We start from the raw sequence: 72,089 nt of genomic DNA on the forward strand, positions 1-72,089 counted from the left end.
CCTCGACTCGCAGCTCAGGACCACCCGCAGTGATCAACTTCCCCCCGGCACGTCAGTCTTCTTCTCCTCCTCTCCTCGCCAAACCTTCTGGCCTGGGACACCCGCTCGGGGTCCGGTCCGTCGCCCAGTTTACAGCATCTCGTCCTCTCTTTCTCATCCCTTCGCGCCGACTTCCCAAAAGCCGGCCAACACTAGCTTACAGACCCAGAAGAAAGAGCAACATTAATCCCAATTGGTTAACAAATGAATACAATTTTCGTTATCAGTAAATTTTAACCTAAACAAGCTTCCAGTACTCTCTCATAACAAAGAAACATTCCTACTTTTAACAAAACAAAGAAGCCATTTTGATTAACATACGCAGTAACAAAAAAGAAAAATAAACCCTCACAAAGAAGAAACCCCCTTATACTAATAAGAAACCCCCTCTACACAACGTTCTCATGGATACTGCCCGACCTGCTCAGTTCCTCCAGTGTGTTGTACGTGTTGCCTTTACCAGCGTTTGAATGCCACTGATGCGGGAGAAAACAGCGCCCCTCTCGCTACAAGGAGAGCCCGAACACGTGTCCATATCCTTGATCTGATTGCATACGTTGTCATGTGGTTGACAGCAGTGAGATGTCTTTCACTGGTTCGCATTTTGGAAAGAATTCCGTCCGCCATCGCAGATACACCAACAGCTTCGCACTGGGAAGCGGCTGTTCACCTGCTCCGTATGTGTGAAGAGACTCATTCAGTTAACCCACCTTGTGTTTCTCCGGTGAGTTCACAATAAATAGAGGCCACATTTCTGTCCGGAGTGAGCAAAGAGTTTTACTCAATCATCCCAGCTGCTGCAACACCAGCAACTTCACATCAGGGAGGAAGTTCAAATCAGCTCCGTGTTAAATGTTTAACCATCACGGTGACTGAAGGCAGCTGTAGGTTCGTGAGGGACCGTTACTGAAAAAGAAGAAAACCCTTTACACTCTTCCCGCACCAAATAAAATTCATGTCCTCATGACTGTTAAATAACTCGACCACTCTTCCTGACAACACAATCCCTAACCCAGGCGCAAACAATGACATTGCTCCCCAAACAGTGAACCTGACGCCCTGTCCCTCAGGCGCTACATAGGTCAATTTATCTGGGAGTTCCCTAACCCTCCGAGACCTCCGTACCCCCTCAACTAAATCCTCCAGGCTCAGACACAACTGGGAATCCCTCGGGTCCGCTTGCCAACTCCTCTCTCAACCGGTACACTTTAGAACTATATTCGGACTCTGCAGTTACAGTGTTCCGAGAAACAGGGCTGAGGGAAATAACCGATTTAATCTGACTACCCGACAACAGCTGGAAAGTTAATGGAACTAGGGGTGACGACGTAAGCAAATCGCTGAACTATTGACTGCACCGCCAGAGGAAACCACTGCACAGAAACAGGCTCTACAGCCCGTCAGAACAGTCAGGAATTATTTAAACTGCCTACTCCCATCGACTGCACCCGGACCGCGGCCATCCATATCCCAGTACTTATCCAATCATCTCTTAAACGTTGATATCGAAATCTCAATTACCTCTCTGCGATATGGAGACCCGCCGGTGTTCAGCCTCACTTCTCGGCCCAACACACCCGAACCGACTGTGTGGCCTCTCAGAGATACCGCAGGCTTCTGTCTCAGGCGCTGAGGGAGCGGGAGGAGAGGGCACGTCACGGGACTGTGTACAGACAGTCTTCCAACCCCTTTCGGGCACATGAGGGGTAGAAGTCGAGTTTCGGATCTTCGTCTCGCATTCAGCTTCCCGGGGGGTGGCGGGCTTTTACCAGAGGGTGTGCGACCATCGAGACTGCCAGAGGGGTAATGGCAGGCTCTTGTTTCCTCTACTCCGGAGAGAGGAAGGAGTGGTAGCCCCTACAGAGACAATGCGGTTTGGTAACGTCCTGAGGCCGGCCGTGTCGAACGAAGGGGATGGAAGTTTGGACATTTATCTGACATCCGATCGGCTGACGCATAGAGCCAGCGGCGGCCGGGAAATTGGGGGTCGGGGGGGGAGGTGGTGGGGAATCCCAGATTCCCGGCACTTCTGGGGTGGGCGGGATTACGTGGTGCTGAGCTCAAAGGAAATGTGGCGTGAGAGCGCGGTAATGCAGCTTTGGGCCATGAGGGGGAGCTCCTCGATGGAGAGGAAGAAGTTTGTTGTCTGGTCATAAATTAGCTCGAAGGGTCACTTTAACTATTTATGGAATAACACGAACAGACGATTTGTGTAAAACATAATAATGTGAATATATAATTCTGATTCACTCTGTTCCAGCAGCGTCCTTTGAGAAGCAGGAAACACACCCTAATCCCGTAGTCCTGCGTCAGTCCTCAAAATAATCCGCCAGACACGTGTCAGACCCAAAGTATTCCCAATGCACCATGATTGTCCCACAGCCTCGCGACAGTCTCAAAACTAGCACGACTTCCTTGATCATGACCCACAGCCCCTGTCAGCCACCAAATTGATCACACTACCCCGCTCTCAGCACAGCTCGTGTCAGTCACGGAAGTAATCGCACCGTCCCACTCTCTTCCCACAGCTCGTCAGTCAAAGAACTAATCACACTGTCCCACTCTTTCACCACAGTCCGTGCCGGTTCCCAAACTAATCACACTGTCCCACTCTCTCCCCACAGCCCGTGTCAATCCCCAAATTAATCCCACGTCTCGGTTCTCTTCCCACAGGTCCACGTCAGTCCCCAAACTAATTGCACTGCCCCTCTCTCTCCACCCATCTCCGCCCTTGTCAGTCTGCAAATTAAGCACGCAGTCCCACGACCTCCCGACAGCCCCTGTCAGTCCTTGAATCATGTGGGGCCACTATTTCCCCACAGCTCTGTTACAATTCCTAAGGTAATTGGCTATGGGAAGTGGAATCATGGTGCTAAAAGTCTGGAAACGGACCTTAAATCAGGAACGGATGTGCTCTGGGAAATACACAACGGAAATGTGGAGGGATGGTAGGCGGCAGTTGCATGGGGTCCTGGGTAGATTTGTCCCATTGAGGCAGGGAAGGGATGGTAGGGTGAAGGACCCATGAGTGACAAGAGATGTGGATCATCTCGTCAAGAGGTAAACAAAGCTGATTTAAGGTTTCGGAAGCCAGGATGAGACGGGACTGTAGAGAGTTACAATTCAGCCAGAGACGAACTGAAGAATAGGAATTTAGAGAGCTGGAGAGGTCTTTGGAAAGACTTAGCAACGAAGATTAAGGAAAACCCCAAGGCATTCTAGATTTATGTGAAGAATAAGGGGATGATTACAGCGAGGGTAAGAATGGTCAGGGATAGAAGATGAAACATGCGCCTGGAATCGGGGAGGTGGAGCAAGACATTACTGAAGACTTTACTTCAGTATTTACCACTGAGAGGGATCTTGACCTTTGTGAATGCATTAAATGTACTGACGTGCTGGAACATGTCGCGGTGAAGAGAGAGAAATTTTGAAAAAAACATTAGGATAGATTAGTCCTCGTGTGCTCGGGATATACCCAAGGTTACAGCGCGAAGCGAGGGGAGAGATTGCCGCTCCCTTGGCGATGACCGTTGTGTTATCAATGGCCACAGAAGGGCTGCCAGAGGATTGGAGCTTGGAAAATATTACTCGTTTGTTCAAGAAAGGGAATGGCGATGACTCTGGAAATTGTAGTCCAGTGATTCTTACTTCAGTGGTGGGAAACTTTTGGGGAAGTTTCTTTTTTGTGGCAGGATTTACAAGAATTTGGAGAAGCGTATCCTGATTAGGGAGTCAGCATGGCTTTGTGAGGAGCAGGTTATGCTTCCCGAGCCTGATTGAATTCTGTGATGTGACACAGATGGAGTTCAACCTGGAGAAGTGTGAACTTGTTCACTTCAGAAGAACGAACTTGAAGACAGATTACAGGGTTAATAGCAGCATTGTCAGCAGTGTAGTACAACAGGGTGATGATGGGGTCCACATCCAAAGACTCCTCAAAGCCTCTTTGCCAAGATAGGTTGGTTTCTTGATATGTTTGTTAAGGAGGCGTATTGGGTTTGGCCTTCATTAGTCAGGGGATTGAGTTAAAGCGCCGCGAGGTATTGTTACTCTAAAAGACTGGTCCGATCACATTTGGAATATTGTGTTCGGTTCCGAGCACCTCATTATAGAAAGGATGTGAAAACGTTATATAGGGTGCAGAGGATGTTTACCATGAGGCTGCCTGGATAAGACATTCCGGACATTCTCTTTGGAGCATAGGAGGTTGAGAGCTGACTTGATAGAGTTTTACAAGATACGTCTCTACCGAAGGAAGTATAAGATGCATCTTCCCACCGCCAGCCTAGATGTAGCACTTCCAGAGCACCCTCCGCAACTCAGGGTCACGTGGGACCATGGAAGCAGGTGGTGGATGGTCGTATGAGCTGCCGATGCCCGTCACGTGTTTTACTTATGTCATCACTGACACCAGATACAAAATCGCTGAAGAGTGTTGAAGATGGCTGGAGTCAGCTGTCTTGTAAAGATACTTTCTCGCAGAAGGCAATCGTCAGCGCAAGTGGTTTAGATGGGGCATCCGGGCGTGTTTGTTAAATTAATATGTATATTGTCAAGTGAAGTCAAGTCACTTTTTATTGTTATTTCGACCATAACTGCTGTACAGTACACAATAAAAACGAGACAGCGTTTTCCAAGACCATGGTGTTACATGACACAGTACAAATCTAGACTGAACTACGTAAAAACAACACAAAAACTACAACTAAACTACAGTCCTACCCAGTACTGCAAAAAGTGCACAAAACAGTGCTGACATTACAATAAATAACAAACAAGAAAGTAGACACAGTAGAGGGCAGTATGTTGGTGTCAATCCAGGCTCCGGATATAGAGGAGCCTGATGGCTTGGGGGAAGAAACTGTTACACAGTCGGATCATGAGACCCCGCATGCTTTGCTGCCTTTTCCCAGACGGCAGGAGGATGAAGAGTTTGCATGAGGGGTGCGTGGGGTCCTTCGTAATGTTGTTTGCTTTGCGGATGCAGCGTGTGGTGTAAGTGTCCGTAATGGCGGGAAGAGAGACCCCGATGATCTTCTCAGCTGATTCCACTATCCGCTGCAGTTTCTTGCGATCCGAGATGGTGCAATTTCCGAACCAGGCATTGATTCAGATGCTCAGGATGCTCTCAATACAACCCCTGTAGAATGTGGTGAGGATGGGGTGGGAGATGGACTTTCCTCAGCCTTCGCAGAAATTAGAGACGCTGCTGGGCTTTCTTTACTATGGAGGTGGTGTTGAGGGACGAGGTAAGATTCTCCGCCAGGTGAACACCAAGAAATTTGGTGCTGTTAACGATCTCTACCGAGGAGCCGTTGATGTTCAGCGGGGAGTGGTCGCTCCGTGCCCTCCTGAAGTCAACAACCATCTCTTTTGTTGTGTTCACACTCAGAGACAGGTTGTTGGCTCTGCACCAGTCCGTTAGCCGCTGCACTTTCTCTCTGTAGGCAGACTCGTTCTTGCTGATGAGACCCACCACGATCGTATCATCGGCAAACTTGATGATGTGGTTCGAGCTGTGTGTTGCAGCACAGTCGTGGGTCAGCAGAGTGAACAACAGTGGACTGAGCACACAGCCCTGGGTGTAAACTCACACTCTCCTGCTCAGATCAAAATCAAAGGTGCATCGATTCGAAGTTAATTACAATAATAAGCAGGGTGTCTCAGAGGCACAAAATCAAATGTAACATTCCAGTGGAATGCTCAGCTTGAGAGACGCCTAGTCACCCGGGCGTTGCAAGCATTAAAAATCACGAGTGCTCTAGGTGAGGCTCGAACTCACAGCCTCGGCATTTCTCCGCCGCGTACTGCCATATAAGTACCGCGCGCTAACCAATTGCGCCACTAGAGCCCAGAGCTACAAACGCGTGTTTTTTTCCATATGGAAAGAAAATCTAGAAGAAAATTACAGATATCATCGTGCATAGAACCTAGAAATATACAGCCCGTGAAAAGGCCGTTCGGCCCACAATGTATTTTCATTCCAGCTAAAAAGCAAATCAAATGCACTCAAACTCTAATCCCTCCTTCCTACCCTGTCAATGTCACTCGATCTTCCTTACATCCGTGTGCATATCGAGTCAACAAATGTACACATCAAATACCACCTATAAATTTACTGATAATGCAAACATTGTTGGTCGAATCTCAGATGGAGACGAGAGGGCGAACAGGGGAGAGGTATGTCAAGTAGTTGAGTGGTGTCGCAGCAAAAACCTTGCACTGAACGTCAGTAAGACGAAAGAGCTTATTGTGTACTTCAGGAAGGAGAGAGATACCAATCCTCATAGAGGGATCAGAAGTGGAGAGAGTGAGCCGTTTCAGGTCCCTGTGTGTTAAGATCTCTGAGGACTTAACCTGCTCCTGACATATCGATGCAGTTATAAAGAAGGCAAGACAGCGGCTATCCAGTACTTCATTAGGAGATTAACGAATAGACTCAAACAACTTCTGGAGAGCATTCTGACAGGCTGCATCACGTCTGGTATGGGCAGGGACGTGTCGCTACTCTGCCGGATGTAGAGATGGGGAGATGGGGAGATGGGGAGATGGGGAGATGAGGAACTATATGATCATGCGGATGAGAGCTATGGATGGGGAGAACAAGTGAGCACTCAGTACTCAGTAGGCGAACTTTAAGTACAGACTTTCCATGAGCGAAGGTGACAGGGGACAATTGCAGTCTGATTCTTGAAGGAACCGTGGAATCTATCCATTCTCCGGTGGAATGTAGTGTCGAGACTTGGCTGGCAGTCTTTGTTATGTTGGAAAAATGACGCTGGAGCTCTGAAGGGTACTTGATGTTAATCTGCATCCTCTCTTGAATCTTTCTCTGTGCGTTGTTACTCTGTCTGTCCAGACGCCAGATTACGGCTGAACATTTGAATTTTCATTATAGTTGATTATCCGCTCGCAGTGCTTCATTTTCACAGCCAGATCATGTGAACCTTCACTTACCTTTTGCACTCGAGGTCCCTCCAATAATATATCATCAATGTTGTTAAATCTGGGGCACCAAGTGAGAGATTGCTAGTCACCGACCCGCTGGCTAATGGATCAGGACAGTCAGTCTGCCTTGGTAGATCGGTTCAGTAAGATTGAGAAAAAAATAATTTCCCAAACTCCACACGTGCTTCTAATTGATAATCACCTTGTGAATTCCACTCGATCAAATTCGCAATATCTGACACAGCAGCATATAGTTAGAGGGACAAACAGACAAAAACAGACAGCAGAGGACAGGCAGCCAGACAGACGGATAGATAGATAGACAGACAGACAGACAGAGTTATGCAGACCAGAAAGACCTGATCTAAAATCTAATGTGTGTGTGTGTGTGTGCGCGCGCGTCTATGTATATGTTATAAGTATGTATGTGTGTGTGTGTATATAGATAGATAGATACAGAGAGAGAGAGAGAGAGAGAGAGAGAGAGAGAGAGAGAGAGAGAGAGAGAGAGAGAGAGAGAGAGAGAGAGAGTTGATAATTACTCAGAGATGAATGTTCTTACTCAAGGATGAAGATTCTTACTCAGGAATGGAGAGTATTACTTAGGGATGGATATTCCTACTCAGCATGGCTCAATCAGATGCGAGAAAGGGACAGGGCATCGCCATGGAAGCAGCGAGAGGGCAGTTCGGCCGGTGTAAAAACAAAAGACGTCGCAGTTCATTCCCGATCCTTGCCAGCCGGTCAGCTGTATGATCAGGTGTCCTCTTCGCTCTGGCTCGCGATGCCAGTGGAGAACGCCGCAGGCGGGGAACATGGATCGAAGGTCAGTGGAATGAGCTTCACCAGTAGCATGGGTCCCAGAGTGGTAACTAAATCTCTGCGTCAAATGCCTACATCTGAAGACACTCAACACCTTCCGTTAACGAATGCCAAAACTTACAGATCCGATAAACCTATGCCTTCATATTAGATGCAGCTGATATGGAGAAGTAGTTACCACTACTGAACACCAGCATGTCTCTAATATTTCTGAAACTTCCTTATGAAACACCTCTTCCTCCTCCGTTTCAAGAATTGAACGTTAGATTCTCCTCTGATATCTGAAATGTTTCATGTTCGGCAACTTCCTGGTGAAACCCTTCTGCAGCGGTTTCACTGCAATCACATCCAAACTTTATGATACTCTAATTAGACCATAATTATACGTCACTGCATCATGACCATTTCGGTTCGTGAGGGCAGGTCTTCGGAATGTGTTGAAATGCACATTACTCTACATGTTCCCTACCCTCATTCATGTTTGAAATCCCATGTCCTTGCCTTTCTCTACATCAGCAAACAAGAACCCCGTCATTCTTTGTCAATATCCCAACCCTACTCATCCATGGAATTTAATGACCTTAAAAGTGACCTCTGCTTTCCCGTCGATGACCATTTGCCAGTATTTCGTCTGCTTTTATGGCACGGCTTCGTTCGACAATTTCAGTTCAACTTCGAAGAGCACTCGCGCATTGTCAGACGTGGTTCACCTGCCATTACAGCATGAAACTAATGTCTCCAATTTATTCCATTCCCTGGATCGGCCATGGGCATTTGGTAATGTACGACCCGTTTTTGTCAGTGTACGTCACGTGACAGGTGTTGTTCCAAGGTCTGAAACAGAAACATAGACTCGTCCAGTGAAACGGACTCTGTTGGAAGAGAAACGAGCTAACGATCGCCCTCGGACTGACCTCAAGATTAAATGTGTCAATTTTCAACATGGAGGTTGTGGGGCTGTGAAAGATAAGTTCGACCATGGCGTGTGTAACACTGGCTGCTCTTTAGGGTTTTATCCTACTAGGACGAGAAAGGGACATGGGTATCACCATGGTAAAACGGAGCGGGCAGTTCAGCCGGTGTAAGAGACTTGTGTTTCCGTACCAGATCATGATGCAGTCTGTCCGATGTTCTCCAGTACACACCCGTAGATGTTAATCTGAGTTTTAGATGACATCATAAATCTGCACAAACTGAAATATGACGTGTTATAAATGCTGGAAAACCTTTCCAGGACACTGCCAACAAATACTGCTCCTCGTTGTCTCTACACTAACAATTCCAGTCAATATTTGGGTAATTATAGCCGAACTGCAAACTACTCTGGTGTTCTTATAATTTCATAAGCTGGCTACATTTATTTATTTCTCTTCTGCTAGCATTTCAAAATCATTTGGAAATTGAAGCGCATAGCATCTCAAGGTCCCCCCTTATCAACTCTCGAAAGCTGCCCAGAGGGAGGGAGGTGATTGATGGTGTCCGTGAATTCCAGTGTCAGTGTTGCACAGGGTGGAATACAGTGCTGGGTGTGCCAAGTTCATCGTGGTCACTTCACAGTGTTCCGAGTTGTACAGGTCTGTGTCCTGGCTTTGAAAATCTGGATGTTGTAAAGTTCATTGTCCACGCAATCAGCTGCTGAATGTTCTTGTACAGGCACGTATGTTTATTTGATAGTTACACCCTCCTCTTCCTCAACACGCTGAGCTGCAGCAGAGTTTGCTTTCTGATTATCCAACTCCCTGCGGTTCCGTGCTGGATCTACACTGGTCAGTGTCCACGCAGTCCAGAGCTGGTTTGCACAGGTCTGTGTTCTTGCAGCGTTGCAGGTCGTTTGTGTACTCAGCGGGCTGGGCATGGGCGGCAGTGAATTCACACTGAAATGTTCATGTCTTTATCTCTACAGCAAATGATTTGTGCTGAAAATATGAGACTTCACAGAGCAGTGTTGCGTTTATTGGGGTCTGGGTTCATCCATTTTTCCGCCCCAACAGTACAGAGCTGGTGGGGTTCATATATCAGAAGTACAGCACAAAACTGGGATTATCCAGCTCTGTGTCATCAGTGTTATATTCTGATCAATCACTGTCGTTGTATTCTAGTCCTGTACTGGCCTGTGCAAACACTGGGAGGAGCTGTGCTCTGGCTGCTCTGTGTGCTTGGAATGTAGTGCCATTGCTTTCAGAGAAGTGTGCCCTTATTACAAAAACTAATCTTGTACAACGTTCCCACTGTCACGTTCCTACAGCTCGGCAGATTAATTCTCCTGGAGGACCTGACCACTTTCGCTCTGAATACTCTGGTTGGTTGTTCCCACCACCCGAGCAGGAAGTGTCCTATTCTCATACTCATTGACCAATAAACATTAACCAGTACAGTACTGTGTGTGTGATGCCAATGATGACAATTAAATTCAACTCATACTCATACTTCAGTTTTGCTAACTGAAGGTGAACCTCAGCCTCAGTAAGTATTTTACTTTCAGCAAACTTTCCCAACACCTCCTCTTTAAATTTCCCCTTGGCTACAATACGCTGGGCTATTAACAGCTGTATCTGAGCCTTCTTCATGCGAGTGGTCACATTAACCTTTAACTGACGAGCAATTCCCAACAGTACATCCCTCTTAGTATAATCCAACGCCTCAGGGGTTGGTTCTGCCACAAAACCTATTAACCTCAAACTCCATTTCTGCTGATAATCCACTGACACAAACAGAAAGGGAATTTCCCCAATTAAATCAACTAGTCAATCAAGCACCCAACAAATTTTAGAATGGCTCCCACTAATTTTTTGTTAATTTCCAGGACGAGCGCCCAATTTACCGGACAGATGCCCGAATTTTGTTACGTACCTCGTAACGGGTTAAAAAGAACAGCAGAAATTGACAAACCTGGAGTCTGAGTCATTCGTTATAAACTCTATTTTATTAGTAACTACGTGAATGAAGTAATATAAAACGATATAATTAAATAGGTTAGCGGAGTATAGGGCTGTGTATATATATATTTACATACGTACACACACACACACACACACACACACACACACACACACACACACACACACACACACACACACACACACACACACACACACACACACACACACACACACACACACACACACACACACACACACACACACACACACACCAGTTCCCAAGCTTCCCCAGCTCAGGTGAGTCTCACGGTGGGATTGTAAGTACTCAGTTCAGTTCTGGAATTTGGTTTGAGTAGAGTTGGAGAGAGAGAGTTAGAATGTTGGTTTGTCTTCCAATGCCGATGTCGATCCTCACGTCCTCCTCCTGCTCCCGAAGCTCACAGTCACCGACTGTGACGACAAGAAGGGGATGCCGTCTTCTGTGGTGAATTTATCAACCCCAGACCAGGGTTAAACACACTGATAGCTCCCAACCCGTCACCCCTCTGTCCACACTGTGAGCAAAAACCCCGCCCTTGTCGTGGGCACACAAAGCTCACCAGTGTCCTCGTTGCCTCTGGGGTCGTGTGTCTCCTGTGGTGTGTCTTGTGCGTCTCTGGTGTGTGTCTCATTAAAAAGTCAACGACCTTGTATATATCTCCAAGAGCTGAACACGAGCTGTCCATCACATAGCTCCGCCTTTCAGTTTCCAAGGCAACTCACAAACTTTCTGTCTCCCTGCTGCTCATTTAGCACACAAGCTGTTCGCTCGCCCCTCTCTCGTTTAAAGGAACAGTCCACTTTAGAATAATCTTTCAGATCTCGTCACAATCTAAACATAGCTGCAATGTCGGTGATATATTCGCATATTTTTAAGAAAGTTTTATTGTTAGAATCTCAGCTGACGGCGAAAATTGGAAAATCATGCAAACTTTCATGGACGTACATGTATGTGTAAGTCACGTGAGCCCCTTTCCCGCTCCCATTTTACCGCAGATCTGCCTTGTTTCCGAGGTTCCGCCCCCAGCTCTGATGACATAAATTACAGTCCTGACTTCCCTTCAGATCTGTGTTGAAGCGGGTCGGCGGCGGCGGCGGATCGTCTGTAGGATCCGGATTAGGAGACGACCATCACCCCCAGAGTCGGGAATCTGGGGGAGGGTTCACTGTCCGGACGTGAAAACAAGTTCTCATCGGTGAGTACTGAGGCTCGTCCCGAGTGTGGACGTCTGATGTAAGGTAATGCATCCAGTTAACTTCCCCGATCTGGCGGCCTCTCTGCGTTTGCTGGACAGAACCTGCCGGGGTCGGTCTGTGTTGTGGGACCTTCATAACATACCAACTGAGATGAGTCTCCGCTCAGCCCCTCTTGCTCTGGTGCTCGGAGCGTGATGGGGTGGTGACACCGAGACTGCACTCATCCATTGAGGTTTATCCCGAGAACTTTACCTTCCTCACCCAGCCCCGCATCGGGTCCAAGCTTCACCTGGATCGATAGCCAGTGTCTACAATTGTTTTACATCATTCCAGAGCACGGGAAGCGGCCCTTCCACCTGTTGTGTTCTTGCAGACAGAGAAGGTTAAACCAAGTAATCGCACCTTCGGGACACTGCTCCATCTGTCTGAGTAGATCCATCTTTCACCCGTTCAGACAAGGCAGTGAGATCCAGATCTCTCACGGCCTCTTGTTCTGGGTGGCCATCGTTGTGTTTATTTTTGTTGAATCCATGCCACTATTCCGACTTGCCGAAGCGCAGCCAATGTTTCCGGTTTTATTAGCCCATTAAATGCGACAAATAAGCCTTTTCCAGGTACCTGGCCTTCTCAAAATTGTACAGTGTACATCGAGTTAGACTGTGAGATCAAGAGTCCAACTTATCACCGGGGAACATTCAATGTGCTTACAACAGCAGCCTGGAAGGTTTCCTGGAACCTGGTGCTATGTGTTTTCAATGTTATTTTAAACCATCGACCCGGCTGAGAAGAGAGAATAGCGAGGGTTATGAGGATCTTTGATGCTGCCTGCTTTACTGATGCAATGGGAAATGCAGTCACAGTCCAGGGAGGGGAGTCGGGTTTCTGTCATGTCCTCAGCTGTGCCCACAGTTTTCTGCAGTTCCTTGCAGTCAAGGGTAGAGCGGTAGCCTTATGAAGGCGTTATGTATCCGGATGGGATACTTTCTATGGCGCTTTGATAAGGTTTGGGGAGGGGCAATGTGCCCAGGCCAAAGTTATTGTTGCTTGATCTAGGTTTGTCATTTTAGGATCTTTTTCTATGGTATTATTTGAGTATTTGAGAATTATCTGAGTATTTCTTTACTCAGAGAGTGATAGCTGGAAACACGAGGAGGTATTTCTTTACTCAGAGAGTGATAGCTGTGTGGAATGAGCTTCCTGTAGAAGTAGTAGAGGCCAGTTCAGTTGTGTCATTTAAGGTAAAATTGGATAGGTATATGGACAGGAAAGGAGTGGAGGGTTATGGGCTGAGTACGGGTAGGTGGGACTAGGTGAGATTAAGAGTTCGGCACGGACTAGGAGGGCCGGAATGGCCTGTTTCCGTGCTGTGATTGTTATATGGTTATATGGTTATATTATTCAGTGCCCGAGTATTGCTGAATGACCACCAGTGACTGTCCTTGATCCCTCACCCACATGGTTCCATCTCCTCATTCACTCACATCTTGTGCAACCTCTCTCCAGCCCGTGTGTACCCACCTCAATGATGTACAGTACATCAGCAATGTTTCCTCTAACCTTTGTCTAAATTGTGAAATGTTATATTGCACCTTTTATCTCACAGAGTTTTTCCAGCAATTCTTTTTGTTAGTTAGAACTACCAGAGGTTGAATTGTATGCAACATCTGGTGAGGTAAGAGTTACAAGCTACGATCCTAGGGTGTGGCAAGAAAGATTCTAGCATGTATGGAGCAGTCGTTGTTAAACAGGAGAGAAGGAGTGGGAATAAAGCGAGCCATTACTGTTCGGCTGCCGGTGACTAGCGGTGTTCCACAGGGATCTGTGACGGGACCGATTCTTTTTACCTTATATGTCAATGATTTGGATAATGAAATTGATGGTTGTTGAAATGTTTGCAGAGTATATGAAGAGAGGTGAAGGGGCACATAATATTTTGGAGAAGGACTTAGGACAGTTTAGGAGGAAGCGCAAAGATCTGGCAAATGCAATAGAGTGTCGAGAAGGGTTTGGTCACTTACTTCGGTTGAAGAAATGAAGTGGTTTACTTGCTTTTAAATGGAGAGAAAACACAAACAACTGAGCTGCGAAGGAACTTGGTAGGTATTGCACAGGATTCCATAAAAGGTTAATTTGCAGATTGGTTCAGTGGTGAGGAAGGCAAATGCAATGTTAACATTCATTTCAAGAGGACTAGAATATAAAAGCAAGAATGTAAAGTTGAGATTTCATAAAACACCGGTGAGGACTCACATGGAATGCTGAGAACAGTTCTGAACGGCTTATCTTTGATTGGATGTGCTGAAACAGGCGATGGTTCAAAGGAGGTTCACGAAAATGGTTCCAGGCTTCAGCGGCTTGTCCGATAAAGAGCGTCTGATGACTCTGGGTCAATTAATCACTGGAATTCAGAAGACCGAGGGGTGCCCTAATGGATCATATCAAATGGTGAAAAGCCTTGATAGAGTGGATGTGGAAAGGGTGCTTCCTCTGGTGGAAGAGTCTAAGACCAGAGGTCACAGCTTCAGAAAGGAGGGGCGCCCCTTTAGAACGGTGATGAGCCGGAATCTCTTTAATCAGAGTGGTGAATCTGTGGATTTCTTTGCCGCAGGCAGCTGCGGAGGCCGTTTGTATGTAGATTTAGGGTGGAGGTATCGGGAGGAAGGCAGAAGTTTGGGGAAAGGCAGAAGATTGGAGCCGAGGAAAAACGTTACGATAAAATGCCGGAGCAGACTCAATGGCCCAAATGGCCTAATTCTGCTCCTATATCTATGGTCTTAAAGGGTGAAAGCAGCCATTACAGTTTTTAGTTTCACCGTTACAAAATGGCTGCAGTATTAACATTTGTCACAATGAAGCTCACAGCATGTGATGTTGTTTGTTATTTCTTTTTTAGGTTCATTAGCTTAAAAATGTTTCTTGATTTTGTAGCTTTTTAAAACATTAGCTTGGAATGATTTGTGTTTTCTGGGAAATGGACTTACGTAGAATGCTCAGTTAAGATTTATTCCCCTACAGCGCAGAAACAGTCCTCTCATCCCATCTAGTCCGTCACATTCTCTGCCTGGACTCATCCACCTGCACGCAAACCACAGCCTCAATACTTCTCTCAACGATGTACCCACGCAAACTTCTCTTAGACACTGCAATTGAACCCGCATCTACCAGTTCCGCTGGGAGCTGCTTCCACATTCGCCCCTCCCTCTGAGTGAAATAGTTCCCGCTCTGATTCCTCTTAAATATTTCACTTGTCACCCTAAATTCATGACCTTACCAAAACTAAGGGGCAAATACCTAAATGCATTCCAAAGAACCATAGAACCATAGAAAATTACGGTACAGAAACAGGCCTTTTGGCCCTTCTTGGCTGTGCCGAACCATTTTCCTGCCTAGTCCCACTGACCTGCACCTGGGCCATACCCTTCCAAACCCCTCTCATCCATATACCTGTCCAAGTTTTTCTTAAATGTCAAAAGTGAGACCCCATTCACCACTTCATCTGGCAGCTCATTCCACACTCCCACCACTCTCTGCGTGAAGAAGCCCCCCTTAATGTTCCCTTTAAACTTTTCCCCCTTCACCCTTAACCCATGACCTCGGGTCTTTTTCTCCCCTGGCCTCAATGGAAAAAGACTGCTTGCATTCATTCTATCTGTACCGGTCATAATTTCATACACCTCTATCAAATCACCCCTCATTCTCCTAAGCTCCAGGGAATAAAGTCCTAACTTATTCAACCTTTTTCTATAACTCAGTTTCTCAAGTCCTGGCAACATCCTTGTAAACGCGCTCTGCACTGTTTCAAACTTATTAATATCCTTCCTGTAATTAGGTGACCAAAACTGCACGCAATGCTCCAAATTCTGTCTCACGAATGTCTTATACAACCTCACCACTACATTCCAACTCTTATACTCTATACTTTGATTTATAAAGGCCAATGTACCAAAAGCTGTCTTTACAACCCTATCTACTTGTGACACCACTTTTAGGGAATTATGTATCTGTACTCCCAGATCCCTCTATTCTTCTGCACTCCTCAGTGTCCTACCATTTACCTTGTATGTTCTACCTTGGTTTGACCTTCTGAAGTGCGACACCTCACACCAGTCCGCATTAAACTCCAGCTACCATTTTTCTACCCATTCCTCCTTCAACATCTATTCACCCTATATCCAGCCTGTATCCCACCACCTCACTGATATATATCAACCACTTTGTTCAACCTCTGTCCAGTCTGTATCGAACCACCTCAATGATATATATCAACCATCTTGTTCAACCTCTGTCCAGCCTGTATCCCCCACCTTGAGAATATATATCGACAATCCTGTTCAAACTCTGCCCAACCTGTATCCTATCCCTCAGTGCTATATAACAACAATCATGTTCACCCTGTGCCCAGTCGTATCCCATGAACTCACTGATATATATATGCAATATTCATTCTAATTTTGTTTTCGCTGTGAATTACTTTCTTCCTCCTTTTCCCTCACGGAGTCTTCCTAGAATTTTCTGTTTTGTTTTGTTTATTTCTCTCTCTTGAACTACCAGAAGGTTAATTGCATGCAGCTCGAAGCAGGGCTAAATTAGCCATTATAATTTTTGTCTCACAGTTATAAATTGGCTGTAGTGCTGATCCTTGTCACAATGAAGCTCACAGCTGTGATTTGAGTTTGATATTTCCCTTTTCGTTTATTTTCCGTTCTTCAACTTTTTAGTTTTTTTTTCATTTGTGGCTTCTTAAGACATTACTCTGAAATGTTTTAATTCTTCTGGGAAATGGACTTGCATGGAACGCTCAGTTTAGATTCATTCTCCTATAGCACGGAAGCAGGCCTTTCAATCCATCTAATCCGTACCATTACTTGATTGGCCCCATCCACCTGCACCCAGACTATTCTCTTCCATAACTCTTTCATCCAGGTACTGTATATATAAACAACGGCTCTTAAATGCTGCAATTCAACCTGCAGCTACCACCTCTGCTGGGAGATGTTTCAATACACCCCTCGGTTAATCGGAGGAGTGCATGATATTAAAAAGTGTAGGAACCCCAGCTGGGATCTCCGCTGACTTTCCTATGCACCAGTTACTCAAGTTCAAATTTGTTCATCCTACCCCTGCCATCATTTCCTTAAATACCAGCAACATCCGTGTAATTTCCTTTGGATTCTTACACGATTATTCAGATCTTTCGGTCAAGTAGCTGATGAGAACTCCACACAATTCTGCAAATCTGGATTCACTGTGTCTTCTACAACTGTAGCTTTAACAACCCAATTTCCCTGACCATGCCCTGATTTATTAAGGCTAATATTCCCGGAGCTCTCTTTAAAACGCCATCGAACTCTAGTGCCACTTTCAGGGGATTCTGGATCAGTATTCACATGTCAATTTATTTTGTCACACCGCGCAGACCTTTCCCATTCACTGTGCAAGTCATGTCCTGGTTTCCTCTGCCAAATTGCAACAGCCCACTGTTATCCTCATTAAATGCCCTCTGCTAGATTTGACCCAACTTCCCAGCTGGTCCGGAGCACTGAGCAACTTCGGTAGCGTTTCTCACTGTCTCCTACATCCCCATCTCGGTATAATCCACAGATTTGCTCGTCGAGTTTGGCGCATTTCCTCTTTCATCTAAAGCATTAATATCAATACCAAGGAACCTGTCCCTTTCCCTGCAACACCCCGCAGGTAACATATCTCTATTCAGCCCAGATGGACAATAATCTGCAAGCATTCTCTGGCTTCTTCCCGTGATTCATCCTGAATTCTACGCACCTCACCGTTGTGGACCAGCCTCCCATGCAGAATGTTATCAAACTCCTTGTTAACGTCAGTATAGGCAAAGACCCCCACATTCACTTCATCAAGCTTCTTGATAATTTCCACAAAAACGTCCATAATCAGATTAGATAGGGCCTGCCAGGTTGACTATCCCTTTCTATCTTTCATATCCCATTCATTGTGATCCCTTCCAATAACTTACCCAGGCCTGATGTCAGTTTCCCTTCATATGTACCGAATCTTCCCAACACAAATGAGAAAATTATTGCTCTCCTCTGGTCGGCTGGCACATCATCTGTAACTATGATCATTTTATATGTCTCTGGTAGCATTCACGCAGTTTCAACACTAGAGTCCCAAATGCTTCCAGGGAATATGTTGTCAAGTCCTGAGATTTATCCATCCAATTCAGCTCAACAGAGCAAGCACCTGTTCTGTAAACTGGATACAATCCATAACTTGACTAACTTTTCCTCATTTCTTTCGTCTCTATATCTGTCTCTCAAGTACATGCAGATCCAGAGAAATCATTAAAGATCTCCCCCGTTTCTGTTGGCTCCATGCACACATGAGCAGGCTGATCTGCAGAAGTTCGTTTGTCCTGTTAATGGGGCTGTAAGGAAACAACAGGTTTTCTCAAATAAATATACTGCTACCAAATAGTTTGTTACTCGTGGAAATGTGCTCATTACAGTAGTTGTTTATAATAATGATTTCTGGAATGAAAAGCTTAATGTATGTGGAGCATTTACTGTCCCTGGGCCTGTTCTCAAAGGGCTGATGGAACACGCTGGGAGGGGGAAACTCATTGAAACGTAGCAAATATTGGTTACTCCATAGAGTGGACGGGTAAAGATGTTTTAATCAGGAGAGGTGTCTTGGAACAGAGAACAAAACCTCTCAAACCACTGAGTTGTATCCACAAATCTTCTCCTCCATAATTCTATCCAGTAGTAGGGTCAGAAACTTGCCTGTATTGTCAGCTGTACTTCTACGTTTATCGAAGCTACAAATATTTGTTTAAACATTTTTAATCGCTTAACTAAGCAAAGAAGGAAAGTTTATGAATATCACCACAACGCATTGCGTCATGTACTTTGTAAATAACAGATAACCGACTTTTGAAGCAGACTGAACGCATTGAATGACCAGCTTCAGCACTGCTGAAAGTGCTGTGGAGAAGGAGCTGACAGCAGATTTACTGGTATTTCAGTTTGAACAGTAAAACATTGCTGAGTGTTCAGTTTTCATTGTGGTCATAAAGAAACTCACAGCATGTGAGGTTGCTTCCTTTTTCCTTTACTTCTGCTGGGCCTCTTCCTCAGTCACCAGGGTAACAGACCACCAGAAGTTCAAGAAGGGTTGAAGATTTTATCCAACTGTAGTCACTGTGGAGACAGAGTGGCCTTAGGAACCAATGTGGATTCCAGGATGCTTTGAGCATTTATTGTGTGGAATATATGACGCCTGTGTTGGAATGAAGAGATGAGTAATGAATGTTGGGATTGCATCTTGCAACCAGTCAATATTTGTGTATCAATAGAACAGACAAATCTGCTCTACTCTGCTTCCAGGACTACATTAACTATTTAATGTTTAAACACATTGTTTCTGGTCCACTACAGGAAATGTGGCGGCTAACTAACCTGGTCTAGTTCACACTCAACAATAAAATAATCAACAAGTATGCTCAGTTTACCTACGGAGTCCAGCTGAAATGTAACCGCGTCCACGGTGTGACCCAAGGCTCGGATTCAAACCCGATCCTCGTCCAGACAAAGCTTCCTCTGGCTACTATTCCATGATAGGTTGGTTCTGGAGTGCTAGTTTTTGCACTGTGAATAGCTGAGACACTGCAGCACATTACCGGCAGTAACAAGTCCTGGGCCATGGGTTATAATCCTGAGGTGAGGAGGCCAGGAATATAGTACTTACAGTGCTTGAGTGGGGTTGGGGTAGTTGGCGCGTGGTCTAATGGATAAGGCATCGGTCTAATGATCTGAAGGTCACTGGTTCGAGCCTTAGCCTAGGCAGCCTGTTGTGTCCTTGAGACACTAAACAACACATTGCTCTGCGACAACATCGGGTGCCAAGCTGTCTGGGTCCTATTGCCCTTCCGTTGGGCAACATCCGTGGCGTGGAGAGGGAAAGGCTTACAGCTTGAGCAACTGCCGGTCTCCCATAAATCTTTGCCCAGGCCTGCGGCCTGGAAACCTTCCGAGGCGCAAATCCATGGCCTCATGAGACTAACGGATGCCTGAAAAAAGTGCTTCGGGTTCATCCGAGCTTATTGCTTCTACAGATGGGACTGGCCGTTCCTCCTTCCGCAATGAAGCAGATGTTTCGGCCAGATGTTCATGGGTTGCGGGAAATTTTGTGTGAGACGTAGGGAAGATGTCCGAATCTCGGGGTGAATTCAGAGCCCGTGAGGTTGGGTCCTGGGCTCTCACACAGGTTTTGACCCATATATGATGGACCCGTCGATCAAGCTTCCCGGGTGTATGAAGTGATGAGTTAGTGTCTGTGTTCTGTGCTCAGATGTTTGGTTCTGGAGTTCCCTTGAAGCAAAGAAGAGAATGAGTTGTTATTCCTTCCACCACAGTGAGAGGCTGTGAGTTAATGGACTATTCTGTGTTTGCAGCAGTAAACATAGACCGGGGTTTAGTATTGAATCCATGTTTGGAAAGTCCCTTTCACTGTCCCTTGCGGTCAGCTAGTGGGGAGTCAAATAGATGCTAAAGACAGACGTATTACAAAGGTGTAAGGTGAATGACAGAGGCATAAGAGGAGAATTGGCCAGAATTGATTGGAAAATATCACTCGCAGGGAGAGTAACAGAGCAGCAATTAATGAAGGTTAGAGGATTGGTAAGGTTGTAAAGTCAAACAGAAGACAACAAAACTTCATTAGAAGGTAAAGCTGAAATACCAAAGAAAATGAACCAATAATGTTAAAGATGTTACTAGTTGTTTCTTCAGATACCTAAAGTATAAAAGTGAGGCACGACTGGATATCAGAACGCTGGAAAACGATACTGGAGAGGAAGGAAAGCCGGGGGGCAGTAATGGCGGTCGAACTGAATATATATTTTACAACTCTCATCATGAAGGAAGACAATAGCAGTATATTGGAAGTTCCGTGTGTCAGGGGGCATTAAGTGTGTGGTTACCATATCTAGAGAGAGAGATTTCTTAGGAAACTGATAGGTCTGAAGTTAGATATGTCACCTGGACTAGATGGCAAGTACCCCAGAATTCTAAAAGCGGTGGCTGAAGAGATCGCGAGACATTAGTAATGTTCTTTCAAGAATCACTATCTTCTCAGATGGTTCCGGAAGAATGGAAAATTGCAAATGTCACTTCATTCTTCAAGAAAGGAATGGAGCAGAATTCAACCCATATGCTAGTTTGTCAGACTTCAGTGTTTAGGAAGATATAGGAGTCGATTATTAAGGATGTCATCTCAGGGAACTTGGAGACCCGCCATAAAATAGGCTGCAGTTTTCTCTGACAAATCTGATGGTGTTCTTTGAAGAAAATACAAGCATGATAGACAAAGGAGAATCGGTTGATGCTGTGTAATTGGATTTTCAGCAGGTCTTTGTTACGCTGACACACATAAGGTTGCTTAACCAGCGACGAGATCATGGTATTACAAGCAAGATTCTGACAACGATAAAATAGTTGTTGATTGGAAAGGGGCAAAGCCTGGAAATAAAATAAACATTTTATGGATTGCTCCCAGTGACTAGTGATATTCCACAGGGATCTGTGTTGGGACTGATTCTTTTACATCATATGTTAATGATTTGGACAATGGAATTGATGGCTTACTTGCAATGTTTGCAGATAGTATGAAGATAGGTGGAGGGGCATGAGGGTTTTGAGAAATTAGAAAGGCTACAGAAGGACATAGACAAATTAGGAAACCGGCAAAGAAGTGGAATACAGTGTCGTGAAATGTATGGCCATGCACTTCGGTAGACGAAATGAAAGTCTTAATTATTTTCTAAATACAATAGAAAACTAAGATGCAAGTTGGGAATCCTTGCGCATGATTCCCTAAAGATTAATTTGCAGTTTGAGTCTGAGGTGAGGAAAGCAAATGCAATTTTAGCATTCATCTCAAGAGGAGTAGAATATAAAATCAAGTATGTAATGTCGAAACATTTTAAAGCACTGGTGAGGCCGGACTTGGAGTGTTTTGAGCAGGTATGGGCCTCTTAACTTCCAGCGGAATGTGCTGTAACTGTATAGAGTTCAAGGGCTGTTCACGGAAATAATTCTACGATTGAATGGTTTGTCATATGAACCGCGCTTAATGGCTCTGGGCCCGTATTCACTAGAATTGAGAAGAATGAGGGGTGACCTTATTGAAACCTATCGAATGGTGAAAAAACAATGATAGGGTTGTTGTGGAGATGGTGTTTCCTCTGGTGGGATAGTCTACAAGAAGCTGACCCTACCACAGAATAGAGGGGCGCCCTATTAGAACAGGGTTTGACGGAATTTATTTGCCATGGAATGTTGAATCTGTGGAAGGTTTTCTTTAGCCACAGACAGCTGTGGTGGCCAAATGGTTGTGTATATTTAAGACAGAGATTGATAAATTCCTGATTGGTCAAGACATGAAATGATATGGTGAAAAGACAGGAGACTGGGAATGAGAGGAAATTTGGATCAGTCATGATGAAGTTGATGAATAGACTCGATGGGCCAAATGGCCTAATTCTGCTCCTATATCTTTATGGTCGTTGGAGATAGAACATAACATAGAATAGTACATCACGGGAACACGCTCTTTGGGATTAAAACTGGAATCATTTTCCTGAACCGCCATTTAACCCTTTCCATTCTTAATGCATCCTTTTATAAGTTAGGGGCCCAGGCCTGCTAAGAATACTTAAGTGTTGCCTCATCAGGACGTTATAAATTCTCAACAATACATCCTTTCTTTTATATTACAGTTCTTTTGAAATGAATGCAAAGATCGCATTTGTCTTCTCCACCACCAACAAAACCTGTGTATTAACCTTTAAGGAACTTGTACAAACACTGCCAAGTCTCTTTGCGCCTTAAGCTTTTTTTTAAATTTTCGGCCCAACCTGTCCAATATCTCCACACAATTCAAATGGGAAACCTGCTTATTATTCTCATGTACTGAGGTGCAATGAAAATCCTGTTTAGCATACCATCCATACAGATCAATAGAACACAACAGAACATTGTTGTGCTATAAAGCAAAACAATAACAGAGTGTAATAAAACATTACCGTTACAGAGAAACGAAAGAGCAGGAAGACATACGGTGCAAGGTCATAACAAGTTACATTGTGAGGTTGAAGTCCATCTGATAACGTCAGGGACCATTCAATTTGTTTATAACAGCAAAATGGAATCCGATCTTGAGCGTGATAGATAGATAGATAGATAGATAGATAGATACTTTATTCATCCCCATGGGGAAATTCAACTATTTTTCCAATGTCCCATACACTTGTTGTAGCAAAACTAATTACATACAATACTTAACTCAGTAAAAAAATATCATATGCATCTAAATCACTATCTCAAAAAGCATTAATAATAGCTTTTAAAAAGTTCTTAAGTCCTGGCGGTGGAATTGTAAAGCCTAATGGCATTGGGGAGTATTGACCTCTTCATCCTGTCTGAGGAGCATTGCATCGATAGTAACCTGTCGCTGAAACTGCTTCTCTGTCTCTGGATGGTGCTATGTAGAGGATGTTCAGGGTTTTCCATAATTGACCGTAGCCTACTCAGCGCCCTTCGCTCAGCTACCGATGTTAAACTCTCCAGTACTTTGCCCACGACAGAGCCCGCCTTCCTGACCAGCTTATTAAGACGTGAGGCGTCCCTCTTCTTAATGCTTCCTCCCCAACACGCCACCACAAAGAAGAGGGCGCTCTCCACAACTGACCTATAGAACATCTTCAGCATCTCACTACAGACATTGAATGACGCCAACCTTCTAAGGAAGTACAGTCGACTCTGTGCCTTCCTGCACAAGGCATCAGTGTTGGCAGTCCATGATGGTGATGGTGGTGCCGTCCATTTTTTAAATCTTCGCCGCAGTTGAAAAGTGAGAATGTCCGGGATTTTGAAGTTATGTCGCCTGCTTTACTGATGCAACAGAGAGAGCAGGCAAAGTCCACAGTGGGCAGGTTGCTTTCTGTGATGTCCTCAGCGGTCCACAGCTCTCTGCAGTTCCTTGCACTTACGGGTAAAGCAGGAGCTGTACGAACGTTTATGGTATTCCGTTAGGGTACACTCTACGGTACACTGATGACATTTGGTGAGGGACAAAGGTCACATGCCAAAGTTCCTATTGTTCGTTCTATCTCTGTCATTTTAGAATAGTTTCACGCAATATTAGGTATTATTAATTTAGTTTCTCCGTATTACTGGATAACCATCTGTGATTGTCATTGATCCCTTCTCCCATCTGGTTCCAACAGCTTCTCCATGCTGATTTTGTTTAAAATCTTTCCAGCTTGAATCCCGTCACATAAATAATATATTCCAACGATCTTGTTTAACCTTTGTTCAGTCTGTATCCTTCCACCTCAATGATATATATCAATCAACTTATTCAGCCTCTGTCCAGCCTGTATTCCTCCACCTCAACTATATATATAAACTAGCATGCTCGTTCTCTGTCCAGCCTGTATCTCACCACTTCAATGATATGTATCAACCATCTTGTTCAACCTCTGTCCAGTCTGTATCCCATCACCTCAATGATATATATCAACTATCTTTTACAACCTTTCTCCAGTCTGTATCCCACCGGCTCAATTATATTTATCAACCATCTTGTTCAACTTTTGTCTATCCTGTATACTGCCAGCACAATGATGTATATAAGTAATGGTTACTCTAACCTTTCCTTTCATTGCAAAGTACCGTTTTGCACCTGTTATCGCAATGAGTCATCCAGGACTCGGTTGTTGTTGGCTAAATCTACCACCGGGTTAATTGAATGAAACAACACGCAAGGCAGATCAGCCATTACAATATTTGTTCCACAGTTACACATTTACTGCAGTGTTAATCTTTGTCATAATGAAACTCACAGCACCTGATGTGAAGTCTGTTATTTCCCCTTTCGTTTATTTTCGGTACCTTATCTTTTGAGTGCGCCTTGCATTTGTAGCTTCTTGATAACTATGGTGTCATTTTCAGGGAATTGTGGATCTTTGTCTTTTCACACATCACAGAACATTGCCATTCACTGTATCAGTCATACCCTGGTTTATCGCGCCAAATTGCAACAGCTCGCTGTTGTTTTCATTAAATTCCCTCTGCTAGTTTGTAACCATACTTCCCAGAGCACAATGCACCTTTGGTATTCTTTCTCACTGCCTACTACATCCCCAACACAGTGTAATCCACATGTTTGCTGCTCCAGTTTGTCAAATTTTCATCTAAATTATTAATATCAATACCAGCTGCTGTCGCTGCAGCTCCTCGCGAGTCTCATACCTACATTCGGAGAGACAACCATCTGCAAGCTCTCTCCGGCTTCTCCACTTGCTTCATGCTCAATTCTATGGACAATTCCCTTTTGGACTAGTTTCCCATGCAGAACTTTGTCAAATGCCTTTGTTATGTGTGATGAGAAAACCAGATGGCGATGGGGTCCAGAGTTAACCCCCTGTGAACTATGCTGCTAATGAGAGAGAAAGTTAAGGGGGTGGGAAGGGAGGCATCCTGCTGCAGATGTGAGAAAGAGAGACAAAGATTTAAAGTTATTGCTCCATGGATGATTTAGTATTATGGCTTCTTCACTGATTATTTACCTTTACTGCAAGCATATTCTTTTTTTTTTTTGCTCGTTAACATTCTTGTTGAGACAGCAAGGAGTGGCTGAGTTTGATGGACATGTACATGGTCAGTTGATGGATCGCTGGTACCCCGGCAGGGGGGTTAAAAGACAGGTCTGCTGAGACACAAGCAGACACGCCACTGGACACTGAAAGAGTGCTGTGCACCCACAGGGAGGTGGGGGCTTGGAAGATCGATTCGGAGGGAATCTGTCAGAGGCTCACAGTGTGTGAAGGCAGATTGGTGGGGGCTTGCGTGTGTGTCCACCCACGCCTGGGTGACCAGTTCACCACTGAAGAACGGTCGGTCCTGGAACGGAGGGGTCACAGTCGGTAACCACAACAGAGCAAGAAGACAACTTAAGGTTTGCCTGCTGCAGCTGCTCATCTCTCGCGCTCTCCCTCTCTCTCTCTCTCCCTCTCTCTCTCTCTCTCTCTCTCTCTCTCTCTCTCTCTCTCTCTCTCTCTCTCTCTCTCTCTCTCTCTCTCTCTCTCTCTCTCTCCCTCCAACATTACAACAGCAGCTACCCCAACCCAAACTGAACTGAACTCTGCATTATCTTAAGACTTTTCACTTACCCCTAGACGTTGAGAGAGCTTGGTTTTGATTTATATTTCCACACTTCTGTATATACCATTGCTAACCTGTTTTACATGTTTATTTGCATTTTATTGTACTGTTTTACTTAGTTTACTAATAAACACCTTTAGTTATAGTACCAGCAGACTCCAACGTGATATTCCATTTCTGCTGGTTTGGTAACCCGGTCACGGGGTACGTGACACCTTGTTAATGTCAATGTAGGCAACTATACCCACATTCCCCTCATCAAGCTTCTCGATAACGTGCTTAAAAATCTCAATAATTTGATTAAACTTGACTTGCCAGGTTGACTATCCCCCATCAAAACCAGTCTTCCGAAATCTTATAAATCCCCTTTCTTAAAATACCTTCCAATACACACCAAACACTGATGTTAGGATCACATGCTTATGGAATTCCTTTTTATTTTTTCAGACTTTCTAACACAAACGAGCAAAATTAGCTATCCTCTCATCAGCTGGCATATCACCTGTATCCATGGGCATTGTAAATACTTCTGCCAGTGTTCGAGCAGTTTCTACACTAGCCTCCCACAGGGATTGAGGGAAGAGCTTGTCAGGCCATGGGGATTTATCCATTCTAATTCAGCAAGCACCTGTTCTGTTATCCGTACACAATCCATGACTTGACTAAATTTTCCAGACTTCAATTGTCTCTGTGTCTATCCCCCAAGTAAATACAAATAAATATCATTGAATTTCTATCCGATCCCTTTCCGTTCCTTGCCTAGATGAGCACGCTGATCATCAGGACGTATTTTATGACAATTAATTCGGAGTAAGGAAACCGCAGGTTTGCTCAATAACTTATCCTGCCACCAAATTGTTTGTAATCCATGGAAATGTGCTTATTATAGTTGTTGTTTTAAAAATTCACAATGGTGATTCTGGAATGAAATATTTTATGTATAAGGAGCATTTAGTGTCTCTGGACCTGTTCACAATGGAGAGGCTGTGACTCTGGGAACATAAACGTCAATGAAATCCTGTGGTCTTGATAGAGTGGATGGGGACAAGATGTTTTCAACAGTAGGAGAGTGTAGTAACTAATGTCACAATCTCAATCTATTCAATTGTATCTGGGGACCTTCCCTTCCATCATGCTGTCCAGTAGCAGAATCTGACTTGCACCTGTATCAATGCTTGGGGTTGACAGTAGTTATAAGTTATTTGCAGACACAGGAATATGATGGAATTTTTGCAACTCGTTTGAACAAAGAAGGAAACTTCATGGTTATCACCACAATGCATTATGTGATGTCATTTCTAAATATAGCAGACATGAAATTTAGAACATCGAACAATGTGCTTTGATTTTCGACCGACTTTTGCAATACTAAAGTTCTGTAGAGATGATACTACCAACGGATTTACTGGCTGCACCTCGAGACAGGGTTAAATCAACAACTGGAATGTTAGCTTCCTCATTACGAAATGGCTGAGTGTTCGGTATTCATCCTTGTCATAATGAAACTCAGAGCATGTGAGGTCGAGTTCCTTATTTCCTATTTTCCGTTAGTTCTGTTCAGCCACTTCCTCCATCACCAGGGTAACAGCCCACCAGAGCTGCAAGGAGTGTTGAATATTTTGTCGCTCTCTGGTCACTGCCCCTCAGCGGAGAGACAGTGGCCTCCGGAGATGGTGTGGTGGCGAAGGTGTTTTGAACATTTATTGTTTGGAAATATGATGTGTGTTTTGGAATGAAGAGATACCTAATGAATGTAAGGATTGCATTTACGCAAATCTATTCAGTATGCCGCAAACATCTTGCCATCAGTCAATATTTCTACATTAAAAAAAAAATTCGTGCACTGAGATTCCAGTACTTTATTTGCAATTTTATATTAAAACCATTCTGTTACTGTTATTCCGCATGAAATGCCGTGGCAGATTGCGTTGCTCCAGATCCCACTCAACATTAAGACAATTAACAGATGTGCTCAATATAACTGCTGGAGACACGAAAAAATGGATCCCCACCCGTTGGTGACCCACGGACCAGACTTCCCGCCCTGTCAAAGCATCATCATATTCCTGTTCCATTGTGAAACGGAGGGGAGTGTTCGTTTTAGGTCTGGGATTAGCCGAGACCTCTCAGCATATTACAACTAGAGTCCTGAGAGAGCTAATGCTTTGGCTATTATCCTGGGATGTGGACTCCAGAAATATGCAACCTGCTGTGTTAGGGCTTCAGCCAAGGTTTGTGCTTCTACAGATGGGGTTGGATGTTCCTCCTTCTGCAATGAAGCAGAGGTCTCTGGTCGGATGGCTGGATATCGGTTGCAGGGAAATGACGGAATATACCATATAATATCAATCATAGTGACAATCTGCTGAAGGGGCCGAGTGACCTGCTTCTGTTCCTGTTGTCTGTGTGCATAAAGAGAAGGAATAACCGACCGTTCTTGTGCCTGCAGGATGTCCCTGTGGACGTTATAAGGACAGGTGCTTGGAGCCCAGTTGTTCCCAAACTGAGTGAGGCTTTATAAGGCACTAGTGAGGCCTCAACTTGACTATTGTGAACAGTTTGGGGCTATTTATATAAGATAGGATGCGCAGGAATTAGGGAGGGTTCAGAGAAAGTTCCCAATGATAATTCCGGGAATGGAAGGTTTATCATTTGAGTGACGTTTGCTGGCTCTGGGTGTGTACTCGCTGGAATTTAGAAGGATGAAGGAGGATGTCATTGAAACACTTCGAATGGTGAAAAGCCTAGACAACGTAGATGTGGAAACCATTCTTTCCATGGTAGGGGTGTTTAGGATAAGAGGGCAGAGCCTCAGAATAGAGGAATATCCATTTATCACAGATAACTTTTTTTAGCCAGATGGTGGTGAATTTCTGGAATTTGTTACCACAGGTAGCAGTGGAGGACCGGTCGTTGGGTATATTTAAGGCACAGACTGACAGTTTCTTTCTTGGACACGGCATTAAGGATTACGGGGAGAAGGCCTGGGAATGGGGCTGAGGAGGAGAAAAAAGGATCAGCCACGGTTAAATTCGATGGGCATTCGATAGCCAAATGGTCTAATTCCTCTCCTGGGTCTTATGGTCTTACGGAATCTGTATATTATTGTCGGGTACTAAAATTTAGTGAAAATCTTGTCCTGAAGATCATCTATACAGATCAATACCCTACAACTGTACATTGAGGTGATATAAGGCCAAACAATAACATTGTAACAAACCATTATGGTCAGAGACAATGAGCAGTGCAAGGTTGACAGATAGTGTAAAGTCACATCTAGTTATACTGTGACTTCAGAGGTCCATCATATTACATTGGGGAATGGTGAAATTGTTAATAACAGCGGAATGGAAATCGCCCTTGAGCCTGGTGGTTTGTGTGTTAAGACTTTTGTACCTTCTCCCCGATGGGGAATGTGTGCGAAGTGAGAATGTCCCAAGTTGTGGGGCTGTTTGAATACACAGCCTGCTTTACTGAGGCAGTGGGAAGTGCAGACAGAGTCTACAGACAGAGTGTAGACAGTCCATAGAGGGGAACTTAGTTTCGGCGATGTGCTCGGCTGCGTTCACAGCTTGCCGCCGTTCCTTGCAGTCGTGGGCAGAGCAGCAGCCGTACGAAAGTGTGAAATATCGGCACTGGATCCTTCCACGGTGTGTTGAATAATTTGGTGAGGGGAAATACATAAGTGACAAATTTCCTGTTGTTTGTTCAATCTTTGTCATGTTGGGATCTTTTATACAGTAGTATGTACTGTTAATGCAATATCTGTGATTTGCTGCAGGACCATCAGAGATCGTCCTAGATCCCCAACTCGCACCTGGCTCATGCCTTCATTCCCTGCCCAGTTTGTTCATTCTCTGTCCAGTCTGTATCCCACGGTATCAATATATACCAACCATCTTGTTCAGCCTCTGTCCAGCCTCTGTCGACCATATCAATGATTTATATCAAGCATCTTGTTCAACACTGACCAGATTGTAACCGATCACCTCAATGATATATATCAACCATCTTTATCAACCTCTGTCCAACATGGATCCCAGCCCCTGAATGATATATATGTCAGCCAACTTGTTTAACCTCTATCCAACCTGTATCCCACCAATGATAAAGTATCAACATTTTTTTCTCCTACCAATCTCTTCATTGTGAAGTATTTTACCTCACTGAGTTATCTCTGTAATTGTTTTTGTCACCTGGAACTACCAGAGGATTAATTGAATACAGCATGAGGCAAGGTAAAGGCAGCCATTATAATTTTAGTTTCAATATCACAAAATGGCAAAGTGTTAATCTTTGACTGATGGAGACTCTCAGCATTTAAAGATCAGTCTGTTATTTCCTTTTATGGCCATCTTTGGAGCGCCACTTTCTCCGTTGCCAGGATAACAGCCCAGGGGATCTACAGGGAGTGGTGTACATTTTTTTCGCTTTCCTGTGTTAGAATGAAGAGAAAGATAATGAATCCTGGCATCAAATTTCTGCGGTTTTGATCAAGCTGTCACGAACGTCTTGTAATTAGTTAATAGTTGTGCACCATTTGAAGTAAAAGAGAAAATGCTGCGAACGTTCAGCAGAACAGCAGCAACTTGGACAGTCCCATTTCTGATACTGGGTCTTCCACAGTTTCGTTCTCCACACATCCAATCTGATATATTGTACCGAGTTTCCAGCACTTTAATGTCAATTTGAAAGGGAAATCCTGTTATTCCTGTTAGCCTACAGGAAGTGTGACGGCCAATTGTGCTGGGCAAAATCTGATTTAACAATAAGATAATGATAAAATGTGTTCAGTTTACCTGCTGGAGACAATGTGAAACGTATCTCCGCCTGCTGGTGACCCACGCCCAATGTTTTCCAGCCCGATCGCTGACCCAGTCAGAGGAATATCAGGTTCCCGTTCTACCACAGGTTGATGTCGGAGTGTTATTTTTTGAATTCTGAATGGCCGAGACACTGCAGCATGCTACCGACAACAAGGAATTCTGGGCGAGTTGCCTTTGGAGCTGTAACCCTGGGAAACACAGGGCATATGGACCTGTCACTATCTGGGATTTGGCCCAGGATAGTACTTCCACAGATGGGGCTGGGCATTCCTCCTTCCACAATGAATCAGAAGTCTGGGGCAGCTGGACATTGGTTGTGGGGAAAATCCCTGATTACACCACTCACTGTGAGATGTGGGGATGATGTGCCAGGATTCGGGGATCGGTAAGTGACAGGTTCAGCTCTTTGACCCTGCGAGGTTCGGTCCGCGGATATCAGCTTTTGACCCAACTAAAATGAGCTGCTTGGGCATATGTGGTGTTGAGCGAGAATTTCTGTACTGGGCTCAGATGCTTGTTTCTGAAGTACCTTTGGAAGCAATGACTGCTATTCTAATGAGAGAATGAGTTCCTATTCTATCCCTCACAGGGAGAGGAGGTCATTAAATGTTTGCAGCAGTAGAATTGAACCCAGGAGATTCAGTGTTCAAACCTTGTTTGGATTTTTTCCCTCACTGTCACCTATGTGTTAGCCAATGGTTCTGGGCCTGTGCTCAATGGATTTCAGAGGGACGATGGTGGGGAGGGGGCGGGGGGGAGAGGGGATGTATGGTTAAGTAAACTTACCAGATTCTGAAAAGATTGGATACAGTGGACATGGAGAGGATGTTTCTATTAGATGGAGAGTCTGGGATCCGAGAGCACAGTTCCAGAATAAAGAAGCTTCCCATTAAAACTGAAATGAGAGAAAAAAAATCTTCGGACAAAGGGTGGCTGTTCTGTGGAACTTGTTGCCACAGAGGCCGGTTGAGAATGCCACTTGCGTGTATTTATGGCAAAGATTATTATATATGTGATTGCTAAGCAGTTTCAGGGTTACAGGAGGAAAGCAGACTATGGTGTTGGAATAAAGATCAGCCACGGTTGAATGGTAGAACAGTCTCGATGGAGCTAATCACCTAATTCTGTTCTTGTGTCTTTTGTGTTACCATCACTGAACGATGGTTCCCTTGTATCCTATATCAGGTTTTGTGATATCTGAGGTACAGTTAAAGATTTGTTCACAGAGATCGTTAAATTTGTCTCCAACTTTTTAAATCTCAGTGAGTTTTGTGTTTTTTTTTTGGAATATTGAGCAGAGATGTTTTGTTCTCCTTTGTATTCTTAACGTGCATCATTATTTCTCTGGTTAAAGTTAGACTCGCCGTGAGAGAAGGAAAGCCCACAACTGGAAGCAAACCACGACTGAAGATGCGGGAACAGCAACAAGTGAACCAGCCCGAGGATTGAGAGCATCAACTGGAGAGAACCCATCTGACTCGGAGATTCCAGTGATTCAGTCAGGAGAAAGGTTGGTGAGTCTCATTTACTCAGACACTGGTCTTTTAGACATTACATATCTGTACACAGGAAGGTAGGACATCGCTGGGGTGAGACTGACTGTGCCTAGAAGTACCAGTTATGCCTCTGTTAGCCTCAGTTGCAATCACTGCAGGCCTAGTAAGGTGTCGTCAGCAGCCCAGCTCTTTGAAGCCACTCACATTCCCTCAGTGTTTGCTCATTTCAAGGTCTTACATGTTCTGAAGTAGTTTTTGGTCAGTTCTGAGTGTGGAGAGGGAATCAGAGGGGTTTGTTTATACTTAATATCTTTCAAAAATAGTAATTGCTTGAATTTACTTGCTGCCGACTTACTAACCACACCCTGTACCTTCTCAACCAAATTATCGATATACACAACAAGTAGGAATGGGTGTAACTCCGGGAACATCACTAAGCACGGGACTCAAGTCCAAGAAACAACTTCTCACCGTCAACCTCTGCTTCTTACAAATAATCTGTTTGCAGACTCTGGGGCCCTGTAATAAACTCAATGTTGACAGCAAAATCAGACAGTAACTAATCTAAAGTGACTTGTTGCTTCCTGAAAGGACACTTATCCTGTCTGATCGAATGGGAAAGATCCTCCTTTGTTTACAACTTGATTTGCATAGAGACTCATCCTCTCCGATAGCGGTGCGACCGATATCCCACATGACCTCAAACTCCCCCCACCCCGCCAATAGCCCCACATCCTTCCCATCGCTCACCCACAACCGCGCACGTGGACAGATCCCCTTCACCCACATCCACCCTCTCAGCTTGGGTACCACAACTAATAGATCCCACATTCCCGGCTCGGGCTCAAAACTGAAACGAGGGCTCTCCAGTCGTCTGGCTCAGTCCCGGCCCTAACCCACTGCAACCGACCTTCGACTTACATAAACCCGAGATCAGCCCCTTCCTCACCGCCGCCTGATCAGGAGAACCGCCGGTATCCGCTGGGTTCGGCACTGTGTTCTGATCTGCAGGAGTTCCCCGCGGCGTCCACTGTGGCAGGACGTCCGAGGCACAACAAAAAGTATTCGGCTGTTCGGTTCTTTCACTGTAAGACCCTCCAAACCTTACACCAACTCCATCCAACCACCTCTGGGCGAACTTTAACGACCAGCAAAATAAACCCTCTCATTAATCAGCTATCTGAATGATTCACTCAATTTTATAGGGAAGGGTACCTACACTATCAGGGTGTTTAGATTGCCAGGAGTCTGCAAGGACGAGAGATCTTCTTGTTCATGAAAATGCTAAAGAGGGAGACACTACACTGACTGAACCACTCCTAATCGGATCACCCTGGAAAGTATTCCCCAGAATCGTTCAGATTTTTGTGACTCAACTCCAGGCAAGCACCAGACTTCCCACTCTACCACCAACATGGCGGATCCTGGCACCTTGCAGAGAACTTTACATCACACAATGTTGGACTCAGTGATGAAACCCATTAAGTTCCTTTGTTCACTCCACACAGAGAGTGGTGAATCTGTGGAATTCTCTGCCACAGTAAGCAGTTGAGGCCGGTTCATTGGCTATATTTGAGAGGAAGTTAGATATGGCCCTTGTGGCTAAAGGGATCGGGGGTATGGAGAGAAAGCAGGTACAGGGTTCTGAGTTGGATGATCAGCCATGATCATACTGAATGGTGGTGCAGGCTCGAAGGGCCGAATGGCCTACTCCTGCACCTATTTTCTATGTTTCTATTTTCTATCATTAAAAACGTCCATTAAACAGCTTTTGAATACAATACCCGCATGTGACGTCACTCTGGCGCCCCACATAAATCCATAAGATATTGGGGCAGCATTAGACCATTTGGCTCATCGTATCTGCTCTTTTATTTTATCATGGCTGTTCCAATTTTCCTCAGTCACAGTCTCCTTCCTTCTTCCCGTGTCCCTTCATGCCCTTGTCAATCAAAACTCTAGCAACCTCTGCCGTAGATATCCATAAATACTTGGTCTTCGCAGCTATGTCAAAGAACCCATGGCAAAGAACTCTGCAGATTCATCACTCTCCAGCTAAAACAATTCCCCCTCATCTTCGTTCGAAAATGACGCCCCTTTATCCCCTTTATTTTGAGGCTGCGTGCTCTAGTCCTGGACTCTCCCAATACTGGAAAACTCCTCTCCACATCCACTCGATCAAAGTCATTCACGATTTGATAGGATTCAATGAAATCATCCTTCATTCCTCTGAATTCAGGTGAATACAGGTCCAGCGCCAGCAAACGCTGTTCATATGACAGGGCATTAAATCCTACACTTATTTTCATGAACCTCCTTTGAACTCTCTTCAGTGACAGCACATCCTTTTTGAGTAAAGGGACCCCAAACTGCTGCAATAATCCAAGTGCTTTATAAAGTCTGTAGCACACGCTTTGCCTAGTGGCATGATCTTGGGGTGATCACCCCCTGCCCGGCCAAACTTTAGAATTTTCGTTTGGGTGGATGCTGTGTGAAGTGTCCCCGGTGTAAAATAAGTTTCCTGAAATAACAAGCACCACACAATATGCGGTTAAATGATTAAGATTTTATATCTGTCTATGGGGTTAGTAGAAAAACAAAATATGAAATAAAAAAGCGCCAATAATCTTATTAAACAGTTCAGTGCACAAATCGCTGGAGCTCACGGATTTTTCATCACTGCGCCTCCTTCGATCGTCGTCGACCAATGGGCTCCAGCCCAGGGCCCAGAAGGTCAAGCAACTCAGCGACTCCTCAAGTCGCGTCTTCTCTCTCCATCCTCCTCGCGCCTTCTCCCCGAAGCCTGCACGAACTGACACCTTTCAGACAGAATAACATCTCATCCATTTGTTAGCACTGAATTCCAAAGTCCTGTTATCAGTTATAACTCAAACATGCTGACACAGACAACACACTACCTCAGCAGTTAACATTACAGGGAATCCATTTTATTAGCCTTAACGGTTAACATAAAAGAAAACCCCTTACATCCGCCCCTCACCAAAATGTAGTCATGACGTCAAGATAATTCTCCAAACCTTCCTGACAAACACAAAACCCAATCCAGGTGAAGAACACAGTGACGCAACTTCCCGAATGGTAGACACCATACCCTGGTCCCCAGGCAGTTCATAGGCCAGCCTATCCGTGAGTTTCCTAATACTCAGAAACCTCCGTAGGCCTTGAACTAACCCTTCAGGTCAAGTCACTTTCATTATCTTTTCGACCATAACTGCAATGTACAATACATAGTAAAAATGGGACAACGTTTTTCAGGCTCGGACTCCACTGGGAATCTACTCTACTCAATCTAACACTCATGCACCCTGCAACTCGGAGCCTCCTGTCACGTGTCCAGTCCCCGCTGTCTTTCCTTCAGGGCCATGCAGTAAACCAGGCTGCCCACAGCTAGCATCCCCCCCTACCTGACTTGACTCAGAATAAGGGCCAGGAGTCTCTTCCTCAATCAAGGGGAAGTTAGCGAAAGGCAACATGTACCACACCTCCATCTCATCATCCTTCGAATCCATATTCTTCTCCTCTTCCAGTTCTTCAGCCCGGGCCTGATATTCCTTAATCTTCCTCTGAAGTGTAACAGTGAAAGATTGTTTCTCCTCCAGTTTAGTGTCCACTGAACGTATCTCCAGCTCCTTCTTCTTAATGATTTCTTCTAGGTCAACTTTCAGTTCTTCCATTTCATTTAGGCTGTCAGTGATCATCTTCAGGTGTCCTTCGAACCTCCGCTTCGTTCTTTCGAGATCTGTCCGCAATTGCTTCACCTCCTCTGAATTGTATTCAGTATGTCCTCTCCGTGCCCTCCGTTTGTTGCTGGCCTTAGTCAGACAGCTTCCTTTGTCTTCCCGAACTTTCAAGTCTTCTAATCTGTTCTGAATCAATTTCCCCAGTCTCTGCTTATCTTTCTGAAGGTGGTTATTGTTTCATCTGTCTGGTTTAATTTTTCAGTAAGTGACAGCAGATTCTGCCCTGACTTCTGCTTCCCCGTCGCCATTACCGCCCATTTCAACGCCAAGAAGTTCAACTGGTGCTTTGGGTAATTTCTCTCGGAGGACGACAAATTCTGATAGACAAACTCCACATGTCTCAACCCGGTGCCCTGATCCTGATTCGGGACGCCCCCTAAACCGTCTTCACTGTCCGTAGAAACCAGCCCCGGCGCCTGGATCAACAACTTTATCGACTGAAAAGCTTCCTCAAATTTCTCAGTCCATTTCGGTCCAAAAATCTCCGACGGGGTTAAATATTCTCCACCCTCCGGTCCTTTTTCCCCCTCGCTGTCTTCCCCAATGGAAGGCAGCCACACAGAGGCGGATTCAAGGGGCGTCTCACTTTAGCGTAGCCCCTCCAATAATAACCGCAGAACTCCTTGAACGGGCGCAGAACACTCACAGGCTGGGACTTTTTGCAGACCAGGGAGTTATAACTCCTTAGCTCCTAGTCCCACCTACAATAACTTCGCTTCATAGTCTTCCAAGGCAGATCCAAATACATAGAACATAGAACAATACCGCACAGTACAGGCCCTTCGGCCCGCAATGGTATGCCGACCCTTAAACTCTGCCTCCCATATAACTCTCAACCTTAAATTCCTCCATATACTTGTCTATGCCATAAGGTGGGAGTTAGGAACGGACCCAAATGCAAGACACAGACACTGAAGTACTAGGGAGAGGACTAGGTGTATCAAGAAAGCAAGGGAACTAGGGAAGAGACGGTACGTTGGACAAGACAAAGGCCCTGGACAAGACTAGGGGGCAGGGCCTGGGCTAGGACTAGAGTAGGAAAGTGGGACCTGGACGAGGAACTAGGAACTGGGAACTAGAAACTAGGAACCTGGACAAGGACTCCGAGCCAGAGACTGGACCGGGACCTGGAGCCTGGGTCTTGACTCGGGCTCGGACTCCGGATCCAGGCGAGGACTGGATGTGGCAAGGCCACAGGACTGGACGTCGGGGCAGAACGCGGGACCCCAGGGCTGGACGTGGACATGAAGCACAGATTAGGACGAGGACATGATGCTCAAACTTGGTCTTGATCAAGGGAGAGCAGGAACGCAGAGATTTGTTCGAGGGAGAGCAAAGCAGAAGAGGGGAGAGGTGCAGATGGACACGGACACCGGCCCTGGACGACACCAGGACTCAGGGCCTAGGACTTGGAGACTTGGACACGGTACCGAACCACCTCGGAATCTTGGACATGGTACCGAACCTCCTCGGATCCTTGGTCACTGAATGGAACCTCCACAGAGCCTTGGACTGGAGCACACGAAAACAGAACACAGAGCCGGGACCCCTCCTTCGGAGCAGGACGTAGTGCCGGGCTTTATACAGAGTCAGGACCCCACCTTGGGGACAGGACATTGGGCCGGGACTCATACACGGACCCTAAACACAGGGACACAAAGAGACAATTCCCAGCTCAACGATAGATAGTTCCTTCTGTTGGCGTGGCAAGGCTCCAGTCTCACACCGGCGGCTGAACTTGACGACGATACAGGCGAGGACGCTGGCGAGGTAGCCGGCAAGGCTTCAGGCTTGGGTAGCCAGGACGGATTCAGGCGTGGGTTTCCGGCAAGGCTTCAGGCTTGGGTAGCCAGGACGGATTCAGGCGTGGGTTTCCGGCAGGGCTACAGGCGTGGTTACTAGGCAGGGCTACAGGCGCAGGTTGCAGGATGGGCTTCAGGCCACGCTTCAGAGGGAAGGAAGAGAACAGTCCTACCTCAGGGTAACGGCAACGACGGCCTAAATTACCCAATGGAGGCAAGGACAGGAAGGAAAAGATCTTACGGCAAGGTAACTGCAAGAGCGGCCTGCCTTACCCCACAGAGGCGAGGACAGGATATCGACGAGACGAACCAGCAACCACACTCCAACTCAGGGCTAGTTATATTCCAGCCCCAATTTGAGAATCAAGTGCTTGTGATTAAGACCAACTGAAACAACGCAAAACCAAAAGACCCGTAGTCCGGAGTCCACGGACCGGACCGTGGACCGGAACGCGGACTTCACAGACCGGACCATAACAGTCTAGTAGTCTGTTAAATTTCACTAGTGTATATGCCTCCACCACTGACCCAGGCAGTGCATTCCACGCACCAACCACTCTCTGAGTAAAAAAAAAATTCTTCTAATATCCCCCTTGAACTTCCCACCCCTTACCTTAAAGCTACGTCGTCTTGTATTGAGCAGTGGTGCCCTGGCGAAGAGGCGCTGGCTGTCCACTGTATCTATTCCTCTTAATATCTTGTATACCTCTATCATGTCTCCTCTCATCCTCCTTCTCTCTTCAGAGAGTAAAGCCCTAGCTCCCTTAATCTCTGATCATAATGCATACTCTCTGAACCAGGCAGCATCCTGGTAAATCTCCTCTGTACCCTCTTCAATGGTTCAACATCCTTCCTATAGTGAGGCGACCAGAACTGGACACAGTACTCAAGTGTGGCTAAACCAGGGGTTTATAGAGCTGTATCATTACCCCGCGATTCTTAAACTCTATCCCTCGACTTATGAAAGCTAACAACCCATAACCTTTCTTAACTAACCTACCTGCCTATGAGGCAACTTTCAGGGATCTGTGAACATGTACCCTCAGATCTCTCTGTTCCTCTACACTACCAAGTATCCTCCCATTTACTTTGTACTCTGCCTTGAGATTTGTCCTTGCAAAGTGAACCACCTCACACTTCTCCGGGTTGTACTCCATCTGCCACTTCTCAGCCCACTTTCGCATCCTATCAATGTCTCTCTGCACTCTTCGACAATCCTCAACACTGCCCACAGCACCACCAAACTTTGTGTCCTCTGCAAACTTGCCAACCCACCCTTCTACCCTCACATCCAGGTCGTTAATAAAAATCATGGAAAGTAGAGGTCCCAGAACCGAACCTTGTTGGACACCACCAGTCACAACCCTCCAATCCGAATGTACTTCCTCCACCACGACCCTCTGCCTTCTGCAGGCAAGCCAATTCTGAATCCATCCTGCTAAATATCCCTGGATTCCATGCCTTCTGACTTTCTGAATAAGCCTACCGTGTGGAACCTTGTCAAATGCCTTACTAAAATCCATGTAGATCACATCCACTGCACTACTCTCATCTGTTTGCCTGGTCACCTCCTCAAGGAAATCAATCAGGCTTGTTAGACATTATCTGCATTTCACAGAGCCATGCTGACTGTCCCCGATCAGGCCATGATTCTCTAAATATCTTATAATGAAATGGGGACTTCATTACCCACCGATTCTGCAGCTGTAATAGTATCCTTGACAAGTGATGCCACCCTTCCTCCCCTTCCCCCCACCCCTTTTAAAACACTGAAATCCAGTTATATTGAGAATCCATTCCTGCCCTGGTACCAGCCAAGTCTCTGAAATGGCTACTACTTCATAAATTCATGCATGTATTCAAACTCCCAATTCATCACCTTTCTTCTTGATGCTTCTTGCATTGAAGTACATCTGACTCAGGGTTTCCATTGATTCAGTCAGGAGAAAGTGTGGTGAGTCTTATTTACTCTAACACTGGTCCTTCAGACATTAAATTTTTGTACCATAGAAGGTAGGAAATAGCTGGAGTGGGACTGATTGAATGTAGAAGTGCTAGTTATGCCAGCTGCAATCACTCCAGATTTGCTAATTGATATCAGCATCCCATCTCTCTGAAACCACGTACATTTCCTCACGTTCTTTGCTCATTTCAAAGTCTTATCAGTTCTGTTTCCTTGCTTGGCTGTCTTAGGTCACAATAATCTCAAAATGCGTTGAGAATTTCCTTCCTTTATAAGACACCGCAGTGCTTCCTGCTGTATTGATGCAGAAATGTGGAATTACCATGTACTGAAACAATATGTCATTGACTCCTCTGTCTATTGCAAGCTGCAATGATATATCATTATATATACGACGAGTTCTGCTAAGAGCAAACCCCCTTAAAACCAAATGTCCCAGCAACACATTTCATTCAGTCCTAACTAGCAAATGGCAACCAATAATTCAAATTTACATACCCTGGCGTCATCAAGTATTTTTCTACCAATAGATTGTCACAACTTATGAATCTGTGATTAAGCAGAAATAGGTTTTCCAATGTTCCCATTTGATCCTGTACCAAAGCACGGGTTATACCTGTACTTGATTTGAACAAATGTTCCTGCAGCCAGGGCTGCTATAGCTGACGAAGTCGGTTTAAAATCAGCCATTTCGGGATGTGAAGAATCTTGTTTGGTCAGATGATGAAGGAGATGATATTAAGGTAGATGCAATGTTCAGAGAGACTGTGGAAGGATTGGCTGTGGACAGGGCATCATGTAGTGAAAAGTAGCAACAGTTTCCCCTCCACCCCCCCCCCCCGTCACTACCCCTCCCTCACTCTCCCTCACACCCTTCTATGTTTTGCCGGTGTCAATCGAGGGAGTTAGGAACTCTTTCTACTCACTGACCGGTGAAAGTAAAATCTTTGATTCCATTCAAAGCCCAGTTTCTTTACTTCAGAACAGCAGCAGTGTCAGTGGGTCAAGTGGTCCAGTTATATATTTGATGTGTTGATAAGGAAAGTTCTGACAGTTTAATTAGTGTAACACAATATAACTTCTGTATATTAATTATATTGTGGAACTGAAAAGAAACATTAACAATAAAATTAACTATATACCTGGAGATTTGTGCGTTAATGTTGTACCCCAGCAGGTTGCGAATCGACCATGACTCACTCGGTGAGCTGGCCAGCGCGGTACGGGACCGAGGGACCCTGTCACTGACTCTACAGTTTCCCCATCTACCGCGCGTTACAGGTCACCGCCCCGCCCACCGCCCCACGCGCGCCCTCTCGCGCAGCTTTGTCACCCTCGCTTTCCCGGGCTGACGTTGAGACTATTTAACCATGCTGCGTGTGCTCAGTATCTCTCGTGAAGTGACGTGACATTTACTTGTCTCTCATTACTGACACCAAATACCAATTTAGCAGACCAACCAATGGGGATATGGGCTTCGTCATTAAGGAGTTCCCTTAACAAGGAGTTGGCGGAGCTGCAAGAGCGACGGATTGAAGTGGGAGTACAGGGGGTTTATCGTCTTTGAACGAACGAGGATGGAGAAGGCTTCAGTATATTTTTAGTGGACACCAATAAAGTGTTGCCTGCAAGTGCGATGTGGGTGTCATTTTGAGAGCAACTCACGATCTTACTATCTGACACGATGGGTTGGAGGGACCCGGTGTCCGCCTTCTTTTTGAGGTGTCTTGGTTTAAACAACGGAGTAAACAGATCCACCCTAGGCCAGCAGGCTGTCCCAGTGGGTGTTGTGTGGTCACATGCTTGGAGTATGGTTGCTCCCTGTCTGCATTACGGACAAAATGCAACATTTACAAGTTTGTTATTGACTGAAAACATTTATATTTATTTTGTATTTTGTTTATGATACAATCATCGTCGAATTGCTGTTCAAGTTTAATAGTCATTCAAAACATACATGAAAACCCATGAACACAGTCAAATACAACAGCGTTACTGCACAGCTGCTTGCTGGAAACTGCCTCTCTAAGATACCCCAAGGGCTAAGGCATTTTCTGAGTAATATTATCTATCCATCGTAGCCTCTGCCATCCTCCCCTTCTTTTACCTTCTATTTTACCGAACATGAGAGTCTCTCCAAGGAATCCTGTCACCTCACGATGTGGCCAAAATAATGGTGCTTTTCAAGCTTCCTAGTGAGTAATCTGGCTGTATTTCTCCAGGTATTGACTTGTTGGATCTTCCTGCTGTCCAACAAACACTTTCCCCTAACATCCAAGCTCAAAGGCGTCGATTACTTTGTATTCAGCCTTACCAATAGTCCATCTCTCACAGCCTTACATCAGAACAGGAAATACTTGACCCTATATACTTGAACAGATTGGAAGACGTGAAAGTTCGGGAAGACAAAGGAAGCTGTCTGACTAAGGCCAACAACAAACTGAGGGCACGGAGAGGAAATACTTGTTATATCTCTGAGTTTCAGTATTTTATCTAAATTTGCCATTGCTGCCCTCACCAGAACTAAGCGCCGTTTAATATGCAGCATTTACCATAATTTTCAATCTTTTTTATTGATTATATGAATAGTTACAAATCAGAGGAGAAGTTATATCAAATACATAATATAACAAACGTACAAACAAAGAAAATGATGTAGACTGTCAAAATCATGTGTAATATAATATTAGGCTATTATATATAAACAGAGAACCACAACTCCTCTTGACAATTCATACAAATAGACTCGAAATGTTCTATTTATAGGAGGGAAAAAACACTAAACTAACCTAAAACAAATAAAAAGGACTGGGCAGTCTACTTGAGGATAAGATTACAAAAAATGAAGAAAGCATCCTTCTGGTTAAATCTGAAACTTCACGGAGGGAGAAAAAATAACAACATAAAAAAAGGAAAGAAAAGAAAAAAAAATAGACCGTATGATCTAATTTCGCCAGGTTTGCTGAAATTTGAAAGATGTATCATACGTCCGACTTCTAATTTTCTCCAAGACATAATGGAGGAGAGGCAGATAAAAACAGTAGGTGGATTAGGATCATTCCAATGCAAGAAAATAGCTCTCCTGGCCAATAAAGTTGAAAAGGCTATCACATTTACCATCTATAGAAATCTTTGAACCGGGGAGACAAAATCCGTCACTGCTTCCACTTTCCATTTATTACCACAGTTAATAGGACTGGCTGGTTTTCTTAATATTGAGTAGGAAGTCAGCTTTGCACTTTCATCTTTCACTTTCATTAGAAGCTTCCTCAGATCCTCCTCACTTTCAGCCATTAGAATAGTATCACCTGCATATCAGAAGCTGTTAACATTTTATCTGGTAATTTTGATTCCGGCATTTTGAGCCCTCTAGACCAGCATTTCTCATGATGTGTTCAGCATATAGATTGAATAAGGAAGGTGACATATGCAGCCTTGTCGTACTCCTTTCTTAATCTTGAACCAGCTTGTTGTTCCGTGTCAGTTCTAACTGTTTCTTCTTGATCTTTGTACAAGTTTCTCATAAGGCAGTGCAGGTCCAGGTATCCCCATTTCTTTAAGGATTTGCCATAGTTTATTATGGCCCACACTGCTGAAGGCTTTAGAGTAGTCAATAAAACACAGATACATACTTTTCTGGAATTCTCGCGATTTCTCCATTATCCAGCGTAGGTTAGCAATTTGATCTCTGGTCCCTCGGCCTCTTCTAAAAGCAGCTTCTCTCTGGCAGTTCGTGTTTGATATATTGCTAGAGTATTTCTTGCACAATTATTTAGCATTACCTTTCTAGCACGTGAAAACTTTCGGTAATTTGAACAATCCTTTACTTTTCACTTCTTGGGCATTGGGATAAAAACGGATCTTAATCCAGCCTAAAAGTCATTGTTCCTTTATTTTCCCAGATCTGCTGGAAGATTGCATGCAACTCGTTTACAGCATCCACTTTTAGAATTTTAAACAATTCAACTCGACTCCTGTCACATCCTGCAGCCTTATTATTGGCAATGTTTTCCATCGCCCATTCGACTTCACTTTCCAGAATGACTGGCTCTAGATCGATGAGCGAGTCATTTCAGGTGTCTTCGCTGTTGGATCTTTCTACAAATATTCTGTGTGTTTTTGCCAACTCTTTTTGATGTACTCAGCTTCTGCAAGGTCGTTCCCTTCTTTGTCTTTTCCTATACTCGTTTACATGAAATTTCTGATTTCCCTAACCTTCTGCAACAGATCTCTTGATTTTTTTTCAATTCTGTTAGGTTCTTCAGCTTCATTGCATCGCTCCTTTAAGTAAGTTCCTTATATTTCCTTGCTATCTTCTTGAACTTTCTGTTCAGTTGGAGGTTTTTGTTCAAATCTCCATTTACTCCCTGGAATGTAGGAGAGAGAGCAGTGATCTTACAAACCAGGTTTAAATTATGAAGGGCAGAGTAACTGACTCACTCCTTTATTAAAATATATTTCTATCTTTCCTTTCAGTTAGTCCTGACGAAGGGTCTCGGCCCGAAACGTCGACAGCGCTTCTCCCTATAGATGCTACCTGACCTGCTGCGTTCCACCAGCTTTTTGTGTCTGTTGCTTGAATTTCCAGCATCTGCAGGTTTCCTCGTGTTTGCCTTTTAAATTCACTCCTTTATTTGTGTAATTCAGATCATAGCCAGCAGGTGGGGCTTTCCTCCACCCGGACGGCAGACGAGAAGACGACAATCAACCGACGCCCGTCAGAATCAGAATGGACACAGGTACGCTCATTCGGCTATTTCTCATTAAAACTCTGTCCTCTGGATCACAGTTTCCCCATGCGTCGTGTGTGATGAAAATAAATTAACAATAAGCTATGTATTACTCAAACGAATATACTGGGTGGACTGATTCATTGATTTACAGAGTTGGCTGAATTGAGTAAATTTGGGATTGTTGCGAAAGTGTTCCGCATTCAATTAGAATTATGAACAGAGAGTCAGCAAGTACAGTTAATTCAGGCAAATGTGAGAAGTTGCACTTTGGCAGGTCAAGATCGCGAGCCATATGCACATTGAATATTGGGACCGTAAATAAGATTGATTACTGACGGGTCTTGTGATGGTAATGCATAGCTCCCTGAAACTTCCAACACAATTGGTAGCGTGCTACCAATGAGTTGAGGTGTTTGTTAAAGTTGGGCTGTAACCGGATGAACGGTGGTGAAGAGACAATCTCCGTTTTGTCTGCAGAACTTGTAACCACATCACAAGAATGATGTGGATGGTCTCGAGAGGGTGCAGACGAGTTTCACCACAAATACGAGAGGGAATAGGCTTAAAGTTAGAGGGTAATTTTCCACAGAGAGTGATCAGTGTCTGGAATGAGCTGTCGATGGAGGGACTGGAAACAGATACTCAGCAGCATCTAAAAGGCGTTTGAACTCATGAGTAGGCCGGGAACGGAGGGATACTGACCATGTTCCTGAAGATGGGATTGGTTTAAATTCGCATCGTGTCCACATACACATGGTACACTCTACTATTTTATGTTCTATGACTGACTACAGATCTGAACTCCGCCATCTCCGCCTTCCTGTCAAATTGTGAGGATCACCACCTGTTCCGGTTGACGAGATTCTACATGGAGAGACTGGAGCAGGCGATTGAGGAGGGTGTGGAGGGAGTTGGCTTCATGTTAACACATGATCATCATTTCAATGAGAAAGAGTATCACGTAAGTGGTAGGATCATTGACTGTAGATTCGACTGAATCTATCAGAACCGACAGAACCAGTGTAACGGCACCTCTGGGCTATGAAAGTCCTGCAATGTCAAGAAAAGAGTTTTCATCTGCAGAAACCCTGAACCTGTATTGACTAATACAAACGTCTCTGCGATTTTCTGTACACCTTCATTTTTAGTCAGGTTATGATACTGACAATGATTGACAGGTGATGGCTTTAATGATGTGACACTTGACGGACATTGCAAGTGGACGGTGAACCACTTTGCACCGCACCGTCTGACGTCACATCATATTCCAAGTGTTCATGCTTAATGGCCATTCACCAGTCTGTGTACTCCTGATGACCCCCGGGATTCTCACAAATCAAATATTTAGTAACTTGTTTCTCTGCTCATCTCAGTTTACCTTCAACTCCATTTTCAGCTGACCAGGCAAAACTGACTATCATCTCTCATTTGTACTGCTGACCCTTTTAAAAAAAAAATTAATATCCCAACATGCCTCATGGTTCTGTTACCTTCTGTTCCTTGTGACTGTTCCAATTTGAGTTTGTAATTACCACAGCATATACTGTTAACACTGGGAAGTGCAACATTAGTATCACTGAAAATATTCCAAACATCTAGAGCTAACACAGAATTAGAAAGAAACAGTTTTCCAATGGTCCTTGTGCTCCTGGAGTGCACTCACCTAACTCCACCCAGATTGAATTTTAATGAAGAGCCACACACCATGCCGAACACTACATTCCATATGAAGGCAGCTGACAACTTCAGTCCAAACTTCTTACTCAGCATTCCCACCAGCTGGCTTTGGTCTGTCACACATATACAATAGTCCTGTCTGCACCTCACTGCCAGTTCCCAGCTGTAGGCTGAAACGGACCTCTCATGAAGCCTGGCAGTGAAGAGTGAACCTGCTGCGGTTCACCAGGGATTACCCCGGGGAAAATGAACAGTGACCCTGCCATAGTTTATCCTAGTCATAGTCATCAAACTCTGCAGTACAGCAACAGGCTCTTCTGCCCATCTAGTCACACCGACCTATTATCTGCTTAGTCCCATTGAGCTGAACACGGACTGGAGACGTCCAGAACTCAACCACTGAATTAACTGATCCAAATTGATCTTAACTGTTCCAATCGAATGTACATCGACTTATTCCAAAGGCAGCACCTTCCACGCTCTCAGCAACCTCTAAAAGGTTCCCCCTCATATTGGCTTTCACCTGTCATTGTTACTCCATGATCTCTAATTCCAGTCCCACCAAACCTCAGTACTAAATGCCCTTTCGCGGTTACTCTATCTATACCTTTTATAAACTTGTATACCCTCTATCACCTCTCTCCTGGTCCTCCTACAATCTGTTCAATAATGTCCTAGCCTATTCACAATTTCGCTATATCTCAGGTCCTCATGACCTGGCAATAATCTTTTTTTTCATTTTTTACTGCACTCGTTCAATTTTATTGATATCCTTCTGAGAGGTTGTAGCACACATTGCTTCAAACTAGCCTCTGCCACATCAATTTCGACATAATATTACAACTTCTGTATTAAATATTTTGACTTATGAAGGCCCATGTCCGAAAAGCTTTACGACACCGTCTACCTTCGAAAAATCTTTCAGGAAATTTTGGATCTGTATCACTTTGCAGAATCTCATCACACTTCCTACTCTTGTCATTGGTACCAGCGTGGTCCACGACCTCTGGCTGCTCATCCTGCCCTTAAGAAAGTTTCAGACTCGATACGAGATATCACTGACCTTGGCAAGACACCATCCAAAAATCCTGTTCTCATCCACAGAATCTCCAGTCTGTTCTCCTGACCATTGAATTCCCCCTGTCAGTGTAGCTCACCACTTCTCATCCCTTCTGAGTCACAAAGCAAAACTCAGAGCCAGAGGCATAATCGCCGTGCCTTTCCTCTGCTAGGCCATACCCCGAATAAGTAAGCTGTATACCTGTTATAGAAGGGTTTCCTGTAGTGGCTGCCTGTTCTCGTCACCGTCCTGACGTCACCCAGTTCCCTGTGTCCTGACGTCACCCAGTTTCCTGTGTCTTGCGCCTTGCTTATAACTCCCTTCCTGTACAGTCTGTCAGTCAACCTCCCAGCCTCCCGAGAGATGCCGGGTTCATCCAGCTCCAGCTCCAATTCCTGAGCACAGTTTGGAAGAAACTGCAGCTGACCTACTGAGTTCTTCCAGCGTTGTGTACGTAGATTTGTACTGTAGCGTTGTGTACTCCTCCTGGATCTGGTGATGGAGAAGGGCTCCGGGGCCCGGAGGGTGATGTGGGAATCCTTTGTGAACCTACATCACCATTTACCGAAGCTGAGCAGAATATTGAATGAAATACGGGAACGTGGTACGGTGAATACATTGTGTGTTACAGATGTAAATGTTGATGAACTTACAGTATTACACAGAACAGACCATGCAGATTACAAACACGAGGTAATCTGCAGATGCTGGAAATTCAAACAACACACACAAAATGCTGGTGGAACACAACAGCCAGGCAGCATCTATAGGGAGAAGCGCTGACGACGTTTCGGGCCGAGACCCTTCGTCAGGACTAACCGAAAGGAAAGATAGTAAGAGATTTCAAAGTAGTGGGGGGAGGGGGAAATGCGAAATGATAGGAGAAAACCGGAGGGGGTGGGATGAAGCTAAGAGCTGGAAAGGTGATGGGCGAAAGTGATACAGAGCTGGAGAAGGGAAAGGATCATGGGACGGGAGGCCTCGGGAGAAAGAAAGTGGGCGGAGGGGGAGCACCAGTGGGAGATGGAGAACAGGCAAACAAATAAATATGTCAGGGATGGGGTAAGAAGGGGAGGAGGGGCATTAACGGAAGTTAGAGTAGTCAATGTTCATGCCATCAGGTTGGAGGCTACCCAGCCGGTATATAAGGTGTTGTTCCTCCAACCTGAGTTTGGATTCATTTTGGCAATAGAGGAGGCCATGGATAGACATATCAGAATGGGAATGGGACGTGGAATTAAAATGTGTGGCCACTGGGAGATCCTGCTTTTTCTGGCGGACCGAGCGTAGGTGTTCAGCAAAACGGTCTCCCAGTCTGCGTCGGGTCTCACCAATATATAAAAGCCCACACCGGGAGCATCAGACGCAGTATACCACACCAGCCGACTCACAACTGAAATGTCGCCTCACCTGGAAGGACTGTCTGGGATCCTGAATGGTGGTAAGGGAGGAAGTGTAAGGGCAGGTGTCATGCTGGTTAATCTGTTTGAACAGGTGACGGCCAGTTCGCCTACATGGACACTGAGCGGGGTTTATCTGAAGTGCCCAAGCATCTGAAAGGTAAACGATGGACTGGAAATCCCAAAGTCTTTATTTCACTGTGAGTGCCTGAATACCTGTCTTTAGAGGCCTGTTTAGAGACTGTCAGAGTCTGGGAGACAGGTTTTTGTTGCTGTGGCTGGAGGACAGGAAGCAATTTACATTTGTCACAACACCCGGCACCTTCCCGGCCTCGGGACCTGTACCCAGCGGGCTCTATGAGTTTGATAAACAGACAATCCCTTCGGTCAGAGAGGAAGCTTCAATATTCCTCTTTCCGTGGGGCCGAATATCTAGAGATTTGTCAAAACTGAAGCCAAGTCATTCCAATTGGAACATCCAACTTCAGCAAGGGAAATCTCACACAGCCGATCCAAAGTGGAGCCCAGATTTATTGTTATTCCTCCATAAGAATATGACATGGGAGCAAAATTAGGCCATTCAGCCCATTAGTATGCTCCGCCGTTCCATCATGGCTAATCCCGGATTCCACTCAACTCCATACACCTGCCTTCTCACATTATCCTTTGATGACCTGACCGATCAGGAAATTCTGCCTTAAATATACCAATGGACTTGGCCTCCACTGCAGTCTGTGACAGAGCCTTCCAGAGAATCACTACTCACTGGGTCAAATAATCCTCCTTACCTGTTATAAAGGATCGCCCCTCAGTTTTGAGGCTGTACCCTCTAGTTCTGGATACACACACCACAGGAAACATCCTTTTCACTTCCACCCTATCTGGTCCTTTCAACATTCGGTAGGTTTCAAAGAGATTCCCTCGCATTCCTCAAAATTCCTGTGTGTACAGGTCCAAAGTTGCCAAAACGCGCCTCATATGTTAACCCCTTAATTCCCGGAATCATCCTCTTGAATCTCCTCTGGATTCTCTCTAATGACAACACATCTTTTCAGAGGTACTGACTGTTCTCAATACTCCAACAATAAGTACAAGACTGTTAACAATACTCCAAGTGTGGCCTGACTACAGTCATGTAAAGGCTCAGCATTTATATTCGATTCTCTTTTAATTAAATGCCAACGTTGCATTTGCCGCCTTTACCACAGACTCGACTGTTAAATTAACCTTCTGGGAGTCTTGCTCGAGACTCCGAATTCCCTGTGCATCTCTGATGCTTGGACCTTCTGCAATTTAGATAATAATTGGCTCCTTTTACCAAAATGCATTATCATACATTTGCAACACTGTATTCCATCTGCCACTGTTTTGCCCACTCTTCCAATTTGTCTCAGTCCTGTTGCAATCCCTCTATCTACCCCTCCACCTATCTTTGTATCATCCGCAAACTTTACCACAAATACATTCATTCCATCATCTAAATCATTGACAAACAATCTGAAAGTCAGCGGTCCCAATGCTGACCCCTGCGAAACACCACCAGTCACCGGCAGCCAATCACAAAAGGCCCATTTTATTCCCACATGCCGCCTGCAGCCTGTCAGCAATTCCTTAACACATGCCAGTATCTAGATTTTTATCTGTTTAAGGAGACCCATGTGCGGCACCTTATCAAATGCCTTCTTAAAATCCAAGTAAATGGCATCCACCGACTTTCCTTTGTCCACCCTGCATCTTACTTCCATAGTGAAATCTAACATTAGTCTCCTAGTACCTCGAAACCTCAGCCTTAATAAGAGACACCAACTCTTTTCAATCGCTGAGGTTTCGCTAAATGGCCTATAATTTTCCTTATCTTGCCTTCCTTCCTTCTTAAAGCGTAGAGTGACATTTGTAATCTTCCAGTCCTCCGGGACCATGCCCGAATCAAGTGATTCTTCAAAGATCATGACCAATCCGTTTGTCATCACTTCAACAACCTCTCTCAGATCTCTGGGATGCAGTCCATCTGGGCCAGGTGACTTTGCACCTTAACAGATTTCAGTATGCCGAAAACAACTTCTTTTGTAATAGCAATGGCACTCACTCCTCCTGCCTGTCACTCACAGACCACTGCATGCTGTTAGCGTATTCCACAGTGAAGATATATGCAAAGTACAGATTAAGTTATTCTGACATTTGTTTGTCCACCTTGATATCACACCAACATCATTTTCCAATGTTCCAGAATCAACTCTCATCTCCCTTTTACTCTTTGTATTAATGGAAAAACGGTTTATTATCCTGCCTTATATTAATGGCGTTTCTGCACTCATATTTCTTCTTTTCCCTTCATATAGCTTTTTTAGTTGCCTTTTGTTGGATTTTTAAAGTTTTCTATTCATCCAACTTTCCCTCACTTTGTTACCTTGTATTCCCTTTCCTTGGCTTTTATGCAGTCCTCAGGATTTCCTTTATGTCCAAGGGGACAACATTCGCCTCTGTCCAATTCTCCGGTATCATTACCGTGGACAACGCGGACATAAAGATCCTAGCCAGAAACTCAGCAATCTCTTCCCTCAACTCGTGGAGCAGCCTGGGGAATATTCCGTCAGGCCCCGGGAATTTATCCGTCCTAATGTATTTTAACAAATCCAACACATCCTCTCTCTGAATATCAACATGCTCCAGAACATCAAACTTACTCATATTGTCCTCACCATTATCAGGTTCCCTCTCATTGCTGAATACCGAAGAGAAGCATTCATTAAGGATCTCGCTCACTTCCACAGCCTCCAGGAACATCTTCCCATCCTTATCTCTAATGGTCCTACCGTCACTCCTGTCATCCTTTTGTTGTTCACATAACTGAAGAATGTCGGAGTTTTCCATTACCCTACACGCCAAGTCCTTCGCATGACCCCTTCTTGCTCTCCTCAGCCCCTTCTTAAGCTCCTTTATTACTACCCTATAGCCCCAAATGATCCTTGCTTCCTAAACCTCATGTATGCTGACTTTTTCCACCTGACTAGATTTTCCACCACACATGTCACCCATGGTTCTTTCATCCGACCATTCTTTATCTTCCACCGGTAAAATTCACCTCTAACATCCTGCAAGAGATCCCTAAACATCGACCACATGTCCATAGTACATTTCCCTGCAAAAATATCATCCCAATTGTCACCCGCAAGTTCTAGCCTTCTATCTTCATAATTTGCCCTTCCCCAATTAAAAAAAAATCCTGTCCAATCTGACTCTATTATTTTCCATGATAATGCTAAAGGCCAGGGATAGGTGGTCACTGTCCCCCAGGTGCTCACCCACTGAGAGATCTGTGACCTGACCCGGTTCGTTACCTAATTCTAGATCCAGTATGACATTCCCCCTAGTCAGCCTGTCAACATACTGTGACAGAAATCTGTACTGGACACACTTAACAAACTCTGCCCCGTCTAAACCCTTAGAACTAATCAGGTGCCAATCAATATTAGGGAAGTTAAAGTCAACCATGATAACAACCCTGTTATTTTTGCACCTTTCCAAAATCTGCTTCCCAATCTGCTCCTCGGTATCTCTGCTGCTACCAGGAGCCTATAGAATACTCCCAATAGAGTATCTGTTCCCTTCCTGTTGCTGACTTCCACCCATACTGTCTCAAAAGAGGATCCAGCTTCATTACCCACCCTTTCTGTTGCTGTAATAGTATCCTTGACCTGTATTTCCATCCCTCCTCCAATTTTCTCCCCCTCCATCCCTTTTAAAACACTGAAATCCCGGAATTTTGAGAATCCATTCCTGCCAGGGTGCCAGCCAATTCTCCGTAATGGCCACTACAACATAATTCCATGCATATATCCAAACTCTCAGTTCATCACCTTTGTTCTTGATGCTTCTTGCATTGAAGTACACACACTTTAACCCTTCCACTTTACTACCTTTACACCCTTTATTCTGTTTCTCTTTCCTCAAAGACTCTTTATATGTTAGATCTGGTATTATTCATTGCACTACACAATTTTCGAAAGACGTTTACCCTCTTCCACCTCACTATCTGCTCTAACACTCTGGTTCCCCTCCCCATGCAAATCTAATTTAAACCCCCCGGAACAGCACTAGCTAACTTCCCGCAAGGATATTACTCTCCCTCTAGTTCAGATGCTACCCGTTCCGTGGGAACAGGTCCTACCTTCCCTGACACGGGGCCCAATTGCCCAGGAACATTATGTCATCCCTCCTGCTGAACTCCTTAGCCACGTGTTTAGCTGCATTATATTCCTATGTCTAGCCTTACAGCCACACCCCTCCCCACCCCACCACAACTGTTACCCTCTGCGGTATTGCACAGTTTAACAGAAGCTGAGCAGTGAAAGCAGCGAAACCACCCGCTCCACACAACACTCTCCTCTCCAGAAACACGTGTGCACTTGGTGCTCGCTGGAACACCGGGGAATCTGCAAACTACCAACAGAGGGGAGAGTGGAGCCTTTAACAGCGGTTCTGAGTCAGATCAGAAATGTTTCTGGGCCGTCGTTCATTTTCAGACACTATTATCTCTTATCTCCCGATTCCACCCAAACAATGTCTTTAACAAGTTATTTTCATTAAAGAAAATGTGTTATGTGCTCCATGTTCACCAGATGAGGCATTGACAACCTATTTCTGTCCATCCTAAGATGTTAGAAAGAAACACATGGAGACTCTACGGGCACAAACTGAAACACTGAGAGTGAACACGATCCTGATAAGGGAGAAGGTGAAGGTTTTCCAGTTGGTTGATCGATACGCTGAGCTTACGATCATTTCTACTGTTAGAGATCGGACACTCGTGGAACATGAGCTGCTGGCAAGAGGCAGAGACCACGAGGAATGGAGAGAAAAACATCTCCGTGGTAAGCTGGAAAAAATCCGGACTTATCAGCTATTCAAGAGGAGTTTTGTTCAAAAATTGAAAAGATCTATCTTTGGAAACAAATCCGGTCTGTCCGCAGCAGTGGCCGGAGTTCCGGGGATCGGTAAAACAACAATGGTACAAAAGATTCTTTATGACTGGACCATGGGGAAAATATACCAACAGTTCCGGTTTGTCTTCAGTTTCAGATTTCGCGATCTAAACGCCATTAACTGCAGAATAAACCTGAAAGAACTGATTCTGCATCAGTATCCCTACTTTGGGAATATCCTGGGAGAGATCTGGAAACACACAGAGGAATTGCTGTTCATATTCGATGGATTGGATGAATTCAAGGACAAAATCAATTTTGTTGATGGTCGGAGCAACACAGAATCACAGTACACAGATCCTGAATTCAAATGCAAGGTGTCTGACATTGTGTACAGTTTAATCCAACACAAGCTGCTCCCAGGGTGTTCAGTGCTGGTGACCACCCGCCCCACAGCGTTACATTTATTGGAAAAGGCTGAGATCAGTGTCTGGGCTGAAATCCTGGGATTTGTTGGTGAAGAGCGGAAGGAATATTTCATCAGACATTTTGAAGATCAGACGGTGGCGGAAGCTGTTTTCGAACACGTGAAGGAGAACGAGATCCTGTACACGATGAGCTACAACCCCTCCTACTGCTGGATCCTCGCTCTGGCACTGGGCCCCTTCTTCACACAAAGAGTCAGGGACCCGGAGCGAGTTCCTAAGACCATCACCCAACTGTACTCCTACTATATTTACAACATCCTGAAAAACCACGGCCGTGAGATTGAGAAACCCCGTGATGTGTTACTCAGGGTTGGTCAGATGGCCTTCAGAGGAGTATCCGAGAAGAAGATTGTGTTTACAGATGGAGATTTGATCAACTACAATCTGCAGCCTTCCCAGTTCCTGTCCGGGTTCCTGATGGAGCTTTTGGAGAGAGAGGATTCTGCCTCGAGCGTTGTTTACACATTCCCACACCTCACCATCCAAGAGTTTCTAGCTGCAGTCGCAGAATTCCTGAACACACATCCCAGAGATATCCTGAAGTTCCTCACTGAAGCCCACAACACGACAGATGGACGATTTGAGGTATTTCTCCGTTTTGTTGCTGGTCTCTCCTCCCCAATGACAGCTCGGGGCCTGGAGGAGTTTCTGGGTCCATTTCCTCATCAAATGACCTGCCGAGTGATTGACTGGGTGATAGAGGAGTTTAAGCGGCAGAGTGGAAATACGAGGAATGAAGCTGGTAAAAGGAGTCTCCTGAACACATTGCACTACCTGTTTGAGTCTCAGAATCGTGGACTGGCTCAGGCCGCACTGGGATCTCTGGAAACACTTTCATTCCGTGGAATGACACTGACCCCGATTGACTGCGCTGTCCTGTCTCATGTCATCGGACTCTGTGATACAATAAAACACCTCGACCTGGAGAAATGCCACATTCATTGTGAAGGAATCCAGCGGCTGGGATCCGGGCTGCACAAGTGCCAGGAGTTGAGGTAACTTGATTTATCTCTCACTCTGAGCTGTGAAACTGTTTCATTGTGTTGTTTCAATGTAGAGGAGTTTGGGTAAAACTGTAGGAAATCAGATTGTGAAGAATTGTGACAAATGCCCAGGCGATCGGTCAGTAATTTCCCAAGGACGGGAGGGTTCTGTGGTTCCTTGTGAAGGGATGTTGGAGACTTCATCAGATCAGTGAACAACGGCCATTGGTTTAATGGTAGTAAATCACAGGAATGGCCGTGTTTCTCGCTGCCTGTGACACGTCCATTGACAATGTTCCTTCTCACTGTTACTGACACCCAGACCGACACTGACTGCAGCAGGTGGGTCAGAGATTCACACCCCCTTCCCGGTGAGGGACAAGAGACCGTCAGCAGACTGTCCCAGTGAGAAGGAAAGAAATACCATTGTGAGATTGCCCTCCCCTGCCTTTCCCTGGGTGTATAACCATCACAGTCAGTCCCGCTATGTGACTTTACTCACTACCAATCACCCAGACTCCATGTGGACCTCAGTTCAGAACATTCCCTCCCGTAGAATCTATTTCTGCATCCACTCATCTTGTGGGATTATCGTTTCCCATCGGAAGCCTCCTGTGGGACCTTTCATCCCCATCCCCTTCCTTTCTTAGGTTTCACGGTTCACGTTCTCCCTTCCTCCTGTAGGACCTCCCATCCCCGTCCCCCTTTCTCCTGTGTAATCTTCCTTCCACGTCCCCCTTCCTGCTGTGGGATCTCTATTTCCCATCCCACGTCCTCCTGCAGCTTCGTCCTTCCTATCCCTTTTCCTCGGGTAGGTCCTCTTCCACTATCTCCCATCAATAAATCTTCTTCACTGTGAGTCTTTCTTCCAATCTTCATCACTGCTGTTCCGCCTCTCATGTCAGGAATATTTTTCTAACCTCGGGAAATGAGACAGAATATGTAGAGTTTACCGGTTCACACCGACAGACATTACTGACATTCCGTGAATACCCTGGAGCTGGGCAGTGAGGGACATTGACAGTGATGGGAACTCCGATCAGTGTTTTACTGAAGGGTTTAATGTTTCCTGTAATATCCGAGTGAGAGAAATTCCCTCAGACCCACGGTTTGAATCACTTTGTTCATCAATTTGTCTGTTTGTGATTAGACTGAATGATAATGAACTGGGAGATTCAGGAGTGAAACTGGTGTCTACGGCTCTGAGGAACCCGGATTGTAAAATACAGAAACTGGGGTAAGTACCAGACTGTGGGAGATTGTGTTTACAGTCACTGGGTGTCTGACACTGAACATTAATGGGATCAATAATTGTGTTACGGATAAACACTGGGGTTTGTACCATCTCCTGTCTCTCTGTGTCCTTCACCCTCACTCTCTCTCATCTCCAGGCTGAGGGATGTCGGTCTCACAGATTCTGGTGCCGAAGATCTCGCCTCCGCTCTCAGTACAAACCCATCACTGACGGAGCTGAACCTGAGTAGTAATGACCTGGGAGATTCAGGAGTAAAACTGGTGTCTGCGGCTCTGAGGAACCCAGAGTGTAAAACACAGACACTGGAGTAAGTCCAGACTGTGGGAGATAGTGTTTTCAGTCACTGGGTGTCTGAAAATGAACATTAATGTGATCAGTAATTGTGTTACTGATAAGCACTGGGGATTTGTACCATCTCCTGTCTCTCTGTGTCCTTCACCCTCACTCTCTCTCATCTCCAGGCTGAGTGAGGTCGGTCTTACAGATTCAGGTGCCAAGGATCTTGTCTTCGCTCTCACTACAAAACCATCACTGACAGTGCTAGACCTGGGATGGAACGCACTCACAGACCATTCTGTCCCTGCTCTCCGCTGCCTCATACTGACCCTCCCGAGTCTGAAGGGGATCGAGTGAGTGTTTGTGTTAATGTTCAATGTGATGAAATATCAGCGAATCCGCGGGTTTTCTGGTGATGTTTGTTAATGACAGATGTTGACACATTAACCCCAGCCCTCTGCTACTGACATAGTTCTGTAATCTGTTTATTTCGTTTTTATTCCTCCATCTGTTTCAGGATGGGGGAGAATCAATTCAGTGAGGCCGGGAAGAAGGAACTAAGATCTCTGCAGGAACCCAGACCCGGACTGAGAGTGTGGATCTAAACATCTGAATGTGTGAACATCCTCGTCCGTGGGATGGGGACATTTTGGCCGATTGCCCGCCCTCCCTTTTAACTCCCGCCTTCCCCTTTATCTCCCGCCATTACCTTTAATGGCCGCGCGCCAGGTGTAATTCGCAACGCTTCCAACGGAACTGGCTCCAGTGTCGCGATCTTTGACATCGGAAGCGATACTGCAGTGACGTATTTCCGCCTGTGGTCCGGGGCGCAGCTTCTGCCGAATGTGCTGGTTCGAGACTCCACCCCCCACCCCTCTCCATGAGACCCCGAGGAACTACACAGAAAAGAAGAGTCCGGGGGCCGGGGCTCACCAGTCTGGGACACAAGTGTCCCGGGGGTATTATCCCGGGAGTGAATCCTTTTGCTCCCTTTGCTGAAGACGGTGCATTTGGCAACCTGGCAGATACAATGATGTTAAATTGACAAATACCTCGGCAGTGACCCTGGATCTGCAGCGTTCCCGGACACGCCTCTGAAGTGTGATTTTATAATCATCGGTTTCCCGATGCAGAGAGATCATGAGAAATGGGACTGATTATTCAAATTGTTACCCGTTGTTGCCGGTCAGTTAATTGTGTGTGACTGTGAGTGAGTCGGGTGCAGCTTATTTATTCCCGCACGTCAACAGCTTACACATTGTTTAATTTACTTTTGTCAAAATGAAATCAATAAAACGCTGTAACTTCCTGTCTTGGTGTCGGACTTGAGTCTCATTGGAGGAAAAACTGTGACTGCTTCTCCCTGCACCTGATGAACTGAAATAATACATGGTAAACGGTAGGTCATTGAAGAACGCAGCAGAACAGAGTGATCTAGGAATAATGGTGCATAGTTCCCTGAAGGTGGAATCGCATGTGGACAGGGTGGTGAAGAAAGCTTTTGGTATGCTGGCCTTTATAAATCAGAGCCTTGAGTATAGGAGTTGGGATGTAATGTTAAATTTGTACAAGGCATTGCGAAGGCCAAATTTGCAGTATTGTGTACAGGTCTGGTCAGCGAATTATAGGAAAGATGTCAACAAAATAGAGAGAATACAGAGGAGATTTACTAGAATGTTACCAGGGTTTTAGCACCTAAGTTACAGAGAAAGGCTGAACAAGTTAGGTCTTTATTCTTTGGAGTGTAGAAGGTTGAGGGGGGACTTGATAGAGGTATTTAAAATTATGAGAGGGATAGATACAGTTGACGTGGATAGGCTTTTTTCCGTTGAGAGTAAGGGAGATTCAAGCAAGAGGACATTAGTTGAGAGTTAGGGGGCAAAAGTTTTGAGGTAACACGAGAGGGAACTTCATTACTCAGAGAGTGGTAGCTGTGTGGAACGAGCTTCCTGTAGAAGTGGTAGAGGCAGGTTCGATATTGTCATTTAAAGTAAAATCGGATAGGTATATAGACCGGAAAGGAATGGAGGGTTATGAGCTGAGTGCAGGTCGGTGGGACTGGATGAGACTATGCGTTCGGCACGTACTACAAGGGCCGAGATGGCCTGTTTCCTTGTTGTAATTGTTATATGGTTATAATGGCTCTGAGCTCCTTACAGTGGTACAGCAGCGACTCAGCTCTAGGCTGAGCGACGTCGCAGTTGAGAAGTCTGGGTGCCTAGTATCTCACCTCCACCCTAACCCCATCGTAACTAACGGCCCTCGCAAATGTGATTTCATTTAGGTCCCGAGTACAAAAGGGATGGGAGATGGAATACCGGCGTTGAGCACGGGGTGAAGCTCCCTCCGCACCGTCCTATCACACACCCTCCGTGTCAGACACAGAGTGAATCTCCCTCCACTCCGTCCCATCACACACTCCGGGTCAGGCACAGAGAGAAGCTCCATCCACACAGTCCCATCACACACTCCGGTCTGACACAAAGTCAATCTCGCTCCACACCGTCCATTCACACACTCCTGGGGTGAGACACAGAATGAAGCTCCTCCACGCCGTCACATCACACAGTCCCGGGGTCAGACACAGAGGGAAGCTCCCTCGACATCGTCCATCACAGACCCTCCGGGTCAGACACAGAGTGAAGCTCCTCCACGCCGTCACATCACACAGTCCTGGGATCAGACACAGATTGAATTTCACTTCACACTGTCCCATCACACTTCCCCGTGGTCAGACACAGCGTGGAGCTGTTCTGAATGAGCTGGGAGAAATCGAGGAAAAACTGCTGTATCAAGTTCGAGAAATACTTTGGAGTTGGTTCTAACGTCTCTTGGACATCTATGTGAGCCGCTGGGTTAGTGTGGAAGCTTCGTTTAGAGTTTTTCTGCAAGTTTGGATGGGGTTCGTTGACGGCTGCTAATTGCGTAGCACCCAACTGTAGCCGCTGGCAACTCGTGGGAAACCGTGTCGCTCCAGACAGACAGACAGACATACTTTATTGATCCCGAGGGAAATTGGGTTTCGTTACAGCCGCGCCAACTAATAATAGTGTAGAAGTATAGCAATATAAAACGTTAGATAATTAAATAATAATGTTAATCATGCCAAGTGGAAATAAGTCCAGGACCAGCCTATTGGCTCAGAGTGTCTGACATTCCGAGGGAGGAGTTGTAAAGTTTGATGGCCACAGGCAGGAATGACTTCCTATGACGCTCAGTGTTACACCTCGAATGAGTCTCCGGCTGAATGTACTCCTGTGCCTCACCAGTACATTATGGAGTGGATGGGAGACATTGACCGAGATGGCATGCAACTTGGACAGTATCCTCTTTTCAGACACCACCGTCAGAGAGTCCAGTTCCACCCCCACAACATCACTGGTCTTACGAATGAGTTTGTTGATTCTGTTGGTGTCTGCTACCATCAGCCTGCTGCCCCAGCACACAACAGCAAACATGATAGCACTGGCCACCACAGACTCGGAGAACATCCTCAGCATCATCCGGCAGATGTTAAAGGACCTCAGTCTTCCTAGGAAGTAGAGACCGATCTGACCCTTCTTGTAGACAGCCTCAGTGTTCTTTGACCAGTCCAGTTTATATTCAATTCGTATCCCCAGGTACTTGTAATCCTCCACCATGTCCACACTGACCCCTTGGATGGAAACAGGGGTCACCGGTGCCTTAGCCCTCCTCAGGTCCACCACCAGCTCCTTAGTCTTTTTCATATTAAGCTGCAGATGATTCTGCTCGCATCATGTGACAAAGTTTCCCACCGTAGCTGTGTACTCAGCCTCATCTCCCTTGCTGATGCATCCAAATACGGCAGAGTCATCAGAAAACTTCTGAAGATGGCAAGACTCTGTGTTGTAGTTGAAGTCCGAGGTGTAGATGGTGAAGAGAAAGGGACACAGGACAGTCCCCTGTGGAGCCCCAGTGCTGCTGACCACTCTGTCTGACACACAGTGTTGCAAGCGCACGTACTGTGGTCTGCCAGTCAGGTAATCAATAATCCATGACACCAAGGAAGCATCCACGTGCATCACTGTCAGATTCTCACCCAGCACAACAGGGCGGATGTTGTTGAACGCACTGGAGAAGTCAAAAAACATGACCATCACAGTGCTCGCCGGCTTGTCCAGGTGGGCGTAGACACGGTTCAGCAGTTAGACGATGGCATCCTCAACTCATAGTAGGGGCTTAAAGGCGAACTGGAGGGGGTCTAACTGTGGCCTAACTATAGGCCGGAGCTGCTTCAGAACAAGTCTCTCCAGGGTCTTCATGATGTGGGAGGTCAATGCCACAGGTCTGTAGTCATTGGAGCCACTGGGGCGCGGCGTCTTCGGCACAGGGACCCGGCAGGACGTCTTCCACAGCACAGGAACCCTCTGGAGACTCCGGCTCAGGTTGAAGACATGGTGAAGTACTCCACATAGCTGGGGGGGGGGGCACAGGTTTTGAGCGCCCTGGGCTGACACCATTCGGGCCTGCAGCCTTGCTTGGGTGGAGACGTTTCATCTGTCTTCTCACCTGTTCAGCTGTGAAGCCCACCGTGGTGGTTTCAGGTGTGGGAGGGGTGTAGTCACGGAAGCAGGGTGGGCGGCTGTGAGGAGGGGTAGGAGGGGAGAGTGGAGTATGTGCTGGTTGGGGGCCGAGAACAGATGAATCATGTGGGCGATGGGCAGGGCCCACAGTGGAGACAAACGCCGCTGTTCCCCCACTGACATCGGGACAACCTCCTACCACCTTTATCGACGTGGCTCTCGTTCGGTGTAGGAGCCGAAGTATCGTTTGAGCCGTCTCGACCTCCGTGCCCTATTTCTCATTGGGTCAGACCAACCCTGGCTGGTCCTCCCAAATTGCAACATCTAACACTTGCGTGTGTTAAATGCAATCTGACATTTTTCAACCCATTTATCCAGCTGGTCCAGATTCCGCTTCATGCTCCGGTACTCTTCATCACTGTCGACTACACCCGTAATGTTGTTGTCATCGGCAAACTTGCTGATCCAGATAACATTATTATCCAGATCGTTGATATAGATTACAAGCGGGCACGGCAACGATCCTTGGGGCACTCCACTCGTCATAAGTATCCACCCAGTCAGAGAAACAACCACGCATTACCACACTGTAACTTCCCCAATATAGCGAATAGCTAATCCAATTCATTACATCGTGAAAGCAAGGTGACTGAACCTTCTCGAGCTTCCTCCCATACGGAACCTTGCAAATTCCTTGCTGAAGTCCCTGTATACACCATCCACTGCCTTGCCTTCAACATCATTCCTGATAACTACCTGGTAAAACTCTGTGAGATTGGTTAGACATGACCTACTACGCACTGGCCCATACTGACTGTCGCCATTGTTCCTGTTTCTCCAGATACCTCCCTTCAGACCCAATGACCGGCGAACACCGAGGACAATTTATCATTACATAATACTTGGCGAGTCCCTTCCGTGCAAAGCTGTCGAGATCATCCAGCGGTCGGTACTGATATTTATGGATTATTGTTGTTAAATTCTCCCGTACGTTATTATCCGACGCATTGAGTACTGGTGATCTCTGTTGTGAGTGGACTGCTCTCCTGAGAAACACGGGTCTCTCTTCTCTGAACCACCTTGGTGATCTCCGTTGTGAGTGGACTGCTCTCCTGAGAAACACGGGCCTCTCTTCTCTGAACGGCCTTGGTGATCTCCGTTGTGAGTGGACTGCTCTCCTGAGAAACGCGGGTCTCTCTTCTCTGAACCGCCTTGGTGATCTCCGTTGAGAGTGGACTGCTCTCCTGAGAAACACGGGCCTCTCTTCTCTGAAACGCCTTGGTGATCTCCGTTGTGAGTGGACTGCTCTCCTGAGAAACACGGGGCCTCTATTCTCTGAACCGCCTTGGTGATCTCCATTGTGAGTGGACTGCTCTCCTGAGAAACCCAGGCCTCTATTCTCTGAACCACCTTGGTGATCTCCTTTGTGAGTGGACTGCTCTCCTGAGAAAAATGGGCCTCTCTTCTCTGAACCGCCTTGGTGATCTCCGTTGTGAGTGGACTGCTCTCCTGAGAAACACGGGTCTCTCTTCTCTGAACCGCCTTGGTGATCTCCGTTGTGAGTGGACTGCTCTCCTGAGAAACACGTGTCTCTCTGCTCTGAACCGCCTTGGTGATCTCCGTTGTGAGTGGACTGCTCTCCTGAGAAACACGGGCAACAGTCGCAGCCTTTGGTCTCAATGGGCCACTTTGTATTCTGACAGGATCTTTTTTGTTCAGGTTTCCCAGCGCCTGTCGCATATTCAGCATCGCAGCACTAGCGGATCGCTGACTGTCATGCCCAGCCCGAGCTCCTGGAAAAGGAAGGCGTCGTTGCTTTAAATAATTAATCGACTAGACTTAAATACTAAGATAAGGCATACTAGATCGAGTACAGAACATAGAATATTACAGCACCGTACAGCCCATCGTCTCACGAGATTCTGATAGACTTTCAACAAATTTCTTCAGTTAACACATCCCCCTTTATCTGAATCAGAATCAGAACCAGATTTAATATCACAGGCAAACGACATGATTTTTTAAACTGTACAGTAGCCAATAGGCCATTGGCTATATTGGCTATAATGAAATACAGGATAAATACATAGAGAAAAAAAACTGAGTTGCAGGTGGCGGAGGGGAAGAAGCTGTTCCAGGGGGATAAACGCCCGGGAAGTTGAGAGAACTGCTGCGTGGAAAGAGATCTGGGATTGGGGAAAGGTTTTAGTTGGGGAGAGAGATGGGAGTCGAAAGTCTGGTGTCGGTAGAAAGCGGGAGGGGGATTTCCGGAGAAAGGAGTGAGAAACGCAAGGGGAGAGCGAGATGTGAAAGATAAACTATGCAGAGAGACAGGGGGCCTAAGGAGTGACTGGATGAGAAACAGAATGGCGTAGAGAACGTCCGGAGGAAGGCGAGGGCTTGGCGTATGTAGAGAGAATGAGACGGGAGAGAGAGGCCGGGATTGTGGAGAGACCGGTTAGAGAGACTGTGAGAGACGGGTGAAAGCCGAGTTTCTAGGAGAGGAGAAACGGCACATGGAGAGGGAACCGGAGGGAGACAGAGTGGAGACGGGGTAGAGGGAGAATTGTATGACAGATCTAGGGTAGAGAGATGGAGGAGAGACTTGGGAGAGAGACCGGTAGAGTACAGAGGGATCGAGGGGTTAGAGAAACACCAGGGAGAGGGAGGCCGGGGTTGGGGAGAGATCGGTGTGAGGAGGGAGATTGGAAGTGAACTCGGAAGGGGAGAGCCCGAGACGTGGGGGTGGGGGGTGATGGGGTAGGGGAGGCGTGACGGCGGGTAGGGAGAGAAGTTTATTGGAGAGAAACAACGGGATTGGGGAGTGAATATGGGGGGAGAGAGGTAGGGTTAGGTACCGGAGACAGGGGGTTTAGAGAGTCTGGTGGATACACAGACGGGAGGTTGGAAGACTTGGGGCGGGAAATGGACACTGGACATTGAGAGAGCGAGACGGGATAAGGTAGCGAAATGTGGGTCAGATAACACTGTCCATAAATGCACTGAGCGATGAGAGGACTTTCCTGGGCTCGGGATTCCGTGACGCTGAGCTCAAACGAAGTGTGGAGTGAGGGGGCGGTAATGCGGCGCTGGGTCGTGAGGGGGCGCTCCTCGATAGAGAGGAAGAAGTTCGCTGCATGGTCTTAAATTAGCTCAATAGATCACTTTAAATACTTATGGAATAGCACAAACAGGACTTGAATAAAATATAATAATATTAATATTTTATTGTGATTCACTCTGTGTCGTAAACAGGGAACACACACAAATCCCGCAGCCCTACGTTAATTCTCAAAATAATTCCATAGACACGTGTCAGTCCCAAAGTAATCCCACTGCACCGCGATTGTCCCACAGCCTCGTGTCGTTCTCCAAGCTATCACCACTGCCCTGCTCATTACCCACAGACTTGTGCCAGTCCCCAAATTAATCATACTATCCCACTCACCCCACAGCCTGTGTCAGTCCCCGAACTAATTGCTACATCCCACGCTCTTCCCAGAGTCCTTGTCATCCTCCGAATTAATCACACTGTCCCTTTGTCTCTCCCCACAGTCCATGCCAGTGTCTAGACTAATGACACTGTCCCACTCTCTCTCGACAGCCCGTGTCAATGCCCAGATTAATCCCATGGCCCCGTTTTTTTTCCCCACAAGCCCACGTCAGTCCGCAAACTATTCAACTGCCCCTCTCTCTCCACCCATCCCGCCATTGTCAGTCTCCAAGTTAATCACACTGTCCCACGACCTCCCAACAGACCATGTCAGTCCTCGAATAAACGGTCCCACTATCTCCCCACAGCTCTGTTTCAGCTGTGGTAAGAGGAATGATGCTGCTATATGGCCGGAAACAGACCTTAAATCAGGAACGGATGTGCTCTTGGAAATACACAACGGAAATGTGGAGGCATTTTAGGCAGCACTTGCGTGGGGTCCTGGATAGGTTTGTCCCATTGAGGCAGGGAAAGGATGGTAGGGTGAAGGAACAATGGGTGACAAGAGATGTGGACCATCTCGTCAAGAGGAAGAAAGAAATAGATCTAAGGTTTATGAAGCAAGGATCAGATAGGGCCGTAGAGTTAGCCAGAGACAAACTGAAGAATGGTATTAAGAGACCTAGAAAGGTTTGTAGAAGGCCTTAGCCAGGAGGATTATGGAAAGCCCAGGACATCCTCGATTTATGTGAAGAAGAAGAGGATGACTAGAGTGGGGGTAGGACCGATCAGGGAAAGAAGATGAAATGTGCACCTGGAATCAGCGATGGGGGGCAGGTCCTTAATGAAGACTTTACTTCAACATCTTTCACTGAAAGTGATCGTGATGTTTGTGAGGACGTTAAATGGGCTGATATGCTGGACCATGTCGAGTTGAAGAGAGATGATGTGCTGGAAGGTTTGAAAATCATTAGGATAGGTTAGTTTTCTTGTGTTGAGGGGATATACCACAGGTTACTGAGCGAAGCGAGGGAAGAGATTGCCACTTCCTTGCCGATGATCTTTGCCTAATCATTGGCCACAGAAGGAGGGTCAGCGTATAGGAGAGTGGGAAATATTATTCCTTTGTTCAAGAAAGGGAGTGGAGATAACTCTGAAAGTTATTGTCCACCGAGTCTTACTTCAGTGGTGGGACTCTATTGGAGAGGATCCTTAGAGACAGGATTTACAAGAAGGTGGAGATGCATAAGGTGAGTCTTTGTGAACGGCAAGTCGTGCTTCCTGAGCCTGGCTGAATTCTGTGATGTGACAAAGCACAGGATAAAAATAAACAGGTTGATATGGTATTTATGGTGATATTTAGTGAGATATTTGATACGGTTGACCGTGGTTGTGTCCTTCAGAAAGGCAGTAGGCATGGTCTTCTAGGAATGATGGCTTCTGGACTCCGAATTAGCTTTTGCCCACAGAATGCAGAGAATAATTATGCACACAGCGTCATCTTTCTGGAGGTTGGTGGCCAGTGGTGTTCTGCAGAGATCTGTTCTGGGACTCCCTCCTCTTTTGATATTTATAAATGATTTGAACAAAGAAGTGGAGGGGTTGGAATTAGTAAGTTGGCAGCTGATATGAGTATTGGTGGAATTGCAAAAGATTCTCGTAGGGTACAACGGGATATTGAAAGGATGCAGAACAGGACTAAGAAGAGGTGGATGGAGTTCAACCCGGAAAGGAGTGAAGTGATTCACTTTGGAAGGACAAATTTCAAGGCAGAATACAGGGATAACGTCAGGATTGTAAGCAGTGTAGTAGAAGAGAGGGATGATTGGGACCACATCCAAAGATGCCTCAAAGCGTCTTTTCAAGTTGATAGGGTTGTTCAGAAGGCGTATTGTGTGTTGACTTTATTAGTCCGGGGTTGAGTACAAGAGCCGCAAAGTATTTTAGTAATTCTGAAATCCTGGTAAGATCACACCTGGAATATTGTGTTCAGTTCTGAGCTCCTCATTATGGAAATGGTATGGAAACTTTATCGAGTGTGCAGAGGATGTTAACTATGATGCTGCCTGGATAAGACATTCTGCGCATTCTGTTTGCAGCAAAGGACGTTGAGAGCTGACTTGATAGATTTGTACGAGATACGTCTCTGCCGAAGGAAGTATAAGGCGTGTCTTCCCTTCACAGGCCTGCACGTCACCCTAGGGCGAGATGTAGCAAATACATTTCCAACCAGGAAATCGGGGTCACGTGAAGCCATGGGACCAGGTGGTGGATGGGCGTATGATCAGCCAATGCCGGTCGCATGTTCTGCTTATTTGACCACTGGCACGAGGCAGACAATCGCAGAAGAGGATTGATAATGGCTCTAGTCATCTGTCTTGTAAAGACACTGTCTGGAGAAAAAAATTGTCAAACGATCATGGTCATCGGAAGATCATGATCACCTATATCATGCGACCCGGTACATAGCAAAAAAAGGAATATAACCTGTATCCTTTTCAGTGCAAATGAGTTAGATGGGACATTGAGGTGGGTTTCTTAAATTAGATAGATAGATACTTTATTCATCCCCATGGGGAAATTCAACTTTTTTTTTCCAATGTCCCATACACTTGTTGTAGCAAAACTAATTACATACAATACTTAACTCAGTAAAAAAATATGATATGCATCTAAATCCCCGTCTCAAAAAGCATTAATAGCTTTTAATAAGTTCTTAAGTCCTGGCGGTAGAATTGTAAAGCCTAATGGCATTGGGGAGTATTGACCTCTTCATCCTGTCTGAGGAGCATTGCATCGATAGTAACCTGTCACTGAAACTGCTTCTCTGTCTCTGGATGGTGCTATGTAGAGGATGTTCAGAGTTATCCATAATTGACCGTAGCCTACTCAGCGCCCTTCGCTCAGCTCAAATTAATGTGTATATTGTCCAACAAGAGCAGAAGCTGTACTGGATCTGGCGTTGGGTAATGAACCTGGCCAGCTGACCGTCATTTCAGACCATACAGTTACAACAACTCCCAAAGATTTACGATAGATACAGATAAGGACAAGCATGGAATTTGTGAAGGAGCATTGAAGTGGAGCAGGTTACATTACGACAGCATCGTGCACGAACTAGGAAGAGATAATTGGAAACAACTACTTTTGGGTAAGTCGACATCCAACATGTGAAAAATGTTTAAACTAACTACACAGAGTACAGGGCAGGTATGTTGCAGACAGAAGGGAGGACAGAGAACTGTGGATGTCGAGGAAAGTCAGGTTGTAGTCCCGAATAAAAAGGAAAGAAATAGGTAATGGTTAGGGAGTTGAAATCAAACGGGGTTTTGGAGGAAAATAACTTAGGAGGGGAATTAAGAAAGCCAGGAGGAGACAGGGAAAGCACTTAGTAAGTAGGATTAAAAAGAATTCCAAGGCATTCTGTGCATATGTCAGGGACAGGAGGATAACAAGGTGAGGGTGGGGCCACATAAGGATAAAGTGGGGGGTGGGGAGCATTTTCCTGAGTGCGAAGAATGTGGGTGAGGTCCATAACGAGTACTTTGCATCAATTATTTATCATGGACGTGGAAGATGTGGAGATCAGTACCAAGAGTATTATGGCTCAGGCATTTTGAAGTGTAGGAGGAGGTAGGGCCGGGTATCTTAAATAGCAACATGTTAGATAGCTTTCTAGTGCCTGATGGGATTTACCCCAGGTAGTTGAGAGGAGAGATTTCTGTGGCCTCCATAGTTTTGTGTCCTCCATAGCTACAGCGAAGTCCTGGAGGACTGCTGAGAAGCTCATGTTGTTTCATTTTTCAAGAAGGAAATCTGGGATAATCCTGGAAACCATAGACCGGTAAGTCTCACGTCAGCGGCATAGAAGGTACTGAGGAGAATTCTGAGAGACGGGAGTTATGAGGATTCGGAAAATCTTAGTCTAATTAAGGAGAGCCAGCATGGCCTTCTGGATAAATTCTGCCTTAATACATTGATTGATTTCGTGACGAGGATGATTGACGGAGACAGAGCTATGGTTGTCATTTCAACACGTTTCAGAAAGGCATTTCACAAGGTCCCCCATGTGAGTCTCATCCAGAAGTTTAGGATCAATGGTGAATTGGCCGTTTTGCATTCATAACTGTCCCGCCCATTGGAAACAGAGGGTATTGGTTGAAGGGACCAGTCGTAGCTGGAGCTCTGTGATTAGTGGTGCTCCACCGGGATCAGTTCTGTGACCCCTGCAGTTTGTGATATATATAACCGATCTGGCTGAAAATGAACATTGTTATGGATAGCACCGAATAGTGGCAAAAAATACAGCGGAATGAACTGTAAATCAATTGCAGACATGGGCAGAGAAACGGAGATGGAGTTTAATCCAGGTAAATGTGAAGTGTTGTACCTCGGTAGGTCAAATGTACAGAGACAACACAATGTTAAGTGCAAGACACTTAACAGGTGTTAATGAGCAGAACGACGGTGGGATTCAAACTCAAAACTCCTTGAAATTGGCTATGCCGGTTGATTAAGTGGTTAAGAAGGTATATGGCATGCTTGACATTATTACTAAAGCCAGTTATGTCTCACCTGATAAAACTCTAGTTAGGTCACATCTGGAGTATTGCGTGCCGCTCCTGTTGCCTCACTCTAGGAAGGATGTTGAGGATTTGGAGAGAGTGCAGAAGAGGTTTACCAGGATATTGACCGGATTACAGGGCATGTGACTGGACAAACTTGAGTGGTTTTCTCTGAAGCAGTGGAGTGCGAGGTGAAATTTGATAGGGTTTATAAGATTATGAGAGGCTTATAGAGTAGGCAGGCTCTGAGGTCTTGAAATGTCTGATACCAAAGGATATGTATTTAATGTGAATGCGGGTAAGTTGAAAGAAAAAAGACAACTTATGTATGAAAGGCAAGTTTGTTTAAATAGGTAGGGCCGCCGAGAATGAATACTTGGGATAATGGTAGAAGTGGATACAGTGGCGATTTTGACGGGACACTAGGATATGCACATGAATCTAAGGAAAATAGAAGGATATGGATACATTGAATGCATAATGGATACATATAGATAGCCGTTTGATAACTAATCTACTTGTTTTCCAGGGAGCTGTGATCATTGTGGGCCGAAGGGCCTGTCCCTGTGCTATACTAATCTATCTTCCATGTCAATGTACTATAATAATGGTACATCTACATTGTTTCAATGTGATTTTCGGCCCACTGTGTTGTTTTACCATACCGAGCTCCAGAACTTTTTTTTCAGCATTTTGTCCAACATTGCCAACGCATTCCTCATTTCCACAGAGGATTCCCACATCACTCCCTGGGACTGGGAGCCTTTTCCAATCACCAGGTCTGAGGAAGAGCGGGGAATCCTCTGTCGCGGTTTCCTTCTCTTTGAGCTCTGTGATTTCCTGTAAACAATGAACCTGTTGACTGAAAGAGAATGGAGAAGACAATATCTGCTGCCTTCAGTGATTTTGAGCACAGGAACAGTGTCTGGGCAGCCTCTTCAGCCATTCTGTAAATTACTGGTCTCGGGAATTAACAGCAAAGCACTGACTGTGGAGATTACAAATCAGAATATTGTTAGAGTCACAGAGCTCAGCAGTGCTGAAAAACGCCCTTCGGCTCTTCCACTCAATGCTGACCTTTTTTTTTGTTTTTACTGCCTAGTTCCAACTGCCTGAACCTTGGCCTTCATACACCTCCCATCCATGTCCACAGGAAATTTATCATTACTGTGAAAATCGAACCCACATCTATTGGCATCTCATGCCATACTCTCACCAACATCTGAGTGAAGAATTCCCCATCAGATTCCAGGAAAATATTTCACCTTTCACTCTTAACCGTCAAATACGCGGGGAGAACGAAGACGGGGCAGAGAAGAAAGGCAGGAAGGGGAGTGGTGGCCGAGTGAGGAGACGGAAACAGAGGGGACTATTTATACACTATTTTCCAAAAAAAAAGTAATTGTTTGAACTTACTTGTTGCAAACTTACTAACCATACCGTATACATTCTCAACGTCCGATCCCCACTGTACTCGCAACATCTCCCGTCCGACCACTCACCCTATACCTATACGTCCACCTATAACCTCTACCCACACACACAGACAAATCTCCTTCGCTCTAAACACCCTCCCCGCTTGGGGAACCACATCTAATTGATCCCACAGACCGAGCTTGGGCGCGAAGCTGAAACCGGGGCAGCGGGACAGGAGAACCTGGAACCTCCAGCCGTCCGGCAGAGCTCGGGCCTGGCCCTTTTCCCAATGTAACCGGCTCCTGATTTACACAAACTCGGGATCAGCTGCTACCCACCGCCATCTGGAAACAGGAAACACAGGCGGCAGCAGCGATCGGCACCGCGCCTGCGTTTCGCTGGAGGTTCGCCGCAGCAGCACCGGTGATTGGAATCTTGAATATCGCCGCCGTTGTCCGGAGGTCCACGCAGCGCCACCAGTGGCCCGAGGCTGGATCTACCACAGAGAGGTAAATCACAAACACCGCGATGTCTGCAGATGCTGGATGTCCAAAGCAACACACACAAATTACTGGCGGATCTTAGCGGGTCAGGCAGGATCTATCGAAAAGAGTAAGCTTTCGGCGTTTCGGGTTGAGGCGCTTCTTCAAAACTGACAAGGAAGGGGAAAATATCTGAATAAAAACAGGGGCGAGGGAGGAAAGGGCTCGCTGGAAGGTGACAGGTGAATCCAGGTAGGTGGGAGAGCTCAAGAGCTGGAGAAAAAAAAAATCTAACAGGAGAGGACAGTGGAGAATGGGAGAAATGAATGAAGGAGTGGATCCAGGGAGAAGTGATTAGCAGGTGAGAGGAAGTGAAAGGTCAAAGAGGAAGAGAGGAAGTGTGGGGGGAAGTGGTGGATTTGGTGAGGGGGGAAATTTTTCACCGGAAGGAGAAATAAATATTCATGCCAACAGGTGGGAGGGTATCCCGACATAATATAACGTGCTGATCCTGGACCCTGAGGGTGGCCTCATCTTGGAACAAGAGCAGGCGATGGGTTGACACGTCAGAACGGGAATGGAAATCGGAATTAAAATGTTTGGACAAAGAAGTCCCACTCGTAGAGTATAGTTCAAAGGTTAATTTATTATCAAAGCATGTATCCATATACAACTCGGATTTCTTTTCTTCTCCAGAGAGCCATGAAACAAAGAAAGTACGTGGACGACGTTCAGAGAGAAGCTTCAAGTTCCCCACCCCTCCTACACACAAAAAAGAACGGCATCTAAATCGTCAACGTCCAAAAAATCCTGTACCCTTGCACAAAACGCAACGAGAACATCGACACCTCCTTCCACAAAATTAAAACCACACCCCGC

General features: G+C 45.6%; 1 protein-coding gene, 1 long non-coding RNA gene and 1 other non-coding gene across 5 annotated transcripts; 2 read left to right on the forward strand and 1 right to left on the reverse strand.

The window, feature by feature from the left end:
* Positions 1-5,799: 5,799 nt before the first annotated feature.
* Positions 5,800-5,893, reverse strand: trnai-uau (transfer RNA isoleucine (anticodon UAU)). Its single transcript has 2 exons — positions 5,856-5,893; positions 5,800-5,835 (listed from the first exon to the last, which is right to left on the reverse strand). It is a non-coding gene; the product is annotated as a tRNA-Ile (tRNA).
* Positions 5,894-11,808: 5,915 nt separating this feature from the next.
* On the forward strand, positions 11,809-45,786 carry LOC140723160 (uncharacterized). 2 transcript variants are annotated; one of them, XR_012097824.1, is made up of 4 exons: positions 11,809-11,926; positions 32,309-32,468; positions 44,624-44,715; positions 45,504-45,786. It is a non-coding gene; the product is annotated as an uncharacterized lncRNA (long non-coding RNA). The 2 variants fall into 2 exon arrangements; XR_012097825.1 differs by having other exon boundaries at positions 32,309-32,464.
* Positions 45,787-47,931: 2,145 nt separating this feature from the next.
* On the forward strand, positions 47,932-58,065 carry LOC140723134 (NACHT, LRR and PYD domains-containing protein 3-like). 2 transcript variants are annotated; one of them, XM_073037767.1, is made up of 7 exons: positions 47,932-48,050; positions 48,941-49,006; positions 53,502-55,251; positions 56,390-56,476; positions 56,631-56,801; positions 56,956-57,123; positions 57,288-58,065. In XM_073037767.1, exons 1-7 carry the CDS (start codon positions 47,945-47,947, stop codon positions 57,373-57,375), a joined length of 2,436 nt encoding a protein of 811 aa, XP_072893868.1. In that variant the 5' UTR covers positions 47,932-47,944; the 3' UTR covers positions 57,376-58,065. The 2 variants fall into 2 exon arrangements, with proteins under 2 accessions (XP_072893868.1, XP_072893869.1); XM_073037768.1 differs by having other exon boundaries at positions 47,965-48,055.
* Positions 58,066-72,089: the final 14,024 nt, after the last annotated feature.

Source organism: Hemitrygon akajei, unplaced genomic scaffold (assembly GCF_048418815.1).
Source record: "Hemitrygon akajei unplaced genomic scaffold, sHemAka1.3 Scf000102, whole genome shotgun sequence".
Classification (NCBI taxonomy): domain Eukaryota; kingdom Metazoa; phylum Chordata; class Chondrichthyes; order Myliobatiformes; family Dasyatidae; genus Hemitrygon; species Hemitrygon akajei.

Bases quoted from the DNA above. Each gene is read 5' to 3' on its own strand.
- LOC140723134 (XM_073037767.1), top strand. From the start codon at position 47,945: ATGGAGAAGGGCTCCGGGGCCCGGAGGGTGATGTGGGAATCCTTTGTG. The intron at 48,051-48,940 runs GTACGGTGAATA...CTGTTTGAACAG, and splicing joins GAATGAAATACGGGAACGTG to GTGACGGCCAGTTCGCCTAC. The intron at 55,252-56,389 runs GTAACTTGATTT...GTTTGTGATTAG, and splicing joins CACAAGTGCCAGGAGTTGAG to ACTGAATGATAATGAACTGG.